Genomic DNA, 72,089 nt, shown 5'->3' on the forward strand with positions numbered 1-72,089 from the left:
TCTCATAAAATCACCGGCCATCCATTTACCTGATGAAATTAAAATCCAAGATAGAGAGTCATAATTTAACTTAGCCGACACTCCCTCGCTCTCAAATCTCAATAACCTAGTTCTCTCTCCACCTCTCCCTAACTCACTCTCCCTCTAGCTCTAAAATCTAGCCGACCCTCTCGGCGATTGGCTGTCTCTCCGGCTGTCACTCCTCTCTCCGGCCTAGATGACTGTCTCTCCTCTCTCTTCGGTCGTCTCTCATAGTTCATACCAGGAAAGCCGTCTCTGATGTATTTTTTCATGAATAATTTTTCAACTTAAAAACACTTATTTCATAGTTCATACCGGTAAAAGGAAGCCATGTGAATTTTGTCCCGTGAGAAAAAATTAATGTATAAACTACCGGTATAACTAGGGCTGCTAAAAAATAATTTAGTTCGTGATTCGATTCAGGTTCGATTCGAAAAATGTGTAGTTCGCAATTAATTCGATTCGAAATGGGTTCGGTTCGAAACGAATCAAACCAGGTTCGGTTCGAAATTAATTCAAACCAAACTCAAACCTAAGGTAAGTTCGATTTGGTTCAGTTCGTTGCCACCCCTAATCTCAGTAGTGATATATATAACATTCATTCTCTTTCCTAACTCGTCTCAGTAAGTGATATATACACATTTTCAGAAATATCTTTGTTTTTCCTTTTATTCCTCTATTTTTTGTCACTTTCATTCCCTTGCCTTATATGTTCAAACATTTTTAAAACATCCACTTCTATAAGAACAAAAAATTATTATGGCATTGAAATCAAAAATTTATATTATTTTTAAAACATTGCTAGTGATGAAGTCATGTGAGGTTAAAGGGAGGTGAGTGTTTAGACTAAAAAAATTCAAAATATGTTATCGTATTTGTTTAAAAATATTCTTGTGTTCAAAATAATTTTACATTATGTCATATTATGAATATTTATCTCATCTTATTTTATTTCTTGACTCTGCCTGATGAGTAGGATTTTTGGGCCTTTCTGAAACAGGGAAGAAGAAAAAAACTGAGGGAATTTATTAATATAACAGGTCTTAGTTAGGCCATTTTTGTGAACATCTTGCTCATATGAAGGTGGATGTGGTGGGATAGTTCTGAGCTGGACTTGTGATTTCCATGGCCTATGTCAATTGACGATTATGGGTTCGTATAAGCCTTCTAGGCTTTCAAATAGGATGATTATTTTTTTTTCTAAGAATGTCATCAGTTTAGTCGTTAGCAGGGGCGGATCTACTGTAGCACAAGTCCCCCCTCCCCCCTCTCTCCGGATTTCAAGTTTTAGTGGTGATATATTGATACCGATCGACTTTGCCGCTCCTTGAAATTTTTTTTGCCCCCCTTTGGATATTTGATTTGTAATTCGGGTTAAATTTAGTGTTAAAATCAAAATAAATTTCTTTAATTATGATTAGTAATATTAATTATAAGTTATAGGATCAGAAATTATAAGTCAGGGTATTGAAAAATATAAGTCAAAACATTGTTTTTTTATCAAGTCCCCAATTAGTTGATGGGTTTAAATCCGATAAGCTATTTAAACCCGATTCGATATTTTTTCCCCCCTCTCCAACCCAGACGAAAATCCTGGGTCTGCCCCTGGTCGTTAGTTAAATGTACATTGTAAATGATTTGTCAAATTAGTTATATTTGATGAGCAAAGTTAGAGTGTGTTGTGCTCACTAAAGAGTTTGATGAGTATATCTTCAAAATCTATTATATTAATTTCAAACCATTAAAATTGATTTATTTCATGAGTGATGTATGTCTAATTTGAAATTTTCTAATTCATTTAGTACAAAGTCAAGAGGTCAAAATTAAATAAAAAATATGTATTAAAATAATTTGTAAAACTTCTTTTTTGCATGTAGAAGTAATATTTTTAACCAGTTGACTTTATACAAAATGAATTTCAAAATTTCAAAATTTTATATGTACATGTATTACTTGTAAAATAGATCAGTTCCAACATTTTAAATATGCTACGTTTGAACTCAACATGATAGATTTTAAAATTATACTCATTAAACTCTTTTGTAAGCACAGAGCACCTAGCTTAGCTCATATTTGATAAATGGCTATTGATAAGAATTTCTTTTTGTTAATTCATCGGTTGAGGTATAGCCATATAGGGAGGAACCTTTTTTTTTTTAATAACATGTCGGATAAAGATATGTACCAGAACAATTTCATACCTATTTTCCAACAGATAATTAATAAATATAGAAGTATAAATGATGTTTTTTTAATAATTCATTTACTTATATCCTATTCTTATATTAAATACGTAGATGTTCTAATCCGCCAACGAATGCGATTAAAAGATGAATTCCAAATTGAATATCACCCCCGATCAAATAGTCTGTCTTCTTTTGATTTTATGCATCTTTTTTATTGATTGATAATTAATTGACCATGTCTTCATTTTCTTCTACTTTGTTCTCATTTAAGTAAACATGATTTTATTTCTCTATTTTAAGTACACTAATGCATTTAAATCATATGAAGAGGAGGATTTATAAAAATAACAAGAAACATAATATGACAACAACAAATAATACAACTAATTTTGAATATCTTTCTTTATTTTCTCTGGTTTCCCCCATTTAAGCAACATAAAAAGAAAACTAATATGTACTGTTAAAAAGAAAGTTCATAGATATGTTATTAAAGAATGGACTTTACATTTGTATGAGAATAAGTTGGTCTATTTTTTATTATTGAATATATTTTTTGTTCTCTTTTAATATGTTTCCGTTGCAACACATAGACACAATACTAGTAATGTTTATAATAATCACATAATTGTTTTCACAATATTATATATATTTCATTTGATTTCTATTGTAATTGTCACACCCCAAATCCACCGGGGGTCTGACAGCCTGCCGCGTGTATCTATCAGGTGTCACATATACACGCAAGGCAGTGGATCTTTTATATGCATTACCAATATCCTCATTCGCTGCGTCCGTGTAATGAACCTGAAAATAATCGGGAGGGTGGGGGTGAGAATAAATTCTCAGTGCGAATTTGCCACAGTTGAATTATTGTACTTGCAATCAAACTCTATATTCAATAATGAAACCCAAACAACAACAATGCAAACAGTTATATAAGAAAACATAAATAACAGAATGCCACTACTCGACAACAGTTAATCAACCTGAAACACAGTTTACGGAATTTCCAAGATGAATCTCAAACACAACATATATTTTGGCTTAACTCGATTCCTAACTCAGTTCAGTAGGGCTTGTAGCAATTACAGATGTTCTTTCGAGCTGAACCTTTATCAAACCCACATCTGTAGGGTTACTGACACCTACAGATGGCCAACCGCTGGACCCTTTATCTGACACCCATCTGCAACCGCTTGGCTTAACAGTTTATTAAGGTCTGGTTCAAATCATGTAAAGAAAATCCACTTTAGAATCGTTTCCAATATTCGTCATATTCAATCGACCGTTCAAATGCATTAACACGTAGGAAAATGCTACCGAGCCATAGACGTTACACAAGTCAACCACGATTTCCAATCACACATCTCATAACATAATCACCCTCCCTCGTCCCAACCGGTACTGGGAATATCGAGGGCCGTTCACCTAAGGCCATTTAGGATCCTGGGAATCCAAGTCAGCATACAGCCCGACTTGGCAAATTAATTGGATCCAAGTGCTTAACTTCGTAAATCCATTCACACACATATCAATTCCACTCGTGGTGACTTTAAATCAAAATCAGATCACAATAGATCAACATAACCTATAACCATACCAGCATGCAAATCATTCAATTCAGATCAATTCGAGTTTAATTTAATTGGGCTATGCAAATGCTCTACGCAATTCAGTGATGCAATCAATGATATTCAACATGACAAACGAAAACACAGTTTAATTCCTGAAAATAAAGTATCAAACAAGTCCAAGAATCCCGCACCTTATTATGACGAGCGTACCGCTTAATTTAAAGATCAGGCGTCTCGAATTGCCTCGCGAAATCTGGCTCGACTGAGCCTACACCTATATTATACGATTACTTGGTTTAGTTCGGTTACATTATCAAAACTTAAATTCCAAAAGCCGCATTTCAATTGGTCAATTCTTCTATACCTTTCGGCTCATTTATAATCATTTTAATTCAAGTCAAATTCCAAATTTACATATACACATCATGTCATATTCATTTCAATATTTCAAGGCTTATAACATTACAAGCCCAATTCACCTTATTTATCCAATTAAACATTTAAAGGCCCAATTTATGTATCAATTATCTTATTCCAATTCAACTTAATTAAAGGCCCATAGTTTAGCAACGGTTTACGTCTCTAATTAACAATTCACCATTTACTCAAAGTCCATTTATAACATTTCAATTTCAGTTCTCTTTACAATTATTTCAATTCACATATGGCTCAATTTATAATACTTCACATGCATGGCCGGCCATAGCCTCAAACAATTTACATCTTACAAATTGGTCCCTTATATTTATACAACTCACATAGGCTTTATATTTTATAATTCATACCCCTTATTTTTATAAAGATCCCGAAGGCTTGTATTTTGCACAAAACAACCTTCAGTTTAATTTATTTACATTTTTGGTCCCTGTCAAGTCAAGGACTGGTACACACACAAAATCAGCACCATTTATCGAGAAAATCAACAACCCGAGCAAAGGTGAAATTAACTACAATTCCCTTTAATTAATACAAATCACTTCCTACAAGTAATCATTTCTTACATTTTAGCCCCTTTAATTTATACTAATCACTTCCTACAATTAATCCTTTCTTACATTTTAGCCCCTTTAATTTATACAAATCACAATGGTTATACATTTTACAACTCCGACCATTAATAAAATCATTTTACAATATAACCCCTTATACTTAATTTATTCGAGCAATTCGTTCGAGTCGGGAAAATCAACAACCCGTACTCGAAAACTAACAATTTCACATCCTACGACATTAATCAATTCATCAATACACACAATTCACGAATTTTAGAAATTAACCGCAAGAGGAATGTCGAAAGAAAGTGGCATGTTCCGAGGGTTTCGCCGTGCCTTGTGGCCACCACAATCGAGCACTATCAAGCATCATAATAGCACCAATCACGCACCGAGACAGCACCAATCAAGCACCAGTGCAGCCCCAAACCACACCATCACGGCACCAAGCAAAAATCCACATTTCTAGGGTTTCCGAACTCGAAACTCAACGGCAATCGAACCCACGAGAGAGAGAGGTCAGTCGGGAGAGGGGTCCACGGTTTAGGGAGAGGAAGGGTTTTCTGGTGGGGCCGCGGGTCAGGGAGCATGGGCACGGGTTAGGGTTTTGACGGGTGGGGGAGAGAGGCGGGAAAAGAGAGAGAGAGGGGGCGGGTGGTGGTGGGGCTCACGGGTAGAGAAAGAGGAGAGAGCGGGGTGCGGGGCTGGTGGCGGGCTCGCCGGCGACGGGAGGGGAAGAGGGGGCGGAGCCCCTCTTGGTTTGGCGTAGAAGAGAAACAGAGGGGGGGGGGCTGTTTCTGTCACGGTTTGGGAAAGAGAGGAGAGAAAGAGAGAAGGGAGGGGTGGGGGTGTTAAATGGTATGCTTTAAGATTCGTGCTGGATGAGATGAAAGGTGGATATAATTCCAGCATTTAAATTACACTATTAAGATCCGTGTTAGATTAAATCCAAAGGTCCAAACAATTCATAATTTAAACATTGTTTCTTTTAAATGGGTTTTAATTCTGTTTCTTTTATAAATTCGAGTCGAAGTTTCATAATATTTTATAACTATATTTGTACATATAATTCGTATATTTATTTCTTAATTTAAGATTCGAATAATTTGATTTCCTTTTTATATAATTATGTATATTCAATTAATTATCTAAAAATTCTAAATGAACGAGCTTTATAAATTCTATATTTTATTTGTACGAATATTTTCGTAGAATTATAATTTTATTCCTAGTGCTATATTTTATTTTATTTCTAAATCTCTAAATTTTATTATACATAATTTTGTAATTTTATATATATGATTTACATTACGAAATTTTAGTTTCGTTTTAGTCGGTCAGAAATTTCTGACAGATCGTTAAATTAATTCAACTTTTTATTTAAGCCAAATGATCAATTTAGTAATTTAATAAAGTTTTAAAATTTCGGAAATGTAACATTCTTCCCCCCTTAAAATAGATTTCGTCCTCGAAATTAAAAATCAAAATAGGAAATATTATCTTGCTTCATCTAAAATAGTTAGACCCAATTTAAGATGCATAGCTTAACCACTTTAATTAATTGTATAAATTCACCACGCTTTCGTTGCGCTACTCTGATCGAAAATTTTTGTATGAAAATTTCATCAAGTACTTTCAAAATAATTACTATTAATTGCCATTCGACAAGAATTATGATTTCATTCAAACATTATTTAGCTGGCACCACAACATTAAGATTATTCTAACATAATTATTTGTTAATTTATTAGTACAAGTTTATCACAATTATAAAACAATATAATATATTGCGTACACCTGATAACAAATTCATATCACTCTCATAAATGTTGGCGCCAGTTTACTTAAAAATTACAGAAGGATCATATATTTTTAACTTACTTTTGTTACTCAACATTTATACGCAACTATATTAGAAAGCTTTATATATATATTTCTGACAATGTTACCAAGCTCGTACAAGATATCACTGAATAATTTAGTTAAATATTCTTAATAGATGTTTACTTAAATTGGTTCACAGTCACAACGTCTCGGTACTATAACTATCATGGAAATTTATATGTTAGAGTTTGGATCATATTTTCAAAGGGTTACCATTATATCTTAAACTCTTCTTTTATACATGTCGATGAGTCTATTAAAAATATAATACCCTATTCAACTTCCATTAAGACATGTCGTTAATAAACAAGGGAATTTTGTAAACGATAATAATGACTCGATCGAATCTCAGTGATCTTAATACTGGTCTTTACATTTTTAAAGTAATTACAAACCATAAGTATATTTTAGTGTACATATGCAATACTCTTATAAAGATTACCTACTAATTATTTCCAGTGAATAAAAATCAATTTTCTAATAATATTTAAATCTATAAATTTTGAAGTAAATCAATTTCATTCATTTTTACTGCCCAAAACAATATATGTTATGTCCTCGAGTGAATTCCTTTTTACTATTAGTTTCGTAACAATTAACATTGTGCTAATGCCATAACAATATCAAAACGATCAATATTCTTTTCTCTATGATTATTAATATTTATTGGAAAGAAATTATCATTACTTTTAATATAATATGTCCAGTACATATAAACCTATCTAGCGGGTTTTATTTATTTATTTATTTTTACAAGTCTTATAATTAAAACTTTTCAGTTTGATTGTCCTGACAAGATCTACTCACAGCACTCTACAGAACTACACTTCATCAGATTTTAGGTTTCACTGTTTAATCAAACCATATTTCAAATCACATCTGGAGAACAAGAATAAAACAAATGTTAACTAATCTCAGTATCAATGAACGGTGCAACAATTCTGAACAGATTTCACAATCACGAAAGGAAACTAATGGATTCAAGGAATCAAAATTTTGAGTCACATAATTGAATTATTTTCGATTCATGCTTAATCATTAAAGATTCAATTTCAATATATTTATATATTTTCTTGTATTTATACTTTGACAATCTCTTCTTTTATATACATATTCACCAGAACGTTACTATTTACATTTAGATCAACCATTATATTACAATCTAGTCTATAATATATTTTCATATAAACGTACCTATGTCATAGATAGTTATAAGAAATCGTCAAACTAAATTTTGTTTACCTTCATTCTCAATATGTGTAACAATTTACTTTAACAATTCATAAGCATACTTATATCTTTAGTACGTGTTGACAACTCTATTTTCAATTAACTGATAGCCACTACTGTCCAATACCAATGTCAATACGAACTCAATTCCACTCACTCAATCAATTTATTGCATAAACATAAACAAATTTTTTTTTTTTTTTTTTTTTTTTTTTTTTTTTTTTTTTTATATTAACACTTCAAGAATCACTATTATATTTTCATAAAAATCGATCATGCTCAAGTTAACAGAGAAAATATTGTTATCAATATGTTATACATTTAATTTGTGCCCATGTATCTATCACCTTATTTCTGTTTGCTTTTAACAAAAATGAAAAATTAAAATAATATTAGGCTTATGTTGTATTCAAAGAAAATTAACTACATATTATAGCATCATTCAAAACTGAACTCCCCTTTCTTCCTTTATCATTTGCTTAACGGTTATCTCATTTCTATAACAGATTATTATCATAATCTTAATTACTATTAAGCCATCCATTTTACATTATACATACGTGCTTTCAATGTTCAGTTTCCGTTCTACATCAATTAAGGTATATCATTAATAGACTACAATAAAATTTCTTAAACGATACTAATAACTTAATTCGATCTCACTGACGTTCTTTCGACAGCAAATGAGTTATTGGCACTGCATATTCATGCTCTGATACCATCTTAACTGTCACACCCCAAATCCACCGGGGGTCTGACAGCCTGCCGCGTGTATCTATCAGGTGTCACATATACACGCAAGGCAGTGGATCTTTTATATGCATTACCAATATCCTCATTCGCTGCGTCCGTGTAATGAACCTGAAAATAATCGGGAGGGTGGGGGTGAGAATAAATTCTCAGTGCGAATTTGCCACAGTTGAATTATTGGACTTGCAATCAAACTCTATATTCAATAATGAAACCCAAACAACAACAATGCAAACAGTTATATAAGAAAACATAAATAACAGAATGCCACTACTCGACAACAGTTAATCAACCTGAAACACAGTTTACGGAATTTCCAAGATGAATCTCAAACACAACATATATTTTGGCTTAACTCGATTCCTAACTCAGTTCAGTAGGGCTTGTAGAAATTACAGATGTTCTTTCGAGCTGAACCTTTATCAAACCCACATCTGTAGGGTTACTGACACCTACAGATGGCCAACCGCTGGACCCTTTATCTGACACCCATCTGCAACCGCTTGGCTTAACAGTTTATTAAGGTCTGGTTCAAATCATGTAAAGAAAATCCACTTTAGAATCGTTTCCAATATTCGTCATATTCAATCGACCGTTCAAATGCATTAACACGTAGGAAAATGCTACCGAGCCATAGACGTTACACAAGTCAACCACGATTTCCAATCACACATCTCATAACATAATCACCCTCCCTCGTCCCAACCGGTACTGGGAATATCGAGGGCCGTTCACCTAAGGCCATTTAGGATCCTGGGAATCCAAGTCAGCATACAGCCCGACTTGGCAAATTAATTGGATCCAAGTGCTTAACTTCGTAAATCCATTCACACACATATCAATTCCACTCGTGGTGACTTTAAATCAAAATCAGATCACAATAGATCAACATAACCTATAACCATACCAGCATGCAAATCATTCAATTCAGATCAATTCGAGTTTAATTTAATTGGGCTATGCAAATGCTCTACGCAATTCAGTGATGCAATCAATGATATTCAACATGACAAACGAAAACACAGTTTAATTCCTGAAAATAAAGTATCAAACAAGTCCAAGAATCCCGCACCTTATTATGACGAGCGTACCGCTTAATTTAAAGATCAGGCGTCTCGAATTGCCTCGCGAAATCTGGCTCGACTGAGCCTACACCTATATTATACGATTACTTGGTTTAGTTCGGTTACATTATCAAAACTTAAATTCCAAAAGCCGCATTTCAATTGGTCAATTCTTCTATACCTTTCGGCTCATTTATAATCATTTTAATTCAAGTCAAATTCCAAATTTACATATACACATCATGTCATATTCATTTCAATATTTCAAGGCTTATAACATTACAAGCCCAATTCACCTTATTTATCCAATTAAACATTTAAAGGCCCAATTTATGTATCAATTATCTTATTCCAATTCAACTTAATTAAAGGCCCATAGTTTAGCAACGGTTTACGTCTCTAATTAACAATTCACCATTTACTCAAAGTCCATTTATAACATTTCAATTTCAGTTCTCTTTACAATTATTTCAATTCACATATGGCTCAATTTATAATACTTCACATGCATGGCCGGCCATAGCCTCAAACAATTTACATCTTACAAATTGGTCCCTTATATTTATACAACTCACATAGGCTTTATATTTTATAATTCATACCCCTTATTTTTATAAAGATCCCGAAGGCTTGTATTTTGCACAAAACAACCTTCAGTTTAATTTATTTACATTTTTGGTCCCTGTCAAGTCAAGGACTGGTACACACACAAAATCAGCACCATTTATCGAGAAAATCAACAACCCGAGCAAAGGTGAAATTAACTACAATTCCCTTTAATTAATACAAATCACTTCCTACAAGTAATCATTTCTTACATTTTAGCCCCTTTAATTTATACTAATCACTTCCTACAATTAATCCTTTCTTACATTTTAGCCCCTTTAATTTATACAAATCACAATGGTTATACATTTTACAACTCCGACCATTAATAAAATCATTTTACAATATAACCCCTTATACTTAATTTATTCGAGCAATTCGTTCGAGTCGGGAAAATCAACAACCCGTACTCGAAAACTAACAATTTCACATCCTACGACATTAATCAATTCATCAATACACACAATTCACGAATTTTAGAAATTAACCGCAAGAGGAATGTCGAAAGAAAGTGGCATGTTCCGAGGGTTTCGCCGTGCCTTGTGGCCACCACAATCGAGCACTATCAAGCATCATAATAGCACCAATCACGCACCGAGACAGCACCAATCAAGCACCAGTGCAGCCCCAAACCACACCATCACGGCACCAAGCAAAAATCCACATTTCTAGGGTTTCCGAACTCGAAACTCAACGGCAATCGAACCCACGAGAGAGAGAGGTCAGTCGGGAGAGGGGTCCACGGTTTAGGGAGAGGAAGGGTTTTCTGGTGGGGCCGCGGGTCAGGGAGCATGGGCACGGGTTAGGGTTTTGACGGGTGGGGGAGAGAGGCGGGAAAAGAGAGAGAGAGGGGGCGGGTGGTGGTGGGGCTCACGGGTAGAGAAAGAGGAGAGAGCGGGGTGCGGGGCTGGTGGCGGGCTCGCCGGCGACGGGAGGGGAAGAGGGGGCGGAGCCCCTCTTGGTTTGGCGTAGAAGAGAAACAGAGGGGGGGGGGTTGTTTCTGTCACGGTTTGGGAAGGAGAGGAGAGAAAGAGAGAAGGGAGGGGTGGGGGTGTTAAATGGTATGCTCTAAGATTCGTGCTGGATGAGATGAAAGGTGGATATAATTCCAGCATTTAAATTACACTATTAAGATCCGTGTTAGATTAAATCCAAAGGTCCAAACAATTCATAATTTAAACATTGTTTCTTTTAAATGGGTTTTAATTCTGTTTCTTTTATAAATTCGAGTCGAAGTTTCATAATATTTTATAACTATATTTGTACATATAATTCGTATATTTATTTCTTAATTTAAGATTCAAATAATTTGATTTCCTTTTTATATAATTATGTATATTCAATTAATTATCTAAAAATTCTAAATGAACGAGCTTTATAAATTCTATATTTTATTTGTACGAATATTTTCGTAGAATTATAATTTTATTCCTAGTGCTATATTTTATTTTATTTCTAAATCTCTAAATTTTATTATACATAATTTTGTAATTTTATATATATGATTTACATTACGAAATTTTAGTTTCGTTTTAGTCGGTCAGAAATTTCTGACAGATCGTTAAATTAATTCAACTTTTTATTTAAGCCAAATGATCAATTTAGTAATTTAATAAAGTTTTAAAATTTCGGAAATGTAACAGTAATAGTTATGAAAAAAATCTTCACCCCCTTTCCCCTCCAACTCCTGCATTCTTTTTTGTTTGATTGCCTTAAATACTGTCAATACTATTTAAAACTTTTATTCTCAGGAAATCCATCTTTTCTTGATAATTATAATGCTCCTATCATAATAAAGCTATCACCATCTCTCTGGACCAAAAAGAAAAATGCAATTGTGAACATAATATATCGGTCAGAGCCAGGTCCATCGAGGCCACCGAACATGGAGGTCATGTCCTTGTTGCCTTGTTGGAACCCAGAGGCGGATCCATCTTTTAAGTGACTGGCTGTCAATTTATTTATTTAAAACAAAACTGTAATTATACAAGATTTTTTATATAATTTAGAGTAAATGCACCAGAAAAATTGGAAAATGTTCAAGTACCTCAAAGAGCTAGCTATATCCGAGTTATTATGCTGGAATTGAGCCGTATAGCTTCTCATTTGTTATGGCTTGGACCTTTTATGGCAGATATCGGTGCACAGACTCCTTTCTTCTATATTTTCAGAGAGAGAGAATTGATATACAATCTATTCGAAACCTCCACAGGTATGCGAATGATGCATAATTATTTCCGCATCGGAGGGGTAGCTTCTGATCTACCTTATGGATGGATAGAGAAATGTTTTGATTTCTGCGATTATTTCTTAACAGGAGTTGTTGAATATCAAAAACTGATTACACGGAATCCCATTTTTTTGGAACGAGTGGAAGGAGTGGGCATTATTCGTGGAGAAGAAGCAGTAAATTGGGGTTTATCCGGGCCAATGTTACGAGCTTCTGGAATCCAATGGGATCTTCGTAAAGTTGATAATTATGAGTGTTACAATGAATTCGATTGGGAAATCCAATGGCAAAAAGAAGGAGATTCATTAGCTCGTTATTTAGTACGAATCGGTGAATGAGGGAATCCATAAAAATGATTCAACAGGCTCTAGAGGGAATTCCTGGAGGACCCTATGAGAATTTAGAAGTCCGACGCTTTGATAGAGCAAAGAATTACGAATGGAATGATTTTGCATATAGATTTATAAGTAAAAAACCTTCACCCAATTTTGAATTGTCGAAACAAGAACTTTATGTGAGAGTGGAAGCCCCAAAAGGGGAATTAGGAATTTATTTGATAGGAGATAATAGTGTTTTCCCCTGGAGATGGAAAATTCATCCACCCGCTTTTATCAATTTGCAAATTCTTCCTCAGCTAGTTAAAAGAATGAAATTGGCTGATATCATGACGATATTAGGTAGTATAGATATCATTATGGGAGAAGTTGATCGTTAAAATGATAATTGATACGACATAAGTACAAACTATCAATTCTTTCTCTACATTGGGATTTTTCAAAGAAGTCTATGGACTGATATGGATTGTACCTATTTTGACCCTGATATTGGGAATCACCATAGGGGTACTAGTAATTGTTTGGTTAGAAAGAGAAATATCTGCAGCGATCCAACAGCGTATTGGGCCTGAATATGCTGGTCCGTTGGGAATTCTTCAAGCTATAGCAGATGGGACTAAATTACTTTTGAAAAAGGATCTCCTCCCATCTCGAGGAGATATTCGTCTGTTTAGTGTTGGACCGTCTATAGCAGTCATATCAGTTCTACTAAGCTATTTAGTAATTCCTTTTGAGTATCGTCTTGTTTTAGCTGATCTCAATATAGGTGTTTTTTTATGGATCGCCATTTCAAGTATTGCTCCTATTGGTCTTCTTATGTCAGGATATGGATCGAATAATAAATACTCCTTTTCAGGTGGTCTACGAGCTGCTGCTCAATCTATTAGTTATGAAATACCATTAATAACCCCTTCTCATTCTCATAATAAGAATGCATAATAAGAATGTACATAACCCTATTCCGGTCTGGTCCGGTATGGAATGAACTTATAATCTGATGATCGAGTCGATTCCATGATTATAAGTTCATAACCCTAACCCATTATCGTTTTGGGCAGAACAGATCCACTAATTCTTTTATTCCAGTTAGTAAGAGGGATGTTGAACTAAGAAATAGACCTAAAAGCTAAAAGAGGGTATCCTGAGCAATTGCAAGAATTGGGTTCATTGATATTCCTGATATAGTAGATGCTATCACACATACAGTCATACTCAATTCGATGGAATTGTTTGATCTGAAAGGAGATCTTCTATAATTTCGCACGTAAGGAGTTATTTCTTGGTTTCGTCCAGTCATTAATAACTTGATTATTTTGAGATAATAGTAGATAGAAACAAGGCTCGTAAGGAGTCCTATTGAAACCAAGAGATATAGGCCTGCTTGCCATCCACACCAAAATAGATAGACTTTTCCGAAAAAACCTGCTAGTGGAGGAAGACCTCCCAGGGATAAGAGACATAGGGCTGAAGAGAGAGCCAAAAAAGGATCTTTCGTATATAATCCTGCATAATCTCGAATGTTATCAGTTCCGGTACGTAGACCAAATAATACAATGCAAGCAAAAGTTCCTAGATTCATGGCGATATATTAAAATACTACACTGACTGTGAAATTGACCTTTACACGTAATATGAAAAATTTATATGATTGACCTTCATTTATATTTAATAGTTTGAAAGTCTAGCTCCACCTTTGTTGGAGCCAGCCATATTTTTCATGAAAGACTCGAGACCACCCACGCCACCCATCTTCTTCAACGCATGAGGCGACAGTGCCTTGCCCTTCATCTTGCTCATGATCTTAGCAAGCCGCTTGTACTCCTTGATCATTTCCATCACATCCTGCACTTTGTGGCCTGAGTCGCGCGCTATGCGCATAATGCGCGACTCACTCAACTTCGGGTTTGTGCTGTCTAGCTTTGCAATTTTGGACAGATAGTTGCCACATTTAATGATTTGCTTTAGACACTTGTCTAGACTACCTCCTTTAAGAATATGGCAGTTTATAATATTAAACTGACTTTCGAATGATAATTTTGTACAACTGAATGCTAAATACTTCAACAACAAAAATGGACGAATATTCCATACTCAAATAACTTACAAAACATATATAGTAACTACCCAAAGAACATGCCCCTACCATCAGAGATAGCACCACACATCCGAAGAGTGTTACTATAATAATCAAATATTATTAAAAACTCATTAGGGCTATGGAAAAAAGTCATTACCAGCATTAGTCATGGAGTCCATCATGATCATGTACTGCTTCATCATGGCCTGGTTTTCCTTCTCATTACCTTTAGGCATCAATTCTTCTTTAATCCCAGGTAACATGGAAAGCACCTGAAACAAAATGTTCAACTGAGGAATACAAATCAAGCAAAACAAAAACCAAGTTGCCTACCAGAAAGTTCATACAAGCTTTCAAAACATCTGAGCATTTAAATTGAAAAGTAAATTATCTGATCAATTAGCCCCATTTTCATAATGCTCTGGAACAACTCATACATGTGTCTAAGAGTAAAGGTCCCTTCGGATAGTTTTTGAACAAACTCTGGCTGTTGATCGGTTGGCACAACTTCATGAATTTTGTCCATTAATCCAGACAAATCTCCCATACCTACATAGAAAAATATAATGCTAACAAAGGAAAAAACAAGAAAAACGGAGGAAAGAGAACAAATTATAACTCTCAGTACTAATACTTTACCCAAAAGGCGGCTAACAAAAGATTTGACATCAAAAATTTCAAATTCATCCATGTGCTCTCCTATGCCAATAAATATCACTGGACTTTTTGTAGCTGCAACTCTGCAAGTAATTCCAACAGTCAGGAAAACCATAAAAGAGTTAGACAATAAATCAACAACATACCAACTTTAATTTTTGCAGCAAATCATCTTTTAATAGTATTCAGAAAACCATGAGCATTAAGTTATAATTATGGCTTTGCATATCCAAATATATATGTTTTTGCTATTTTTTCTGGTTAATTATGTGCAAACAATAGCATCCAAAGAGCCATGACATGAAAAGTGAATTGATAAACAGGCAGAAGTTAAACACTAACAAACAAGAGAGAAATATTATAGGTTAATAGCATAGCACAAAACAAGGCCTGGAGAGAATTACACAAACCAACTTAACAACTTACGCACTAAGAGCGCCGCCACCTTTCGCACGGCCATCCATTTTTGTGACAATCACAGCTCCAACCGCCACAGTTTGTTTCAAGGCATTTACAACCCCAATACAACACTCCAAATGGCACGATAATAAGGCATTTACAAGTAATGTCTCCAAATGACACGATAATAAGGCATTTACAAGCCTAATACAACACTCCAATTGAAGTTCTTTGGAGCACTCTAGTTGTGCCTCTAGATTGTATCATAATAGGGCATTTACAACCCTAATACAACACTCCAATTGAAGGTGTTTGGAGCACCCAAGCAGTGACTCTATATAGCAAGATAATAGCACATTTACAGCCCTAATACAACACACCAATTGAAGGTGTTTAGACCACTCGAGTAGTGACTCTATATAGAAAGATAATAGGGAATTTACAGCCCAAATACAACACTCTAATTAAAGGTGTTTGGGGCACTCTAGTTCTGTCTCTGGATAACAAGATAATATGGTATTTACAACCCTAATACAACACTCCAATTGAAGGTGTTTGGAGCACTCTAGTTGTGACTATAGGAAGATAATAGAGTATTTACAACTCCACTACAACACACCAATTGAAGGTGTCTGGAGCACTCTAGTAAAGTCTCCAAATGGCACGATAATAAGTCAGTTACAACCATAGCACCACCCTCCAATTAAAGGTGTTTGGAGCACTCTAGTTGTGCCTCTAGATTGCATGATAATTGGGCATTTACAACAATAATTCAACACTGCAATTGAAGGTGTTTGGAGCACTCAAATTGTGTCTCCATGGCAAGATAATAGGACATTTACAACCCTAATACAACTCTCCAACTGAAGGTATTTGGAGCACTGTAGTTGTGATTCTATCTAAGAAGATAATAGGGCATTTACAACCCTAAAACAACACTCCAATTGAAGGTGTTTGGAGCACTCTAATTGTGCCTCTAGATTGCATAATAATAGGGCATTTACAACCTTAGTACAACACTCCAATTGATGGTGTTTGGAGCACCCAAGTAGTGAATATATATAGCAAGATAATAGCGCATTTACAACCCTAATACAACACTCCAATTGAAGGTGTTTCAAGCACTCGAGTAGTGACTCTATATAGCGAGATAACAGGGCATTTACAGCCCAAATACAATACTCCAATAGAAGGTGTTTGGAGCACTTGAGTAGCGACTCTATATAGGAAGATAATAGGGCATTTAAAACCCTAATACAACACTCCAGTTGAAGGTGTTTGGAGCATTCCAGTAATTTCTCCAGATGGCACGATAATTAGGAATTTACAACACTAATACAACACTCCAATTGAAGGTGTTTGGAGAACTCCAGTTGTGCCTCGAGATGGCAAGATAATAGGACATTTACAGCTCTAATTCAACACTCCAATTGAAGGTGTTTGGAGCACTCTAGTTGTGTCTCTAGATGGCAAGATAATAGGGCATATACAACCCTAATACAACACTCCAATTCAAGGTATTTGGAGCATTGTAGTTGTGACTCTATATAGGAAGATAATAGGGCATTTACAACCCTACTACAACACTCGAATTGATGGTGTTTCGAGCACTCTAGTAATGTCTCCAAATGACACAATAACAAGTCTTTTAGATACCTAACAGAATACTCCAATTTAAGGTGTTTGGAGCACTCTAGTTGTGCCTCTAGATTGCATGATAACAGGGCATTTACAACCCCAATACAACTCTCCAATTGAAGGTTTTTGGAGCACCCGAGTAGTGGCTCTATGTAGTAAGATAATAACGCATTTAAAACTCTAATACAACACTCCAATTGAAGGTGTTTAGAGCCCTCTAATTGTGTCTCTAGATGGCAAGCTAATAGGGCATTTCCAACACTAATACAACACTCCAATTGAAGGTGTTTGGACCACTCAAGTAATGTCTCGAGATGGCACCATAATAAGGTATTAACAACCCTAACACAACACTCCAATTTAAGGTGTTTGGTGCACTGTAGTTGTGACTTTATATTGGAAGGTAATAGGTTTTTTACAACCCAAATACAACACTCCAATTGAAGGTGTTTGGAGCACTCTAGTTGTGCCTCTAGATTGCATGATAACAGGGCATTTACAACCCCAATACAACTCTCCAATTGAAGGTTTTTGGAGCACCCGAGTAGTGACTCTATGTAGTAAGATAATAGCGCATTTACAACCCTAATACAACACTCCAATTGAAGGCGTTTGGAGCCCTCTAATTGTGTCTCTGATGGCAAGCTAATAGGGCATTTACAACACCAATACAACACTCCAATTGAAGGTGTTTGGACCACTCAAGTAATGCCTCCAATAGGGCATTAACAACCCTAATACAACACTCCAATTGAAGGTGTTTGGAGCACTCTATTTGTGCCTCTAGATGGCCAGATTATATGTCATTTACAACCCAAATACAACACTCCAATTGAAGGTGTTTGGAGCACTCTAGTTGTGTCTCCAGATGGTAAGATAATACGAAATTTACAACCCTAATACAACACTCGAATTGAAGGTGTTTGGAGGAATCTAGATGTCCCTCTAGATGGCAAGATAATAGGGCATTTACAAGCCAAATTCAACCCCAATTGAAGGTGTTTGGGGCACTCTAGTTGTGACTCCAGATGGCAAGATAATAGGGGATTTACAACCCTAAAACAAAACTCCAATTGAAGGTGTTTGGAGCACTGTAGTTGTGACATTATATAGGAAGATAATAGGGTATTTACAACCATAATACAACACTCAAATTGAAGATATTTGGAGCACTGTAGTTGTGACCCTACATTGGAAGATAATAGGGTATTTACAATCCTAATACAACAGTCCAATTGAAAGTGTTTGGAGCACTCTATTATTGTCTCCAAATTGCACGATAATAAGGTATTTACAACCCTAATACAGCACTCCAATTGAAGGTGTTTGGAGGACTCTAGAGGTGCCTCTAGATGGCAAGATAATAGGGCATTTACAACCCAAATTCAACACCAATTGAAGGTGTTTGGGGCACTCTAGTTGTGTCTCCAGATGGCAAGATAATAGGGGATTTACAACCCTAAAATAACACTCCAATTGAATGTGTTTGGAGCTCTGTATTTGTGACTTTATATAGCAAGATAATAGGGTATTTACAACCATAATACAATACTCCAATTAAAGGTGTTTGGAGCACTCTAGTAATGTCTCCAATAGGCACGATAATAAGGCTTTTACAAGGCTAATACAACACTCCAATTGAAGGTGTTTGGAGCACTCTAGTAATGATTCTATATAGAAAGATAATAGCGCATTTACGTCCCTAATACAACACTCCAATTGAAGGTGTTTAGAGAACTCTAATTGTGCCTTTAGATGGCAAGATAATAGGGCATTTATAACTCTAATAGAACACTCCAATTGAAGGTGTTTGGAGCACTCTAGTTGTGACTCTATTTAGGAAGATAATAGGGTATTTACAACCCTAATACAACACTTCAATTAAAGGTGTTTGTAGCACTCTAGTAATGTCTCTAGATGACACGATAATAAGGTATTTACAGCCCTAATACAACACTCCAATTGAAGGTGTTTGGTGCACTCTAGTAATGTATCCTAGTGAAGGTGTTTGGAGCACTCTAGTTGTGCCTGCAGATGGCAATATAATAGGGCATTTACAACCCTAATACAACAATCCAATTGAAGGTGTTTGGTGCTCTGTAGTTGTGACTTTATATAGGATGATAATAGGTTATTTACAACCCAAATACAACACTCCAATTGAAGGTGTTTGGAGCCCCAAAGTAGTGAATCTATATAGCAAGATAATAGCGCATTTACAACCCTAATACAACACTCCAGTTGAAGGTGTTTGGAGCATTCTAGTAATGTCTCCAGATGGCACGATAATTAGGAATTTACAACACCAATACAACACTCCAATTGAAGGTGTTTGGAGCACTCTAGTTGTGCCTCGAGATGGCAAGATAATAGGACATTTACAGCTCTAATTCAACACTTTAATTGAAGGTGTTTGGAGCACTCTAGTTGTGTCTCTAGATGGTAAGATAATAGGGCATATACAACCCTAATACAACACTCCAATTGAAGGTATTTGGAGTATTGTAGTTGTGACTCTATATAGGAAGATAATAGGGCATTTACAACCCTACTACAACACTCGAATTGAAGGTGTTTGGAGCACTCTAGTAATGTCTCCAAATAACACGATAACAAGGCTTTTAGATGCCTAACAGAATACTCCAATTTAAGGTGTTTGGAGCACTCTAGTTGTGCCTCTAAATTGCATGATAACAGGACATTTACAACCCTAATACAACACTCCAATTGAAGGTGTTTGGAGCACCCGAGTAGTGATTCTATGTAGTAAGATAATAACGCATTTACAACCCTAATACAACACTCCAATTGAAGGTGTTTGGAGCCCTCTAATTGTGTCTCTAGATGGCAAGCTAATAGGGCATTTCCAACACTAATACAACACTCCAATTGAAGGTGTTTGGACCACTCAAGTAATGTCTCCAGATGGCACGATAATAAGGTATTAACAACCCTAATACAACACTCCAATTGAAGGTGTTTGGAGCACTCTATATGTGCCTCTAGATGACTAGATTATATGGCATTTCCAACCCAAATACAACACTCCAATTGAAGGTGTTTGGAGCACTCTAGTTGTGACTCTATATAGGAAGATAATAGGGAATTTACAACACTACAATTGAAGGTGTTTCAAGTACTCTAGTTGTATCTCCATATTGCAAGATAATGGGGGCATTTACAACCTTAATACAACACTCAAATTGAAGATATTTGGAGCGCTGTAGTTGTGACTCTACATAGGAAGATAATAGGGTATTTACAAACCTAATACAATAGTCCAATTGAATGTGTTTGGAGCACTCTATTATTGTCTCCAAATTGCACGATAATAAGGTATTTACAACCCTAATACAGCATTTCAATTGAAGGTGTTTGGAGGACTCTAGATGTGCCTCTAAATGGCAAGATAATAGGGCATTTACAACCCTAAAACAACACTCCAATTGAAGGTATTTGGAGCACTGTATTTGTGACTTTATATAGGAAGATAATAGGGTATTTACAACCATAATACAATACTCCAATTAAAGGTGTTTGGAGCACTCTAGTAATGTCTCCAAGAGGCACGATAATAAGGCTTTTACAAGCCTAATACAACACTCCAATTGAAGGTGTTTGGAGCACAATAGTAGTGACTCTATATAGCAAGATAATAGCGCATTTAGCCGAATACAACACTCCAATTGAAGGTGTTTAGAGAACTCTAGTTTTGCCTTTAGATGGCAAGAGAATAGGGCATTTATAACTCTAATATAACACTCCAATTGAAGGTGTTTGGAGCACTCTAGTTGTGACTCTATATAGGAAGATAATAGGGTATTTACGACCCTAATACAACACTTCAAATAAAGGTGTTTGTAGCACTCTAGTAATGTCTCTAGATGGCACGATAATAAGGTATTTACAGCACTAATACAACACTCCAATTGAAGGTGTTTGGAGCACTCTAGTAATGTCTCCTAGTGAAGGTGTTTGGAGCACTCTAATTGTGTCTGCAGATGGCAAGATAATATGGCAGTTATAACCCTAATACAACAATCCAATTGAAGGTGTTTGGTGCACTGTAGTTGTGACTTTATATAGGATGATAATAGGTTATTTACAACCCAAATACAACACTCCAATTGAAATTGTTTGGAGCGCCCATGTTGTGAATCTATATAGCAAGATAATAGCGCATTTACAACCCTAATACAACACTCCAATTGAAGGTGTTTGGAGGACTTGAGTAGTGACTCTATATAGCGAGATAATAGTGAAAGTTTTGATGCTTAGATAGCAAGGAATAAAACAAAAATTTATTCGACTCAAAACAAACGATCTAGTTATTGTAAGTGCAAGAAACAATCTTAATTAGCCTAATCAAGAATGGAATAACATAATACCTTGGATTTGATCTCTAAATCAAATCAAGAAGAGTTGTCTTGCTTAGCAACTTTTTATTCCCTTCCTCCTTCAATGGTGGTTGTGCTTTAGCCCCTAAAATGACGAGCCTCCTTAGGTATCCACCGAGAGATAAAATAAATACTTGTATCTCTAAGGCTAGTAAGAGATTAACAAGTAGAACCTTAATCCTAGTTTCACCCTCTTCTTAATTTCTGAAAACTTATTAGAGGATTTCTAGATCTCAATACATGAGAAAAATTGGAGGAGAGGAGAAAAGAGCAAATTTCGGCCAAGATATATTTCACAGAAATTCTGACCTTTCGGTACTAAAATCCTTATATCTTTTTCTAGGTAACTCCAAATGACTTGAAATCTTCACCATTGGATTCTAGACTCCAAGGGCTACAGATTACATAGGCCATACGTCCAGAATAATTAGTATTTATCCTTTCAAATACCAGTTCAAAGTTACCAAAAAAATATGTCCAGAAATTTCTTTCCTCTTTAATGAGATTGATTAAATTTAATGATATATTTAAATATTCCTTAAATCATGCCATTACTAATCAATTCTCCCCAGCATATATTTGGGCTTTGGGCTTAAACATATTAATCATATTAATATTTAATTAAGTCCACAATCCCATACATTAAAACAAGCCAACAAATAAATTAATATTCCATGTTAATTTATATGCATATCTCATGTGTCAAAAACTATTTAAAATATGTCACGCATACTTTAAATATTACTAGGATTATTTTATAACATCTCCATGTCATAAAATTATTCATATATTAATAACATATAATTTGTACAAATTAATTATAACTTCTTATAACATAGCACATATTATGTTGGGTTTTCGATGGTTCAAACCCATTGATTTAGCTTAAGGTGCGGAAATAGTAAAACAAAATTTTTTATATCTACCTTAAGCTACGGATTAAATGAATCAAGAAGATCCATTTCATCCTATTTACAGATCTACTCCATAATTGATTTTCTAAAGCTTTAAATCTATTTACCAATTAAATAGATTAATATAACAATTTATACCTTGTTTCCAAATCACAGTTGGAATGCACACCGAGCGAGAAGAGCTACACCAGGGAAGGAATCGACTCGGAGTATCACACGTGTGATACCTCTATCGGTTATCCACCAGGACTAACCGGAGAGCGATTTATTTCTTTTGCCAGAAATACCGTAAACCGCGGAATTCTGCAGAAACACTATTCACCAAAAAAGGGACAGATTAAATATATTTAAGACTCCAAGTTATTCCGTTTCACTTAAAAAGCAAAACAGAAATACCGCAGAGTTTGCAAAAATATATTTTTCTGAATCTCGTAATAACCGAAATCAGGGAAGAGAAATTCCGATTAACGAATTAATCATATTAACATGTGAATTAGTAAGTTTTCTCTCTACCCTCACCCCTCTATTTATAGTGTTTGGAGGAGGTTCGCAAAAGACCAAAATACCCCTAAAAACAAATCTATTTACCAAAAACCCTTGACACCTCATCCTTTAATGTGTGAAAAGACCAAAATACCCCTTACACACCCTTCCACACTCTTCTCCATGCTTCTACACCCTAAGGTGTCATGCAAGGTGGCATAGGTGTGAAATGACCATTTTGCCCTTGGCCCATTAAGGCATGAATAGTAAAAGGCTTTGATTTTGGGCTTTGACTTTGGGCTTTTAATTTTAATTAAGGCTTTGATTATTTTGGGCTTTTAAACCCATAATTCAAATCCATAATTAACAAATTAAAATCCAAATCAAATATATATAATTGTCATATACAATTATATTTCTTTTCGGTTGTTGTTCGGTAACTTTTATACAACGTAACGTGTACGTTTATAAATTAACCGTTGTTTCTGTTTGTCATTCTAAATGACATTTATAATTTAATTATATCACATATAATTAATTATAACCATCTTAATATTAATTATAATCAATTTATAATTAATCAGTAAGATTCTCCGAGTAGCTCCTATATGGTGTGACCCAATAGGATCTGTGTTATGTTGGTAAACAGAGTTAAAACTGTTTTAACTTCTATAATCATGAGTGGTATCTGGCAACACATCATGACCATCCAATTACACAGATGATGCTGTACTGTACAATATCACGATCCAGTAAACTATTTACTTGTGTCAGTTCTTTTGTCTCATAGCTATCAGATTAGTTTCAAGGTAGATGTGTGTCATCCTTGCAAACTTAATCTTTTCTTCATCTTGAGCAGATTATCAAATATAATTACTCTTGTAATTAAACCGCATGCAGATAATCTAACTCTACCAAGGGGCCCAGTGATGCTATAGCTCGTATAGAGATACGAGGGACAATAGTACTTTTGGTAGACTATCACTTCCTCAGCTAAGCTATACATATGGGAATGCTACCGTTATGACTGCTTTTTACGGACAGCGGTAGATAGCAATCACACATACATATTTCTCAGTGGGAACGATAAATACCTCATACTTTAGAACGTGACACTGAATGAAAACATAAATGACACGGACACAATTCTATTTAATGTCTCATTCGGGGTCTGTCAAATACCATGTTCCTAGAACATGTATCTATGTGATTAAAATGACATCTCGTGTCAGGTGGTTTGTAAAACTTAACCATCTTTTAATCCACATACTAACCTTATAGCGGTAATTAGTGTTCCTGCTAATTACCTTGGTCAGTGACCTTTTAAGAGTATATATCATCTATATTATGGAGTTTCACAATTTCAGTCATGAACTCGAAATGATCCATAAATGCAATAATACTCAAGGCAACAAAATGATATATAAATAAACATTCAATTCATGAACAAAGCTTTATGATAATTTATCGTATTATTGACTTCTAGATTATTACAAACTAACATATTATATACATATCACATATGTTTTATTAATATATTTTCTTTTAATCTTTCATATGGTGTGACCCTATGGGATCCCATCATTATGGCAATAGAATTAAACATTTTTAATTCCATAAATCAATGATACAACTAGCCATGGTATATTGATTACCCAAATGATGTGGATGAAAAAGCACAATGCAAAATCACGATCCCTGTAACATTAAAAATGTTGTTGTGTCAATTCCTTGCCACATGATATCCAAATAATCGTAAGGTAGGAATGTGTCATCCTTACCAATTATTCTTTCTTGATTTCCTGAAGTTTAATTATGATATGATTATCATATAATCATATTGCATGCACATAATATAAACTTTATCAAGGGGCCCAGAGATATCATCACTTATTTTAACATATAAGGGACAATGGTTTCTTGATACGTATCGTTCTTCCGCATAAGTTATATGTACTGCAGTAACTGCCTTTATAACTCCTGGTTAAAGAGAGCGTTGGACAGTACCAACAATACACATCCCTTATGTAAGAAAAATAAATATCTCAACCAAAGAATTCTAGACACAATGAAATATCAATGACACATAACACAATCCATATGATATTTCATTCTTGGGTCTGTCCAGTGCCATACATCTCCATGTATGCACATGTGTGATTAGATCGATAACTCCTTATCGTATAACCTATAGAACATGGCCATCATCTAATCACCACACCTATCTTATATGGTCAACCAGTGTACCTTTGCTGATTGCCAAGATAAGGAACATTTAAGAATAAACAAATTTATTCATTGTGAAGTTCTACAATTTAAGTCATCAACTCAAATGATCCACTAATATGAATACTCAAGGTACAAAATGATAAAATCATTCACTAATAAACTAAACATATCATAGATATGATCTGGGTCTAGGACACCCACACTAACAAATAGGCCATTTATAACCCTAATACAACACTCCAATTGAAGGTGTTTGGAGCACTCTAGTTGTGACTCTATATAGGAAGATAATAGGGCATTTCCAACACTAATACAACACTCCAATTAAAGGTGTTTGGAGCACTCTAGTAATGTCTCCAAATGGAACGATAATAAGGAATTTAAAAGCCTGATACAACACTCCAATTGAAGGTGTTTGGAGCACTCTAGTTGTGCCTCGAGAGGGCAAGATAATAGGACATTTACAGCTATAATTCAACACTCCAATTGAAGGTGTTTGGAGAACTCTAGTTGTGACTTTATATAAGAAGCTAATAGGGTATTTACAACCCTAATACAACACTCCAATTAAAGGTGTTTGGAGCACTCTAGTAATGTCTCCAATAGGCATGACAATAAGGCATTTACAAGCGTACAACACTCCAATTGAAGGTGTTTGGAGCACTCTAGTTGTGCCTTTAAATGGCAAGATAATAGGCCATTTATAACCCTAATACAACACTCCAATTGAAGGTGTTTGGAGCACTCTAGTTGTGACTCTATATAGGAAGATAATAGGGTATTTACATCCCAAATACAACACTCCAATTAAAGGTGTTTGGACCACTCTAGTAATGTCTCCAAATGGCACGATAATAAGGAATTTACAAGCTTGATACAACACTCCAATTGAAGCTGTTTGGAGCACTCTAGTTGTGCCTCGAGATGGCAAGATAATTGGACATTTACAGCTCTAATTCAACACTCCAATTGAAGGTGTTTGGAGAACTCTAGTTGTGTCTCTACATGGCAAGCTAATAGGGCATACACAACCCTAATACAACACTCCAATTGAAGGTATTTGGAGCATTGTAGTTGTGATTCTATATAGGAAAATAATAGGGCATTTACAATCCTACTACAACACTCGAATTGAAGGTGTTTGGAGCACTCTAGTAAAGTCTCCAAATGACACGATAACAAGGCTTTTAGATGCCTAACATAATACTCCAATTTAAGGTGTTTGGAGCACTCTAGTTGTGCCTCAAAATTGCATGATAGCAGGGCATTTACAACTCTAATACAACTCTCCAATTGAAGGTTTTTGGAGCACCCGAGTAGTGACTATGTAGTAAGATAATAGCGCATTTAAAACCCTAATACAACACTCCAATTTAAGGTGTTTGGAGCCCACTATAATTGTGTCTCTAGATGGCAAGCTAATAGGGCATTTCCAACACTAATACAACACTCCAATTGAAGGTGTTTGGACCACTCAAGTAATGTCTCCAGATGGCACGATAATAAGGTATTAACAACCCTAATACAACACTCCAATTGAAGGTGTTTGGAGCACTCTAGTAGTGACTCTATATAGCAAGATAATAGCGCATTTACGGCCCTAGTACAACACTCCAATTGAAGGTGTTTAGAGCACTCTAGTTGTGCCTTTAGATGGCAAGATAATAGGGCCTTTATAACCCTAATACAACACTCCAATTGAAGGTGTTTGGAGCACTCTAGTTGTGACTCTATATAGGAGGATAATAGGGCATTTCCAACACTAATACAACACTCCAATTGAAGGTGTTTGGAGCACTTTAGTAATTTCTCTAGATGGCACGATAATAAGGTATTTACAGCCCTAATGAAACACTCCAGTTGAAGGTATTTAGAGCACTCTAGTTGTGCCGCTAGATGGCAAGATAATAGGGCATTTACAACCCACAACACCCCAATTAAAGGTGTTTGGAGCACTCTAGTTGTGACTCTATATAGGAAGATAATAGGGTATTTACATCCCAAATACAACACTCCAATTAAAGGTGTTTGGAGCACTCTAGTAATGTCTTCAAATGGCACGATAATAAGGAATTTACAAGCCTGATACAACACTCCAATTGAAGGTGTTTGGAGCACCCAAGCAGTGACTCTATATAGCAAGATAATAGCGCATTTACGGCCCTAATACAACACTCCAATGGAAGGTGTTTAGAGTACTCTAGTTGTGCCTTTAGATGGCAAGATAATAGGGCATTTATAACCCTAATACAACACTCGAATTGAAGGTGTTTGGAGCACTCTAGTTGTGACTCTATATAGGAAGATAATAGGGTATTTACATCCCAAATACATCACTCCAATTAAAGATGTTTGGAGCACTCTAGTAATGTCTCCATACGGCAGGATAATAAGGAATTTACAAGCCTAATACAACACTCCAATTGAAGGTGTTTGGAGCACCCAAGCACTGACTCTATATAGCAAGATAATAGCGCATATACAGCCCTAATACAACACTCCAATTGAAGGTGTTTAGACCACTCGAGTAGTGATATAGAAAGATAATAGGGCATTTACAGCCCAAACACAACACTCCAATTAAAGGTGTTTGGGGCACTCTAGTTCTGTCTCTGGATGACAAGATAATATGGCATTTACAACCCTAATACAACACTCCAATTGAAAGTGTTTGGAGCACTTTAGTTGTGACTCTATATAGGAAGATAACAGAGTATTTACAACTCCAATACAACACACCAATTGAAGGTGTCTGGAGCACTCTAGTAATGTCTCCAAATGGCACGATAATAAGTCATTTACATCCATAGTACAACACTCCAATTAAAGGTATTTGGAGCACTCTAATTGTGCATCTAGATTGCATGATAATAGGGCATTTACAACAATAATTCAACATTCCAATTGACGGTGTTTGGAGCACTCTAGTTGTGACTCTATATAGGAAGATAATAGGGCATTTACAGCCCTAATAAAACACTCCAATTGAAGGTGTTTAGAGCACTCTAGTTGTGCCGTTAAATGGCAAGATAATAGGCCACACTCCAATTAAAGGTGTTTGGAGCACTCTAGTTGTGACTCTATATAGGAAGATAATAGGGTATTTACATCCCAAATACAACACTCCAATTAAAGGTGTTTTGACCACTCTAGTAATGTCTCCAAATGGCACGATAATAAGGAAATTACAAGCCTGATACAACACTCCAATTGAAGGTGTTTGGAGCACTCTAGTTGTGCCTCGAGATGGCAAGATAATTGGACATTTACAGCTCTAATTCAACACTCCAATTGAATGTGTTTGGAGAACTCGCGTGGTGTCTCTACATGGCAAGCTAATAGGGCATATACAACCCTAATACAACACTCCAATTGATGGTATTGGGAGCATTGTAGTTGTGACTCTCTATAGGAAGATAATAGGGCATTTACAACCCTACTACAACACTCGAATTGAAGGTGTTTGGAGCGCTCCAGTAATGTCTCCAAATGACACGATAACAAGGCTTTTAGATGCCTAACAGAATACTCCAATTTAAGAATTTAGGAGCACTCTAGTTGTGCCTCTAGATTGTATCGTACCAGGGCATTTACAACCCTAATACAACACTCCAATTGAAGGTGTTTGGGGCACCCAAGCAGTGACTCTATATAGCAAGATAATAGCGCATATACAGCCGTAATACAACACTCCAATTGAAGATGTTTAGACCACTCGAGTAGTGACTCAATATAGAAAGATAATTGGGCATTTATAGCCCAAACACAACACTCCAATTAAAGGTGTTTGGGGCACTCTAGTTCTGTCTCTGGATGACAAGATAATATGGCATTTACAACCCTAATACAACACTCCAATTGAAAGTGTTTGGAGCACTTTAGTTGTGACTCTATATAGGAAGATAACAGAATATTTACCACTCCAATACAACACACCAATTGAAGGTGTCTGGAGCACTCTAGTAATGTCTCCAAATGGCACGATAATAAGTCATTTAAATCCATAGTACAACACTCCAATTAAAGGTATTTGGAGCACTCTAGTTGTGCATCTAGATTGCATGATAATAGGGCATTTACAACACTGATTCAACATTCCAATTGAAGGTGTTTGGAGCACTCTAGTAGTGACTCTATATAGCAAGATAATAGCGCATTTACGGCCCTAGTACAACACTCCAATTGAAAGTGTTTGGAGCACTTTAGTTGTGACTCTATATAGGAAGATAACAGAGTATTTACAACTCCAATACAACACACCAATTGAAGGTGTCTGGAGCACTCTAGTAATGTCTCCAAATGGCACGATAATAAGTCATTTACAACCATAGTACAACACTCCAATTAAAGGTATTTGGAGCACTCTAGTTGTGCATCTAGATTGCATGATAATAGGGCATTTACAACAATAATTCAACATTCCAATTGAAGGTGTTTGGAGCACTCTAGTTGTGACTCTATATAGGAAGATAATAGGGCATTTATAACCCTAATACAACACTCAAATTGAAGGTGTTTGGAGCACTCTAGTTGTGACTCTATATAGGAAGATAATAGGGTATTTACATCCCAAATACAACACTCCAATTAAAGGTGTTTGGAGCACTCTAGTAATGTCTCCAAATGGCACGATAATAAGGAATTTACAAGCCTGATACAACACTCCAATTGAAGGTGTTTGGAGCACTCTAGTTGTGCCTCGAGATGGCCAGATAATTGGACATTTACAGCTCTAATTCAATACTCCAATTGAAGGTGTTTGGAGAACTCTAGTGGTGTCTCTACATGGCAAGCTAATAGGGCATTTACAACGCTAATACAACACTCCAATTGAAAGTGTTTGGAGCACTATAGTTGTGACTCTATATAGGAAGATAACAGAGTATTTACAACTCTAATACAACACACCAATTGATGGTGTCTGGAGCACTCTAGTAATGTCTCCAAATGGCACGATAATAAGTCATTTACATCCATAGTACAACACTCCAATTAAAGGTATTTGGAGCACTCTAATTGTGCATCTAGATTGCATGATAATAGGGCATTTACAACACTAATTCAACATTCCAATTGAAGGTGTTTTGGAGCACTCTAGTAGTGACTTTATATAGCAAGATAATAGCGCATTTACGGCCCTAGTACAACACTCCAATTGAAGGTGTTTAGAGCACTCTAGTTGTGCCTTTAGATGGCAAGATAATAGGGCCTTTATAACCCTAATACAACACTCCAATTGAAGGTGTTTGGAGCACTCTAGTTGTGACTCTATATAGGAAGATAATAGGGTATTTAGGTGTTTCGAGCACTTTAGTAATGTCTCTAGATGGCACGATAATAAAGTATTTACAGCCCTAATGAAACACTCCAACTAAAGGTATTTAGAGCACTCTAGTTGTGCCGCTAGATGGCAAGATAATAGGGTATTTACAACCCAAATACAACACACCAATTGATGGTGTTTGGAGCACTCTAGTTGTGACTTTATATAGGAAGATAATAGGGTATTTACAACCCTAATACAACAATCTAATTAACGGTGTTTGGAGGACTCTAGTAATTTCTCCAATAAGCATGATAATAAGGCATTTACAAGCCTAATACAAGACTCCAATTGAAGGTGTTTGGAGCACTCTAGTAGTGACTCGATATAGCAAGATAATAGTGCATTTACGGCCCTAATACAACACTCCAATTGAAGGTGTTTAGAGCACTCTAGTTGTGCCTTTAGATGGCAAGATAATAGGGCATTTATGACCCTAATACAACACTCCACTTGAAGGTGTATGGAGCACTCTAGTTGTGACTCTATATAGGAAGATAATAGGGTATTTACATCCCAAATACAACACTCCAATTAAAGGTGTTTGGAGCACTCTAGTAATGTCTTCAAATGGCACGATAATAAGGAATTTACAAGCCTGATACAACACTCCAATTGAAGGTGTTTGGAGCACCCAAGCAGTGACTCTATATAGCAAGATAATAGCGCATTTACAGCCCTAATAAAACACTCCAATTGAAGGTGTTTGGACACTCGAGTAGTATATAGAAAGATAATAGGGCATTTACAGCCCAAATACAACACTCCAATTAAAGGTGTTTGGGGCAGTCTAATTTTGTCTCTGGATGACAAGATAATAAGGCATTTACAACTCTAATACCACACTCCAATTGAAGGTGTTTGGAGCACTCTAGTTGTGACTCTATATAGGAAGATAATAGCGTATTTACAACTCCAATACAACACACCAATTGAAGGTCTCTGGAGCACTCTAGTAATGTCTCCAAATGGCACGATAATAAGTCATTTAAAACCATAGTACAACACTTCAATTAAAGGTATTTGGAGCACTCTAGTTGTGCATCTAGATTGTATGATAATTGGGCATTTACAACACTAATTCAACACTCCAATTGAAGGTGTTTGGAGCATTCTAGTTGTGACTCTATATAGGAAGATAATAGAGTATTTACAACTCCAATACAACACACCTATTGAAGGTGTCTGGAGCACTATAGTAATGTCTCCAAATGGCACGATAATAAGTCATTTACAACCATAGTACAACACACGAATTGAAGGTGTTTCGAGCACTCTATTTGTGCCTCTAGATGACAACATTATATGGCATTTACAACCCAAAGACAACACTCCAATTCAACGTGTTTGGAGCACTCTAGTTCTGCCTCTAGATGGAATCATAACATGGCATTTACAACCCTAATACAAAACTCCAATTGAAGGTGTTTGGTGCACTGTAGTTGTGACTTTATATAGGATGATAACAGGGTATTTACAACCCAAATACAACACTCCAATTGATGGTGTTTGGAGCACTCTAGTTCTGACTTTCGATAGGAAGATAATATGGTATTTACGACCATAATACAACACTTCAATTAAAGGTATTTGGAGCACTCTAGTAATGTCTCCAATAGGCATGATAATAAGGCATTTACAAGCCTAATACAAGACTCCAATTGAAGGTGTTTGGAGCACTCTAGTAGTGACTCTATATAGCAAGATAATAGTGTATTTACGGCCCTAATACAAAACTTCAATTGAAGGTGTTTAGAGCACTCTAGTTGTGCCTTTAGATGGCAAGATAATAGGGCATTTATGACCCTAATACAACACTTCAATTGAAGGTGTTTGGAGCACTCCACTTGTGACTCTATATAGGAAGATAATAGGGTATTTACATCCCAGATACAACACTCCAATTAAAGGTGTTTGGAGCACTCTAGTAATGTCTTCAAATGGCACGATAATAAGGAATTTACAAGCCTGATACAACACTCCAAATGAAGGTGTTTGGAGCACTCTAGTTGTGCCTCTAGATTGTATCATAACAGGGCATTTACAACCCTAATACAACACTCCAATTGAAGGTGTTTGGAGCAACGAAGCAGTGACTCTATATAGCAAGATAATAGCGCATTTACAGCCCTAATACAACACTCTAATTGGAGGCGTTTGGAGACCTCTAGTTGTGTCTTTAGATGGCAACACAATAGGGCATTTACAACCCCAATACAACACTCCAATTAAAGGTGGTTGGAGAACTCTAGTTGTGACTCTATATAGGAAGATAATACAGTATTTACAACTCCAATACAACACACCTATTGAAGGTGTCTGGAGCACTCTAGTAATATCTCCAAATGGCACGATAATAAGTCATTTACAACCATAGTACAACACTCTAATTCAAGGTGTTTGGAGCACTCTAGTTGTGTCTCCAGATGGTAAGATAATAGGGAATTTACAACCCTAATACAACACTCCAATTGAAGGTGTTTCGAGCACTCTAGTTGTGTCTCCAGATTGCAAGATAATGGGGTTTACAACCCTAATACAACACTCAAATTGAAGATAGTTGGAGCACTGTAGTTGTGACCCTACATAGGAAGATAATAGGGTATTTACAACCCTAATACAACACTCCAATTGAAGGTCTTTTGAGCACTGGAGTATTGAATCTACATAGTAAGCTAATAGGGCATTTACAGCCCTAATACAAAACTCCAATTGAATGTGTTTGGAGCACTCTAGTTGTGTCTCTATATGCAAAGAAAATAAGGCATTTACAACCCTAATACAACACTCCAATTGAATATTTTTTTAGCACTCTAGTTGTGACTCTATATAGGAAGATAATAGGGCATTTACTGCCCTGATACAATACTCCAATTGAATGTGTTTGCAGCACTCTCGTAATGTCTCATGATGGCAAGATAATAGGGCGTTTACAACCCAAATTCCACACTCCAAGTGAAGGTGTTTGGAGTAGTCGAGTAGTGACTCTATATAGAAAGATAATTAGGAGTTTACAACCCAAATTTAACAGTCCATTTGAACGTGTTTAGAGCACTCTAGTTGTGCCTCTAGATTGCATGATTATAGGGCATTTACAACACTAATTCAACACTCCAATCGAAGTTGTTTGGAGCACTCTGGTTGTGCCTAAAGATAGCAAGATAATAGGGCATTTACAACAGTAATACAACACTCCAATTGAAGGTGTTTGGAGCACTCTAGTAATGTCTCCAAAAGGCACGACAATAAGGCATTTCAACCCTAATACAACACTCCAACTGAAGGTATTTTGAGCACTGTAGTTGTCATTCTACATAAGAAGATAATAGGGCATTTACAACCCAAAAACAACACTCCAATTGAAAGTGTTCAGAGCACTCTAGTAATGTCTCCAAATAGCACGATAATAGGGCATTTACAGCCCAAATATAACACTCCAATTGAAGGTGTTTGGAGCACTCTAATTGTACCTGTAGATTGCATAATAATAGGGCATTTACAACCCTTATACAACACTCCATTTGAAGGTGTTCGGAGCACCCAAGTAGTGAATCTATATAGCAAGATAATAGCGCATTTACAACCCAAATACAACACTCCAATTGAAGGTATTTCGAGCACTCGAGTAGTGACTCTATATAGCGAGATACTAGGGCATTTACAGTCCAAATACAATACTCCAATTGAAGGTGTTTGGAGCACTCTAGTTGTGCCTCTATATAGGAAGATAATAGGGCATTTACAACCCTAATACCACACTCCAATTGAAGGTGTTTGGTGCACTCTAGTAATGTTTCCAGATGGCACGATAATTAGGCATTTACAACCCTAATACAACACTCCAATTGAAGGTGTTTGGACCACTCTAGTTGTGCCTCGAGATGGCAAGATAATAGGACATTTACAGCTCTAATTCAACACTCCAATTGAAGGTGTTTGGAGCACTCTAGTTGTGTCTCTCGATGGCAAGATAATATGGCATATACAACCCTAATACAACACTCCAATTGAAGGTATTTGGAGCATTGTAGTTGTGACTCTATATAGGAAGATAATAGGGCATTTACAACCCTACTACAATACTCCAATTGAAGGTGTTTGGAGCACTCTAGTAATGTCTCCAAATGACACGATAAAAAGGCATTTACATGCCTAATAGAATACTCCAATTTAAGGTGGTTGGAGCACTCTAGTTGGGCCTATAGATTGCATGATAATAGGGCATTTACAACCCTAATACAACACTCCAATTGAAGGTGTTTGGAGAACCCGAGTAGTGACTCTATATAGCAAGATAATAGCGCATTTACAGCCCTAATACAACACACCAATTGAAGGTGTTTGGAGACCTCTAGTTGTGTCTTTAGATGGAAACACAATAGGGCATTTACAACCCCAATACAACACTCCAATTGAAGGTGTTTGGAGCACTCTAGTAATGTCTCCATATGGCACGATAATTACGCATTTACAACACTAATACAACATTCTAATTGAAGGTGTTTGGAGCACTCTATTTGTGCCTCTAGATGGCAAGATAATTGGGCATTAACAACCTAAATTCAACATTCCAATTGAAGGTGTTTGGAGCGCTCTAGTTGTGTCGCTAGATGGCAAGATAATAGGGCATTTACAACCCTAATACAACACTCCAGTTGAAGGTGGAGCAATCTAGTTGTGTCTCCAAATGGCAAGATAATTGGGCATTTACAACCCTAATACAACACTCCAATTGAAGGTATTTGGAGCATTGTAGTTGTGACTCTATATAGGAGGATAATAGGGCATTTACAACTCTACTACAACACTCGAATTGAATGTGTTTGGAGCACTCTAGTAATGTCTCATATGATACGATAACAAGGCTTTTAGATGCCTAATGAAATACTCCAATTGAAGGTGTTTCGAGCACTCTAGTTGTGCCTCTAGATTCCATGAAAACAGGGCATTTACAACCCTAAAACAACTATGCAATTGAAGGTTTTTCGAGCACCCGAGTAGTGACTCTATATAGTAAGATAACAGCGCATTTACAGCCCTAATACAACACTCCAATTGAAGGTGTTTAGAGCACTCGAGTAGTGACTATATATAGAAAGATAATTGGGCATTTACAGCCGAAATACAACACTCCAATTGAAGGTGTTTGGGGCACTCTGGCTCTGTCTCTGGTTGGCAAGATAATATGGCATTTACAACACTAATACAACACTCCAATTGAAGGTGTTTGGACCAATCAAATAATGTCTCCAGATGGCACGATAATAAGGTATTAACAACCCTAATACACCACTCCAATTGAAGGTGTTTGGGCACTCTATTTGTTCCTTTATATGGCAATATTATATGGCATTTACAACCCAAATACAACACTTCAATTGAAGGTGTTTGGGGCACTCTAGTTTTGTCTCCAGATGATAAGATAATAGGGAATTAACAACACTAATACAACACTCGAATTAAAGAAAATATTTGGAGCACTGTAGTTGTGACTCAACATAGGAAGATAATAAGGTATTTACAACCCTAGTACCACACTTCAATTAAAGGTGTTTGGAGCACTCTTGTTGTGCTTCTCGATTGCATGATTATAGGGCATTTACAACATTAATTCAACACTGCAATTAAAGGTCTTTCGAGCGCCCTAGTTATGTCTCGAAATGACATGACAATAATACTCCAATTGAAGGTATTTGGAGCACTCTAGTTGTGTCTCTAGATTTCAAGATAATAGCGCATTTACGGCCCTAATACAACACTCCAATTGTAGGTGTTTAGAGCACTCTAGTTGTGCCTTTAGATGGCAAGATAATAGGGCATTTACTACCCTAATACAACACTCCAATTGAAAGCGATTGGAGCACCCTAGTAATGTCTACAGATGGAACGATAATTAGGTATTTACAACACTAATACAACACTCCAATTGAAGGTGTTTGGAGCAGTCTAGTTGTGCCTCGAGATGGCAAGATAAAAGGACATTTACGGCTCTAATTCAACACTCCAATTGAAGGTGTTTGGAGTACTCTAGTTGTGACTCTAGATGGCAAGATAATAGGGCATATACAACCCTAATACAACACTCCAATTGAAGGTATTTGGAGCATTGGAGTTGTGACTCTATATAGGAAGATAATAGGGCATTTACAACCCTACTACAATACTCGAATTGAAGGTGTTTGAAGCACTCTAGTACTGTCTCCAAATAACACGATAACAAGGCTTTTAGATGCCTAATAGAATACTCCAATTGAAGGTGTTTAGAGCACTCTAGTTGTGCCTCTAGATTGCTTGATAACAGGGCATTTACAACCCTAATACAACTCTCCAATTGATGGTTTTAGGAGCACCCGAGTAGTGACTCTATATAGTAATATAATAGCGCATTTACAGCCCTAATACAACACTCCAATTGAAGGCGTTTGGAGCCCTCTAATTGTGTCTCTAGATGGCAAGCTAATAGGAAATTTCCAACACTAATACAACACTCCAATTGAAGGTGTTTGGACTACTCATTTAATGTCTCCAGATGGCACGATAATAAGGTATTAACAACTCTAATACAACGCTCCAATTGAAGGTGTTTGGAGCACTCTAGTTGTGCCTATAGATTGCATAATAATAGGGCATTTACAACCTAATACAACACTCCAATTGAAAGTCTTTGGAGCACTCGAGTAGTGACTCTATATAGCGAGATAACAGGGCATTTACAGTCCAAATACAATACTCCAATAGAAGGTGTTTGGAGCACTCTAGTTGTGCCTCTATATAGGAAGATAATAGGGCATTTACAACCCTAATACAACACTCCAATTGAAGGTGTTTGATGCACTCTAGTAATATCTCCAGATGACACGATAATTAGGCATTTACAACACTAATACAACACTCCAATTGAAGGTGTTTGGACCACTCTAATTGTGCCTCGAGATGGCAAGATAAATGGACATTTACAGCTCTAATACAACACTCCAATTGAAGGTGTTTGGAGCACTCTAGTTGTGTCTCTAGATGGCAAGATAATAGGGCATATACAACCCTAATACAACACTCCAATTGAAGGTATTCGGAGCATTGTAGTTGTGACTCTATATAGGAAGATAATAGGGCATTTACAACCCTACTACAACACTCCAATTGAATGTGTTTGGAGCACTCTAGTAATGTCTCCAAATGACACGATAAAAAGGCATTTACATGCCTAATACAATACTCCAATAGAAGGTGTTTGGAGCACTCTAGTTGGGCCTATAGATTGCATGATAAGAGGGCATTTACAACCCTAATACAACACTCCAATTGAAGGTGTTTGGAGCACCCGAGTAGTGACTCTATATAGCAAGATAATAGCGCATTTACAGCCCTAATACAACACTCTAATTGGAGGCGTTTGGAGACCTCTAGTTGTGTCTTTAGATGGCAACACAATAGGGCATTTACAACCCCAATACAACACTCCAATTAAAGGTGTTTGGAGCACTCTAGTAATGTCTCCAAATGACACGATAACAAGGCTTTTAGATGCCTAATAGAATACTCCAATTGAAGATGTTTAGAGCACTCCAGTTGTGCCTCTAGATTGCATGATAATACGGCATTTACAACCTTAATACAACTCTCCAATTGAAGGTTTTTGGAGCACCCGACTATTGACTCTATATAGTAATATAATAGCGCATTTACAGCCCTAATACAACACTCCAATTAAAGGTGTTTGGAGCCCTCTAATTGTATTTCTAAATGGCAAGCTAATAGGGCGTTTACAACACTAATACAACACTCCAATTGAAGGTGTTTGGAGCACTCTAGTTGTGCCTGTAGATTGCATAATAATAGGGCATTTACAACCCTTATACAACACTCCAATTGAAGGTGTTTGGAGAACTCTAGTTGTGAATCTATATAGCACGATAATAGCGCATTTACAACCCTAATACAACACTCCAGTTGAAGGTGTTTTGAGCACTCAAGTTGTGACTCTATATAGCGAGATAATAGGGCATTTACAACCCTAATACAACACTCTCATTGAAGGTGTTTGGTGCACTCTAGTAATGTCTCCAGGTGGCACGATAATTAGGCATTTACAACACTTGTACAACATTCCAATTGAAGGTGTTTGGACCAATCTAGTTGTACCTCGGGATGACAAGATAATAGGACATTTACAGCTCTAATTCAACACTCCAATTGAAGGTGTTTGGAGCACTCTAGTTGTGTCTCTAGATGGCAAGATAATAGGGCATATACAACCCTAATACAACACTCCAATTGAAGGTATTTGGAGCAATGTAGTTGTGACTCTATATAAGAAGATAATAGGGCATTTACAACCCTACTACAACACTCCAGTTGAAGGTGTTTGAAGCACTCTAGTAATGTCTCCAAATGACACGATAAAAAGGCATTTACAACCCTAATACAATACTCCAATTGAAGGTGTTTCGAGCACTCTAGTTGTGTCTCCAGATGGCAAGATAATAGGGCATTTACAACGCTAATACAACAGTCAAATTGAAGATATTTGGAGAACTGTAGTTGTGACTGTACATAGGAAGATAATAGGGTATATTTACAACCCTAATACAACAGTCCAATTAAAAGTGTTTGGAGAACTCTATTATTGTCTCCAAATTGCACGGTAATAAGGTATTTACAACCCTAATACAACACTCCAATTGAAGGTGTTTGGAGGACTCTAGATGTGCCTCTAGACGGCAGGATAATAGGGCATTTACAACCCAAATTCAATACCAATTGAAGGTGTTTGGGGCACTCTAGTTGTGTCTCCAGATGGCAAGATAATAGGGCATTTACAACCCTAAAACAACAATTCAATTGAAGGTATTTGGATCACTGTATTTGTGACTTTATATAAGAAGATAATAGGGTATTTACTCCCGTAATACAGCACTCCAATTAAAGGTGTTTGAAGCACTCTAGTAATGTCTCCAATAGGCATGATAATAACGCATTTACAAGCCTAATACAACTCTTCAATTGAAGGTGTTTGGAGCACTCTAGTAGTGACTCTATATAGCAAGATAATAGCGCATTTACGGCCCTAATACAACACTCCAATTGAAGGTGTTTAGAGCACTCTAGTTGTGCCTTTAGATGGCAAGGTAATAGGGCATTTACAAACCTAATACAACACTCCAATTGAAGGTGTTTGGAGCACTCTAGTTGTGACTCTATATAGGAAGATAATAGGGTATTTACAACCCTAATACAACACTTCAGTTGAAGGTGTTTGGTGCACTCTAGTTGTGCCTCTAGATTGCATGATAATAAGGCATTTACAACCCTAATACAACACTCCAATTGAAGGTGCCTGGAGCGCTCTAGTAATGTCTCCAAATGACACGATAATAAGGCATTTACAACCCTAGCACGACACTTCAATTGAAGGTGTTTGGAGCACTCTAGTTGTGCCTCTAGATTGTGTGATTATAGGTCATTTATAACACTAATTCAACACTCCAATTGAAGGTGTTTGGAGCACTCTAGTTGTGCCTCTTGTTTGCATGATAATAGGGCATTTACAACCCGAATAGAACACTCCAATTGAAGGTATTTGAAGCATTGTAGTTGTGACTCTATATAGGAAGATAATAGGGCATTTACAACCCTACTACAACACTCCAATTGAATGTGTTTGGAGCACTCTAGTAATGTCTCCAAATGACATGATAAAAAGGCATTTACATGCTTAATACAATACTCCAATTGAAGGTGTTTGGAGCACTCCAGTTGGGCCTATAGATTGCATGATAACAGGGCATTTACAACCCTAATACAACACTCCAATTGAAGGTGTTTGGAGCACCTGAGTAGTGACTCTATATAGCAAGATAATAGCGCATTTACAGCCGTAATACAACACTCCAATTGAAGGCGTTTGGAGACCTCTAGTTGTGTCTTTAGATGGCAACACAATAGGGTATTTATAACCCCAATACAACACTCCAATTGAAGGTGTTAGGAGCACTCTAGTAATGTCTCCAAATGGCACGATAATTACGCATTTACAACACTAATACAACACTCCAATTGAAGGTGTTTGGAGCACAATATTTGTGCCTCTAGATGGCAAGATAATTGGGCATTAACAACCCAAATTCAACATTACTATTGAAGGTGTTTGGAGCACTCTAGTAATGTCTCCAGATGGCACGATAATTAGGCATTTACTACACTAATACAACACTCCAATTGAAGTTATTTGGAGCACTCTAGTAGTGCCTCTAGATTGAATGATAATAGGGCATTTACAACCCTAATAGAACACTCCAATTGAAAGGTATTTGGAGCATTGTAGTTGTGACTCTATATAGGAAGATAATAGGGCATTTACAACCCTACTACAACACTCCAATTGAAGGTATTTGAAGCATTGTAGTTGTGACTCTATATAGGAAGATAATAGGGCATTTACAACCCTACTACAACACTCCAATTGAAGGTATTTGAAGCATTGTAGTTGTGACTCTATATAGGAAGATAATAGGGCATTTACAACCCTACTACAACACTCCAATTGAATGTGTTTGGAGCACTCTAGTAATGTCTCCAAATGACATGATAAAAAGGCATTTACATGCTCCCTACTACAACACTCCAATTGAATGTGTTTGGAGCACTCTAGTAATGTCTCCAAATGACATGATAAAAAGGCATTTACATGCTTAATACAATACTCCAATTGAAGGTGTTTGGAGCACTCCAGTTGGGCCTATAGATTGCATGATAACAGGGCATTTACAACCCTAATACAACACTCCAATTGAAGGTGTTTGGAGCACCTGAGTAGTGACTCTATATAGCAAGATAATAGCGCATTTACAGCCGTAATACAACACTCCAATTGAAGGCGTTTGGAGACCTCTAGTTGTGTCTTTAGATGGCAACACAATAGGGTATTTATAACCCCAATACAACACTCCAATTGAAGGTGTTAGGAGCACTCTAGTAATGTCTCCAAATGGCACGATAATTACGCATTTACAACACTAATACAACACTCCAATTGAAGGTGTTTGGAGCACAATATTTGTGCCTCTAGATGGCAAGATAATTGGGCATTAACAACCCAAATTCAACATTACTATTGAAGGTGTTTGGAGCACTCTAGTAATGTCTCCAGATGGCACGATAATTAGGCATTTACTACACTAATACAACACTCCAATTGAAGTTATTTGGAGCACTCTAGTAGTGCCTCTAGATTGAATGATAATAGGGCATTTACAACCCTAATAGAACACTCCAATTGAAAGGTATTTGGAGCATTGTAGTTGTGACTCTATATAGGAAGATAATAGGGCATTTACAACCCTACTACAACACTCCAATTGAAGGTGTTTGGAGCACTCTAGTAATGTCTCCAAATGACACGATAAAAAGGCAGTTACATCCCTAATACAATACTCCAATTGAAGGTGTTTGGAGCACTCTAGTTGTGCCTATAGATTGCATGATAACAGGGCATTTACAACCCTAATACTACACTCCAATTGAAGGTGTTTGGAGCACCCGAGTAGTGACTCTATATAGCAAGATAATAGCGCATTTACAGCGGTAATACAATACTCCAATTGAAGGCGTTTGGAGACCTCTAGTTGTATCTTTAGATGGCAACACAATAGGGCATTTACAAACCCAATACAACACTCCAATTGAAGGTGTTTGGAGCACTCTAGTAATGTCTCAAAATCACACGATAACAAGGCTTTTATAAACCTAATAGAATACTCCAATTGAAGGTGTTTGGAGCACTCAAGTTGTGCCTTTAGATTGCATGCTAACAGGGCATTTGCAACTCCAATACAACTCTCCAATTGAAGGTTTTTGGAGCACCCGAGTAGTGACACTATATAGTAAGATAATAGCGCATTTACAGCCGAATACAACACTCCAATTGAAGTTGTTTGGAGCCCTCTAATTGTTTCTCTAGATGGTAAGCTAAAAGGGCATTTCCAACACGAATACAACACTCCAATTGAAGTTGTTTGGAGCCCTCTAATTGTGTCTCTAGATGGCAAGCTAAAAGGGCATTTCCAACACTAATACAGCACTCCAATTGAAGGTGTTTGGACCACTCATGTAATGTCTCCAGATGGCACGATAATAAGGTATTGACAATCCTAATACAACAGTCCAATTGAAGGTGTTTCGAGCACTCTAGTTGTGTCACGATATGACAACATAATAGGGTATTTACAACCCTAATACAACACTCCAATTGGAGGTATTTGGAGCATTGTAGTTGTGACTTTATATAGGAAGATAATAGGGCATTTACAACCCTACTACAACACTCCAATTGAAGGTGTTTGGAGCACTCTAGTAATGTCTCCAAATGACACGATAAAAAGGCATTTACTTGCCTAATACAATACTCCAATTGAAGATGTTTGGAGCACTCTAGTTGTGCCTGTAGATTGCATGATAACAGAGCATTTACAACCCTAATACAAGATTCCAATTGAAGGTGTTTGGAGCACCCGAGTAGTGACTCTATATAGCAAGATATTAGCGCATTTACAGCCCTAATACAAGACTCCAATTGAAGGTGTTTGGAGACCTCTAGTTGTGTCTCTAGATGGCAACATAATAGGGCATTTACAACCCCAATACAAAACTCCAATTGAAGGTGTTTGGAGCACTATATTTGTTCCTCTAGATGGCAAGATAATAGGACATTAATAACCCAAATTCAACATTCCAATTGAAGGTGTTTGGAGCACTCTAGTTGTGTCTCTAGATGGCAAGATAATAGGGCATTTACAACCCTAATACAACACTTCAATTGAAGTTGTTTAGAGCACTCGAATAGTGACTCTATATAGCAAGATAATAGGGCATTTACAGTCCAAATACAATACTAGAATTGAAATTGTTTGCCCCTAGTTGTGTCTCTAGATGGCAAGATAATAAGGCATTTACAACCCTAATACAACACTCTAATTGAAGATGTTTGGACCACTCAAGTAATGTCTGCAGATGGCACGATAATAAGGTATTTACAACCCAAATACAACACTCCAATTGAAGGTGTTTGGAGCACTCTATCTGTGTCTCTAGATGGCACGATAATAAAGTATTTAAATGAAAATATTAAGATGATAAAAAAAAATAATAGTGGACCTCCCCTATAGTGGGCGGTCAGGTCCTCAGAGTGGACCCCTATAGGGGGCGGTTGGGACAGTTTTAAAAAAAAATCGATTGTATTTTCATTACAAACTTTTTTTTAGGGTATTAATAAAAAATTCGGCCAAAAGGGCTTCAATAGAAAGTCATTCTGGTAATGATCACACAAAAATTGATATTATATAACAAATTAACTACAACAAATTAAAAAAAAAACCAGCAAATAGGGTGCAATTAGAATGAATTCAGAACGAAGAATTCAAAAGTTATACATGTATACAAATGCTCATACGGTAGGAAAAGAGATACAGGATGGTAAGAATTTATGGGATTTACAAGGGCTTTCTGATGAAAAAATTAGAGGCAAAATATTTTGTTTTGTGTTTTATTTTATTAAAAAAACAAATTTTGGAACTTTTTTTATTTTTATTACTTATATGATAATGACAAAATAGGTTATTGTTAGCTTAGCTATACAGGAGACGTAAAATTATTCCATACTTATAATTCAATGTGTTTTTTTTTACAAAAAAATAAATTATGTTTAATATTTTTTTATTGTGCATTCTTTACTAATTTTAAAGATATTATGAATAAATTATTTAAAAAATTTACACAATCAAAGTTATTTTGTTTAAATACCTTCAATATATATTATTTTACACAATCAAAGTTTAGAAATTATTTTTTTCAAAACTAAATATCATGTCATGCTATTAGATTATTTTCATCAAATGTATAACTTCCATTGTTATATTTATTTCTTTGCAAATAAACTATATGCACGTTTATCTATTTTTTATGCCATAGGTACTTTACCGATTCAAGGTTAAGAATAAAAATTCATTGTAATTGCAACAAAGAAAACATAGGATAACAACAACAAAACTAATCCTAATACGTACTAATATGAAAGCATTTTCAATATCCTTACCCGTTGATAGTTTTATACTCATGGTGGTGGTGCCCAGTAGCAATTTCCTTAATTACAAGGTAGAAAGTATAAAATATAACGGGCACGCACCTTATTACAATTAATAGTTTTGGGTCACCATCCAAAAAAAAAAATGCTGGGGAAGTTTGTGTATTATACGCCAACGAAACCTCGGTATTTCATGATGTATTAGAAGAATCCAGGGAAGAATAAAATACAGAGAAGAAAAAAAGGATAAGCTAATAAGTGGGCATTTCTAACTACGTTGGTTCTTTATGTTGAATATTCAGCATGTGTTATCTTTGAAATTCTATCTCAGTTTGAAATGTTTGAAATTAGGAACGAAACTAGAAAATTTTGGTAGGAGTGGTTAAAAATTAAAATGCACAATTGTAGTGAATGAGATTTGAACTCTCGACTTCTCAACTACAAAATTAAGTTTTAATCACTAAATCATAACTAAACACATGTTATTTATTTTAAGTGTTGGTCTATATAAAAAGTTTAAAGAAACATAAATTTAATTAAATTTTTATATGCAAAATTAAAATATTAAAATTATAAGAGTGGCTTAGCCATTTTTGACTATGTCTTAGATCTACCTCTGTTTGAAATGTTTTTCTTTTAAATATCTTTAATTTTTCTAGCCGGCAGATTTCTAGGTTTTTTCTGACATATTTATTTAAAATAGTTTGTATTTGATATTACACGGAAAATAAAAATTGTATTATGATAAATATTATTTTGTAAGAATAAGATGTATATGTATATAAACTAAAGATATTGTCTTTTTTTGAGAACCAGGTAGCAGCTACCAGGATTACATAATATAAATTTGTTTACAACTTCTAGATCCTAATTTCATAACTCCTCTCAATTTAATACACAACTTCCTGCACTACCACTCATTCTACAGTATTTCAACCATAGTTGCGCCTCCTCCTTGACCTCCTGCGCCAACAGCCAAGATGGCTTCCTCTCATTTCTGAAAATAACAGCATTTCTTTGCTTCCATACTCCCCACAACACAGCCATGAACCTAGCAGCCCAGACCCGCTTAGGTTCGCACACCGTATGTCCGTTTCGCATCCAAAAAGAGTCTCAAGTCATTTGGATTGTAACACCTGCATGCAAGTGCAGACCCGATAATTCCCATACCCGCTTTGCATAACTACATTGAAAAAACAGATGTAAACCTGTTTCAATTGTGCAGTTCTGACACAAGACACACCGGGTATCACAATTCATTCCTCGATGTATAGGTTGCACAAAATGCTTGTAGTTCACAATTCGTTTCAGATTATTTTGGGCTCAATTCACCAATAACTTGAGTAATTGGATCTAACTCGAATTGACTTATTCAATTGACTCATGAGTTGAGTCCGAGTTACCCCCAACTCGCTCATGAGCAACTCGAATTAGTATATTTTTTGAAAAAAATTCCGGCCAATGACCATACCCCAACTTGAGTCAACAGTCAAGACTCAAGAGTCACAACCCATTTTCATTTTTTTCACTATGGATTGTTCATTTGTTTCCGTAGACTATTTTGGTAAAAAAAAATTAACAATATTGTAAACTGTGGATTGTTTTTGGTAATTAGTAAAATATTTGTTATGTATTTTGGATTCTTATGACAATTTGTAAACAGTTTATTTTAAAATATTTTGTCTCAAAATCAAAATCACTAATTTCAACGAATTGGCTCACGAGCTAGGAGCTACGAGCTGATCACTCGAGTTGATCCTGAGTTGTGTTTTCAACTCAGTTCAAGATAAACAACTCGAAATGACTCAGCTCATAAATTCACGAGTAGAGTTCAAATTGTCCTCAGCTCACTCCTAACTCATCTCAGTAGTGATATATATAACATTCATTCTCTTTCCTAACTCATATCAGTAAGTGATATATATACACATTTTCATAAATCTCTTTGTTTTTCCTTTTATTCCTCTATTTTTTGTCACTTTCATTCCCTTGCCTTATATGTTCAAACATTTTTCAAACGTCCACTTCTATAAGTACAAAAAATTATTATGGCATTGAAATCATAAGTTTATTTTATTTTACTTATAAAATGAAGCATGATTGCTAGTGATGAAGTCATGTAAATTCTTGTGTTCAAAATAATTTTACATTATGTCATATTATGAATATTTTATCTCATCTTATTTTATTTCTTGACTCTGCCTGATGAGTAGGATTTTTGGGCCTTTCTGAAACAGGGCAGAAGAAAAACACTGAGGGAATTTATTAATATAACAGGTTTTAGTTAGGCCATTTTTGTGAACATCTTGCTCATATGAAGGTGGATGTGGTGGGATAGTTCTGAGCTGGACTTGTGATTTCCATGGCCTATGTCAATTGACGATTATGGGTTTGTATAAGCCTTCTAGGCTTTCAAATAAGATGATTATTTTTTTCCAAGAATGTCATCTGTTTAGTTGTTAGCAGGGGCAGATCTACTGTAGCACAGGCTCCCCCGCTCCCCCCCTCTCCGGATTTTAAGTTTTAGTGGTGATATATTGATACCGGTCGACTTTGCTTCTCCCTGAAAATTTTTTGCCCCCCTCTGGATGTTTGATTTGTAATTTGGATTAAATTTAGTGTTAAAATCAAAATAAATTTCTTTAATTATGATTAGTAATATTAATTATAAGTTATAGGATCATAAATTATAAGTCATGGTATTGAAAAATATAAGTCAAAATATTGTTTTTTTATTGAGTCCCCAATTAGTTAATGGGTTTAAATCTGATAAGCTATTGAAACCCGATTCGATTTTTTTTTTTGCCCCCCCCCCCCCCCCCCCCCCCCCCCGTCCAACCCCGACGAAAATCCTGGATATGCCCTTGGATATTTGATGAGCAAAGTTATAGTGTGTTGTGCTCACTAAAGAGTTTGATGAATATATCTTCAAAATCTATTATATTAATTTCAAATGAGACAAATTCAAACCATTAAAATTGATTTATTTCATGAGTGATGTATGTACATATAATTTAAAATTTTCTAATTCATTTAGTACAAAGTCAAGAGATCAAAATTAAATAAAAAAAATGCATTAAAATAATTTGTAAAACCTCTTTTTTGCATGTAGAAGTAATATTTTTAACCAGTTGACTGTTACATTCCGAAATTTTAAAACATGATTAAATTGCTAAATCGATCATTTGGCTTAAATAAAAATTTTACTTAAAAAAAACCGTTCAGAAATTTTCTGACCGACTAAAACGAAACTAAAATTTCGAAGTATAAATGAAGTATGAAATTATGTATAATAAAATTTAGAGATTTAGAAATAAAATAACATATAGCACTAGGAATAAAATTATAATTATTCGGTAAATTAGAAACTTAGAAAATCCGTTACAATTCCTTTGAATTTTTAGGAAAGAAGAAATTGATTTAATTAGATTCGTGTGAATAAATAAGTAATTGAATTCCTAATAAGAGTATAATTATACGAAATTATTCGTACAAATAAATTATGTAAATTATAAAACTCGTTCATTTAGAATTTTTAGAGAACTAATTGAATATATAATTATATAAAAGGAGATCGAATTATTCGAATCTGAAATTTAGAATTTAACACCTGAAATATTATAACGAATATATGATAAATTTTACGAGACTTGATTCTAATTTTTGTAACATAGAACGTCTTAAAATTGTTAGATATGTGTTCTAAAAGTTATCTTATGTTGATCACTTTTATATGTTATGTTTATGAATTGGATGCTACACGCATTTGTTACACTTAGGGGCACCTCTAATTGCTCAAAAACTGAAATTAAAATTGCAATTGAAAGTAAAGAGATGAGTTTAGAGAAATTTGACACGCGGGGTGATAACGGAGTTCGGCAAAACAAAGGCCTACGTCTCCGGGGCTTCGCTACCTTGTGAGGTGCGCCTTTCTATTACCCAATACGAAAGGATTACAACTTGTGAACCGTTGAGCCCTTACACACCAAGCGGGAAGTCAAACGGCCAACTCAAAGAGATGAGAACAAGGTCTCGATTGTCTAGAAACACAAGAGAAACACTCAATAGATCACTCTAACCTAATCTATATCAAGATTAGTGAAGTAGGTTTGTTGCTTGAGGGATTTTGAAGTTTTAAGCTCTCACAACAATGGAGTAGGCTAAGCTCTCAGAAAATCGCTTTTGAATTAATTAGGGTCGGCTGAGATTGTTTGGGAAGAGATCCCATCACTCTATTTATAGTGTCAGCTCAAAAATGAGCTGTTTGACATAAAACGTTACCAACGTTTTATAAAACGTTACAACGTTTTATTCAAATGCGATTTTAGGGTTTTAATTCTCTGACAGCTTAGTAAAACGTTACCAACGTTTTATCAAACGTTACAACGTTTTAACCTGTAAAAACTTGATCAAAATAGAAGTTATTTGAAGCTTTAAAACGTTACAACGTTTTATAAACGTTACAACGTTTCTAGTTGGTACTGAACAGCTGTGCTTCAGCAGTTCTGTAGTTGTTAAACGTTACAACGTTTGTATAACGTTATGACGTTTATAAAACGTCACAACGTTTGTATAACATTATAACGTTGTAACATAGTTTCTTCTTTTGATCAGTTTATTGTTTCAGACCAATGTAAAACGTTACAACGTTTTGAAAACGTTACCAACGTTTTATCCCATTTTAATCAACCTCATACATACTTTACCAAGTTTCTGATTTTACAATTTGTATTCTTGATAAAAGTCTTCGTGACTTCTTCAGTCCAAGCACATTATACTGCAGTTCTTACTCTTCTTAGACCTACATATTCTCAAAATATAAGAAATCGTAAAATTCAATAATTGTATGTTTTTGCAAATTAGTCAAATAGACGTAAAAGATTATTGTACGAACAACAATCTCCCCCTTTTGGCGATTTGCAAAAACATACAATGTGAGTAAGTGCATAAATCGAAAATTTTCAAAAATTAGTTAATCCAATTTTGATTTAGCATGTCAAGCCATTTGTACCAATTTCTCCCTGTCACACCCCGCGGCCACGGGTCGTAACAGTCCCCCGCCGTAAGCATACAACGCCGTGTATGCTTACAAGGCTACTCACATTTCAAACCAAACAACAAGCAATTCAAACAAGTTTCTAATATATATATCAGAGTACACAGTCTGGTCAGCATATAATACAACAAAAGTATCTCATCCGGATACCAACCACGAGGCCTACCCTAAATCTATACAACAAAAGATATCTAGGGTCATATACTGGTAAGCTACTAAGGCCTACTACTCTCGTGCCTCTCCGGAATCAGTCGCACCAATACCTGTAAAATAACGGGGAAGGTGGGGGTGAGAATAAATTCTCAGTGCGAATTTGCCACATTTGAATTATTGGACTTGCAATCAAACTCTATATTCAATAATGAAACCCAAACAACAACAATGCAAACAGTTATATAAGAAAACATAAATAACAGAATGCCACTACTTGACAACAGTTAATCAACCTGAAACACAGTTTACGGAATTTCCAAGATGAATCTCAAACACAACATATATTTTGGCTTAACTCGATTCCTAACTCAGTTCAGTAGGGCTTGTAGCAATTACAGATGTTCTTTCGAGCTGAACCTTTATCAAACCCACATCTGTAGGGTTACTGACACCTACAGATGGCCAACCGCTGGACCCTTTATCTGACACCCATCTGCAACCGCTTGGCTTAACAGTTTATTAAGGTCTGGTTCAAATCATGTAAAGAAAATCCACTTTAGAATCGTTTCCAATATTCGTCATATTCAATCGACCGTTCAAATGCATTAACACGTAGGAAAATGCTACCGAGCCATAGACGTTACACAAGTCAACCACGATTTCCAATCACACATCTCATAACATAATCACCCTCCCTCGTCCCAACCGGTACTGGGAATATCGAGGGCCGTTCACCTAAGGCCATTTAGGATCCTGGGAATCCAAGTCAGCATACAGCCCGACTTGGCAAATTCATTGGATCCAAGTGCTTAACTTCGTAAATCCATTCACATACATTCACATACACAGTTCGTGGTGACTTTCAATCAAAATCAGATCACAATAGATCAACATAACCTATAACCATACCAGCATGCAAATCATTCAATTCAGATCACTTCGAGTTTAATTTAATTGGGCTATGCAAATGCTCTACGCAATTCAGTGATGCAATCAATGATATTCAACATGACAAACGAATACACAGTTTAATTCCTGAAAATAAAGTATCAAACAAGTCCAAGAATCCCGCACCTTAGTATGACGAGCGTACCGCTTAATTTAAGGATCGGACGTCTCGTATTGTCTCGCAAGTTCTTGCTCGACCGAGCCTACACCTATATTATACGTATACTTGGTTTAATTTGGATTCAGTGGTCCATACGTTTACTTAGGGTTTGTACAGTCCTAAATCAATTCTTATGTTTTGGTATCGATTCTTTTCGGTTCTTTCTTTCTTACCAAAATCTCACATAACGGTACACAATTCCATCTAGGCCCTCTAGCCTTATACTATTTCACTTTGGTAACCATCAATCACCGTTTCACTACTTTGGTTCTCGGATCAATTCGATTCACCGTTTGGTTAACCCTAATTTGGTCAAAACCTCAAATCAGCCGTTAAATGTTCTAAAAATTCACGATCAGGAGGCAACCCTACCGATTACAAGTCTAATTGGTTGGGTTAAGCAAATCAAATCACGATTATGCCAACTTTCAATTTTGGCACGAAACCCTAGAAATCAGATTTCACAAATCGGAAGAAATCGGGAAAAAGATTGGCAAATAAACTAGTAAGGAGTGTAGAGGAACTAGTCCTCGAGAAATTCGAACACAAATCTCGGGTTTAAAACGAGAATCTGAGAAATCGAGAAAATTCGAGGTTTCGAAAGCAAAAAGGAGAGAAAGAAATACCAAATAGAAGGGTTCGGAGAGATCCTCGGCTGCTTTCTCGGTTCCAGACTCGATTTCTCGCAACAATCGGGAGTCTGAAAGAAACGGAAACTCACGGGCTCTTTTCCTTCTCTCTTGGACGAAAATAACTTAAAAATGGGGAAATGATGAAGTGAGAGAGAGAGAGAAGGTTGGATTTGAGTTTTAGGGCAAAAATCACCCTGAGTGCGGATGCCCCCATCCGCACTGCGGGTGGCTTGACCCGCACTCGGGACTTAGAAAGTTTTCAGACCAAAATCAAGAAAATCCGAGCCTAGTGCGGATGAACCCCACCCGCACTGCGGATGGACCCTTACCCGCACTGCGGATGGACCCTTACCCGCACTGCGGATGGACCCCATCCGCACTCACTACTTAGCCGATTTTTGGACCAACACAGAATTTTAATGAGTGCGGATGCACCCCACCCGCACTGCAGATGGACCCTTACCTGCACTGCGGATGGACCCTTACCCGCACTGCGGATGGACCCCATCCGCACTGAGCCTATAATGTTCTGAAATCTCGAAATTTCGACGCGATTTCAATTCACAATTAACTTACTTATTTAGGGAAACCTTAATTAAGGTTTAAACTTCCATTTTATTAACACAATTAACTTGATTCTTTCTTTTAAATCATTTTAATTTAATTGTAAAAATTTCGTAACGTAACATTTCTCCCCCCCTTAGAATAAAGTTCAGTCCTCTGAACTAAATTGCGTACCTGATTCGTTGAATAGTTCCGGGTACTTCTCACGAATGGTTTCCTCATGTTCCCATGTTGCTTCCTTAGTCGAATGGCGTCCCCATTTGACCAGGACAAGCTTAATCGTCTTGCTCCGTAGTTGCTGTTCTTTTCGGTCCAATATCTGCATTGGCTCTTCTTGATAGGACAAGTCACCTTGGACATGCAGGTCCGAGTGATTAATGCAATGAGATGGATCTCGTACGTATCGGCGCAATTGTGACACATGAAACACCGGATGAACCCGGTCCAATGCTGGTGGCAATGCAAGCTCATATGCCACCGGTCCCATTCGCCTCAAAATCTGAAACGGTCCAATGTATCTAGGACTCAACTTGCCTGATACGCCAAATCGGTGTACACCCCTGACGGGTGAAACTCGAAGCCACACGTGGTCCCCTTCTTGAAACTCCAATGGTCTTCGATGCACATCTGCATATTTCTTTTGTCGCTCTTGGGCCGACTTAAGCCGACTCAAAACGACTTTCGTCTTTTCGGCAATCTCTTCTAACATCTGAGGCCCGGTAGGTGAATACGTACCTGCGGGTCCCCACCACAATGGTGTGCGACACTGCTGTCCTGTAAGTGCCTCTTGTGGTGACATTCCGATACTCGAATGGTAGCTATTGTTGTACGCAAACTCTACCAAGTACAAATGGTTGATCCAAGATTCTCGGAAACTTAAAGCACAGGATCGAAGCATGTCCTCCAATGTTTGTATGGTTCGTTCGGATTGACCGTCGGTTTGCGGATGATGGGCTGTACTGAATCTCAGTTTCATGCCCATGGCTTCTTGAAAGCTTTCCCAAAAGTGAGATGTAAATCGAGGGTCTCGGTCGGAGACAATGTGCCTCGAACATCCGTGGTATTTAAACTGGTATTGCAGGAACAAATCGGCTAGCTCTCTTCCGGATGTCTCGATCCGGAGTGGAATGAAGTGTGCAATCTTCGTCAACCGATCCACTATTACCCATATGGCATCATATCGTCCAACGGTTCTCGGAAATCCAGTCACGAAGTCCATAGTGATAGACTCGAATTTCCGCATAGGTATCTCCAAAGGTCTTAGTAAGCCCGCCCTCTTCCGTCTATCTGCCTTAACTTGCTGACAGACCTGACATTTCTCCACATAGTTTTGCACGTTCCTTTTCATCTTTGGCCACCAGAAATATCGCTTTAGATCTTGATACATCTTGACTTCACCAGGGTGAATGGTATACCCCGAGTCATGCGCTTCTGACAGAATCAGATTCTTCAGTTCTGAGTCATTCGGAACGCATATGCGGTTATGGAACCGCAGAATACCATCTTCGTGGAGTTGAAATGGCGAGTCTGCATTTGACTCGAAATGTTGTCGGAATTTCTGGCACTTTGGGTCCTCTTGTTGTGCTGCTCGAATCTGTTCGTGTAACTCTGGTCGAACCTCGACCGCGGCCAAGATAATCGAGGCAACTGTAGCTGTACCTGCACTATTGCTATCTCCAATCAATCGAGATGAGGTTTCCAATGCAAACTCATGGGATGCACCCACGTGCAGATTCATTCTTCTCATTTCTTCGAGAAGGTGTGTCTCGCTGGTGATAATCGATGCCAGATTGATCTGACTCTTCCTGCTTAGCGCATCTGCTACCACGTTTGCCTTTCCGGCATGATACTGGATATCCAGATCGTAGTCCTTCATCAGCTCCAACCATCTCCTCTGCCTCAAATTCAACTCCCTTTGAGTGAAGATATACTTCAAGCTTTGGTGATCCGTGAAGATACGGCACTTCACTCCATACAGGTAATGCCGCCAAATCTTTAAAGCGAAGATCACTGCAGCTAGCTCCAGATCATGGGTCGGATAATTCTGTTCGTGTGATCGTAACTGCCGAGAAGCATATGCTATAACATGGTCCTTCTGCATCAATACACATCCCAAACCAGATCCGGATGCGTCGGTGTAGACGGTATACTCCTCGTCGGTGATGGGCATGGCAAGAACCGGTGCAGTTACCAACCGACTCTTCAACTCCTCAAAACTTTGATCTTGAGTGGCACCCCACTCGAACTTCACACCTTTATGCAAAAGCTTCGTAAGGGGAGCAGCTAACTGTGAGAATCCAAGTACGAACATTCTATAATATCCGGCTAGCCCCAGAAAACTGCGAATCTCCGTAACTGTTTCTGGCCTCTTCCAATCGGTCACCGCCAGAATCTTTTCTGAATCCACGGCCAACCCTTCACCTGATATCACGTGCCCAATGAAGGCCACTTTCTCAAGCCAGAACTCACACTTCGAAAACTTTGCGAATAGTTGATGATCCCTCAATCTCTGTAACACTATCCGCAGATGTACCTCATGCTCCTCACGTGACCTTGAATATATCAGGATGTCATCGATGAACACCACCACAGTTGAATCCAATAGGTCGTGAAACACTCGCTGCATCATGTCCATAAATGCAGCCGGAGCGTTCGTTAGCCCGAACGGCATCACCATATATTCGTAATGCCCATAGCGCGTTCGGAAGGCTGTCTTTTCCACATCAGTCGGACGTATTCTCAGCTGGTGGTACCCCGTTCTCAAGTCTATCTTGGAGTAGATCGAAGATCCTTGCAGCTGATCAAACAAGTCGTCGATTCAGGGTAACGGGTATCTATTCTTGACGGTTACCTTGTTCAGTTCGCGGTAGTCGATACATAACCGCAAGGTACCATCCTTCTTCTTCACAAACAACACCGGAGCACCCCATGGAGATGTGCTCGGTCTAATAAACCCGCTTTCCAGCATCTCTTCTAATTGGGCCTTGAGTTCCTTCAATTCTGTAGGAGCCATACGATACGGACTCTTTGAAATTGGAGTTGTGCTCGGCATCAACTCTATACCAAATTCCACTTCTCGCTCGGGTGGTAGTCCGACTATCTTTTCTGGGAACACATCCACGAATTCTGACACCACCGGAATCGTATTTATCTCTCTAACTTCCGTAGTGGTGTACACTACTGCCGCCAGAAACGCATTGCACCCTGAATCGATCAGATGTCTAACTTCCACCGCTGAAATGCACGATACTAACCCTCTAACTTTTCTACAATTAAGCGTGCGCAACATACCTGTAGATCCGGCCTCACTCATATGAACGATTGGCTCGTTCTGTGGATCCTGAATAGGATCACGATTCCTGATTCGAGGTCGGCAAAACAAAGGCCTACGTCTCCGGGGCTTCGCTACCTTGTGAGGTGCGCCTTTCTATTACCCAATACGAAAGGATTACAACTTGTGAACCGTTGAGCCCTTACACACCAAGCGGGAAGTCAAACGGCCAACTCAAAGAGATGAGAACAAGGTCTCGATTGTCTAGAAACACAAGAGAAACACTCAATAGATCACTCTAACCTAATCTATATCAAGATTAGTGAAGTAGGTTTGTTGCTTGAGGGATTTTGAAGTTTTAAGCTCTCACAACAATGGAGTAGGCTAAGCTCTCAGAAAATCGCTTTTGAATTAATTAGGGTCGGCTGAGATTGTTTGGGAAGAGATCCCATCACTCTATTTATAGTGTCAGCTCAAAAATGAGCTGTTTGACATAAAACGTTACCAACGTTTTATAAAACGTTACAACGTTTTATTCAAATGCGATTTTAGGGTTTTAATTCTCTGACAGCTTAGTAAAACGTTACCAACGTTTTATCAAACGTTACAACGTTTTAACCTGTAAAAACTTGATCAAAATAGAAGTTATTTGAAGCTTTAAAACGTTACAACGTTTTATAAACGTTACAACGTTTCTAGTTGGTACTGAACAGCTGTGCTTCAGCAGTTCTGTAGTTGTTAAACGTTACAACGTTTGTATAACGTTATGACGTTTATAAAACGTCACAACGTTTGTATAACATTATAACGTTGTAACATAGTTTCTTCTTTTGATCAGTTTATTGTTTCAGACCAATGTAAAACGTTACAACGTTTTGAAAACGTTACCAACGTTTTATCCCATTTTAATCAACCTCATACATACTTTACCAAGTTTCTGATTTTACAATTTGTATTCTTGATAAAAGTCTTCGTGACTTCTTCAGTCCAAGCACATTATACTGCAGTTCTTACTCTTCTTAGACCTACATATTCTCAAAATATAAGAAATCGTAAAATTCAATAATTGTATGTTTTTGCAAATTAGTCAAATAGACGTAAAAGATTATTGTACGAACAACAATCTCCCCCTTTTGGCGATTTGCAAAAACATACAATGTGAGTAAGTGCATAAATCGAAAATTTTCAAAAATTAGTTAATCCAATTTTGATTTAGCATGTCAAGCCATTTGTACCAATTTCTCCCTGTCACACCCCGCGGCCACGGGTCGTAACAGTCCCCCGCTGTAAGCATACAACGCCGTGTATGCTTACAAGGCTACTCACATTTCAAACCAAACAACAAGCAATTCAAACAAGTTTCTAATATATATATCAGAGTACACAGTCTGGTCAGCATATAATACAACAAAAGTATCTCATCCGGATACCAACCACGAGGCCTACCCTAAATCTATACAACAAAAGATATCTAGGGTCATATACTGGTAAGCTACTAAGGCCTACTACTCTCGTGCCTCTCCGGAATCAGTCGCACCAATACCTGTAAAATAACGGGGAAGGTGGGGGTGAGAATAAATTCTCAGTGCGAATTTGCCACATTTGAATTATTGGACTTGCAATCAAACTCTATATTCAATAATGAAACCCAAACAACAACAATGCAAACAGTTATATAAGAAAACATAAATAACAGAATGCCACTACTTGACAACAGTTAATCAACCTGAAACACAGTTTACGGAATTTCCAAGATGAATCTCAAACACAACATATATTTTGGCTTAACTCGATTCCTAACTCAGTTCAGTAGGGCTTGTAGCAATTACAGATGTTCTTTCGAGCTGAACCTTTATCAAACCCACATCTGTAGGGTTACTGACACCTACAGATGGCCAACCGCTGGACCCTTTATCTGACACCCATCTGCAACCGCTTGGCTTAACAGTTTATTAAGGTCTGGTTCAAATCATGTAAAGAAAATCCACTTTAGAATCGTTTCCAATATTCGTCATATTCAATCGACCGTTCAAATGCATTAACACGTAGGAAAATGCTACCGAGCCATAGACGTTACACAAGTCAACCACGATTTCCAATCACACATCTCATAACATAATCACCCTCCCTCGTCCCAACCGGTACTGGGAATATCGAGGGCCGTTCACCTAAGGCCATTTAGGATCCTGGGAATCCAAGTCAGCATACAGCCCGACTTGGCAAATTCATTGGATCCAAGTGCTTAACTTCGTAAATCCATTCACATACATTCACATACACAGTTCGTGGTGACTTTCAATCAAAATCATATCACAATAGATCAACATAACCTATAACCATACCAGCATGCAAATCATTCAATTCAGATCACTTCGAGTTTAATTTAATTGGGCTATGCAAATGCTCTACGCAATTCAGTGATGCAATCAATGATATTCAACATGACAAACGAATACACAGTTTAATTCCTGAAAATAAAGTATCAAACAAGTCCAAGAATCCCGCACCTTAGTATGACGAGCGTACCGCTTAATTTAAGGATCGGACGTCTCGTATTGTCTCGCAAGTTCTTGCTCGACCGAGCCTACACCTATATTATACGTATACTTGGTTTAATTTGGATTCAGTGGTCCATACGTTTACTTAGGGTTTGTACAGTCCTAAATCAATTCTTATGTTTTGGTATCGATTCTTTTCGGTTCTTTCTTTCTTACCAAAATCTCACATAACGGTACACAATTCCATCTAGGCCCTCTAGCCTTATACTATTTCACTTTGGTAACCATCAATCACCGTTTCACTACTTTGGTTCTCGGATCAATTCGATTCACCGTTTGGTTAACCCTAATTTGGTCAAAACCTCAAATCAGCCGTTAAATGTTCTAAAAATTCACGATCAGGAGGCAACCCTACCGATTACAAGTCTAATTGGTTGGGTTAAGCAAATCAAATCACGATTATGCCAACTTTCAATTTTGGCACGAAACCCTAGAAATCAGATTTCACAAATCGGAAGAAATCGGGAAAAAGATTGGCAAATAAACTAGTAAGGAGTGTAGAGGAACTAGTCCTCGAGAAATTCGAACACAAATCTCGGGTTTAAAACGAGAATCTGAGAAATCGAGAAAATTCGAGGTTTCGAAAGCAAAAAGGAGAGAAAGAAATACCAAATAGAAGGGTTCGGAGAGATCCTCGGCTGCTTTCTCGGTTCCAGACTCGATTTCTCGCAACAATCGGGAGTCTGAAAGAAACGGAAACTCACGGGCTCTTTTCCTTCTCTCTTGGACGAAAATAACTTAAAAATGGGGAAATGATGAAGTGAGAGAGAGAGAGAAGGTTGGATTTGAGTTTTAGGGCAAAAATCACCCTGAGTGCGGATGCCCCCATCCGCACTGCGGGTGGCTTGACCCGCACTCGGGACTTAGAAAGTTTTCAGACCAAAATCAAGAAAATCCGAGCCTAGTGCGGATGAACCCCACTCGCACTGCGGATGGACCCTTACCCGCACTACGGATGGACCCTTACCCGCAGTGCGGATGGACCCTTACCCGCACTGCGGATGGACCCCATCCGCACTCACTACTTAGCCGATTTTTGGACCAACACAGAATTTTAATGAGTGCGGATGCACCCCCACCCGCACTGCGGATGGACCCTTACCCGCACTGCGGATGGACCCTTACCCGCACTGCGGATGGACCCCATCCGCACTGAGCCTATAATGTTCTAAAATCTCGAAATTTCGACGCGATTTCAATTCACAATTAACTTACTTATTTAGGGAAACCTTAATTAAGGTTTAAACTTCCATTTTATTAACACAATTAACTTGATTCTTTCTTTTAAATCATTTTAATTTAATTGTAAAAATTTCGTAACGTAACACTCCCCCTTTTGGAAATCGACGAAAGGGTGAAAAATTAGCACTAATTTAAAGTGCTCCCCCTCAAATTATGCACTCCCCCTCAATTTAGCAATATAATAACGATAACTTTCAAGTAAAATGAGATTGAGGGTGGTATCTCACATGCAAGATAATTCAATTTCAATACACCACATCAAATTATGCATATCAATATGCTTAAACCACGCATATAAAACATTTCAATTCATGCAATCCAAGCAATTCAATACAACTTGTCAAGGCTCCAATATATCCAATTGGACAAATTCAAACAATTTTGCAATTTTGCAATATAGCCCCTAACAAGTTAGCAATTCATACACCATATTTAAAACATCTACATCTCATACATATCCACATCAAATTCCAAATAACACAATTCAAGCAATTCAACTAAATTAAACCATTTCAAAAATTGCAACAATTCAACTAACACAACCAAATTAAACCAATTCAACAATTCAAATTAAACATGCACCTAACAAACAATTAAATTAGCAAGTTTTTAGTTTGTGAAATTTTGCGATCTACTCGTCATTCATGGGGTCGTTTGGTGCGTCGGCCACTTCTTCTTCTCCATCACCTTCCTCTTCATGCTCCTCTTCGTCATCTTCTAGGTCCTCTTCCTCAACTAGATTCTCACGTGCTCGTGCCGGGCTTCCCGAGGGACCATATTGCTTGATAAAGCGATTCGAGAGATTGGATTGTGCTTCATCAAGCACATTGAGAGCTCGAGCATGTGCTCGCAGTTGTTTCCTTATCTTCATTTGCCCATTTTCCATATTATCGAACCTCCTTAGCGTTGCTTGATGATTTTGTTGAATCTCAAGGCTTTGAGCATGCATTTGTTGGCATAACCACAACATTTGTGCTTCTTGGCCGTGTGGAGGAACAAACGCACCCGCTTGTGGCACGTATTGTGGTTGAGGTTGAGGTTGAGGTTGAGCCGGAGCCACTTCTTCTTCCGGATCCCAATATTGATTGGGTAAGGCTTCCTGATGGTTTATCCACTTGTTGATATCTCTTGCATCAGGTTCGTAGCGCCTCAGACCCAAGGATGAATGACCATGAACCCACCCGATTTTTGGTTAGGTGATCAACCAAATTAGTCGGGAAGGAGACTTCTGCTTCTTCAGGTATTTGAATACCATTGAGGCGGATGATTTTGTGAATGAGATGGGCATAGGGTAGAGAATGGACCGTGGTTGAAAATGCACCACTTATGTGACGAAGAAAGATGTAGGGTATGTTGATGCTCTTTCCATCCAATTGAATAAGGTGACGAAGAAAGTACATGGGTCCCCACTCAAGATTGGTTTTGATTGTTACTTTGGGCATGAGAATGTTGTTGATGAAGAGAAAGAGTAACCGATGTAGGGATGGAAGGTGAGAAACATAGATTGGTGCTTCGGCTATGTTGTTTCGGTTAAACCACTTCTTATAGTCACTTGAGGTACCATCGGCATAAAGAGGCCAACTCCTCAAGGGATAGGTTTCCTCCCCGTCATTTTGAACCCCAAGCCATTGAGCCACATTACCCAGAGAAAGTGCAATTTCTTGCCCGCCAACCCAAGAAGTGATAATGAAGGGTTCATCTTGGATTTTGATGTTTGCATAGAATGTGCGGGTTAGAAGATGGGTGTACGGTTCATTACAAGTCACAATAGGTTCCCAACCCCAATGATTCACATAGTCAATTATCTTGTCATCTTCGGGTTGGGAGAAGGTAACCGTTGATTTGTCAAACCGGTAGCAATCGGTTATTTTCCTATTCATGAAAGACCCCACATAATTCTCATAGGCAACAATATCTCGAAACAGGTATCTATTTGACCGGTGAATTGTCCAGTTCGGTTCTAGGTTCCCCCCACTGTTTTGACCACCCTCCGAGTCCACACGGGTTCTTTTCTTACCACCCTTAGGAATAGCACGGGGTTTTGGAGCCATTTGATTTAGGTTAAAGTGAAAGTTTACCGATTAAGAAGTGAAGCGCTAAACCGAGAAGAGGAGAACCTGAGAAGTGCAGTGGTGAAGCCGGATCGTCAATCCAATGGTCGGATCACCGGATTTGCGCCTAGGGTTTTGGCTAAGGTTTTGGAGAAAGGAGAAAAGAGAGAGAGAAGTGAGATTTGGAGAAGAGAATAGAGTAGAGAGGAGAGAGGAGAAGAGAAATCAAGAAAAATTTCTTGATTTGGTGGAGTAAGATGGCCGGAATGGGTAGAGAGAGAGAGAACGGCGGAGTGGAGGAAGAAGAAGAAGATAAGGAAGAAAGGAGAATGGAGGAAGAAGAATAAGGAAGGAACGGGTCCGAATCCAATATAACCCCTTTTCGCTATAAAACGTTACCAACGTTTGACAATCGTTACCAACGTTTGTTCAAAACACTGTGTTTTTACCTAAAACGTTATGATGTTTTTGTAACGTTTGTGTAACGTTTTTGTGAAGCTTTCGGACTTTTGAAGTCTCACAAAACGTTACCAACGTTTGGAAACCGTTACAACGTTTTCATTTGTAATTTTTACAATTTTGATCCCTTGTCAGATAACCGTTGTAACGCTTTACAAACGTTACTAACGTTTTGAATTTTTACAATGTTAGCCCCTGTCAGATAAACGTTGCAACATTTCAGAAACGTTATGCAACATTTTTGTGAAGCTCTCGGACTTTTGAAGTCTCATAAAACGTTACCAACGTTTTCCAATCGTTACAACGTTTTATAGAGTATAATTTATCTCAGAATTTTGGCTAAGTATTAGAAGCAAAACGTTACAACGATTTCAAAACGTTACATAACGTTTGATCTTTTAAATGAACTATTTTGATTGCAATTAATTATTTTGAAATAAGCTATGAATATGTCTATTCTCTAAGTTCAAGCATGCCTAATTTAAATCTTAATTCATTGTGTTGTTGAGTATTTAGAGGTTTTGTGAATATATCGGCAATTTGTTCTTTGGTGTCGATATGTATGAGTTCAATTTCACCTTTTTCTATGTGATTCCTAATAAAATGATGCCTTATTTCTATGTGCTTGGTTCTAGAATGAAGGACCGGATTTTTGGATATCATAATGGCACTTGTATTGTCACACATAATTGGTACGTTGCGGAAGCGAATTTCATAATCATTTAGGGATTGGATCATCCAAAGGATTTGTGTGCAACAACTACCGGCCGCTACATACTCGGCTTCCGTTGTGAAAAGGGCAACCGAGGTTTGTTTGCGACTCGACCAAGATACAAGTGAACCACCAAGAAATTGGCATGTACCACTTGTGCTTTTTCTATCCATACGATCCCCGGCAAAGTCGGCATCGGCATATCCTATCAAGTCTAAATCCGATTGTTTGCCATACCATAATCCCAAATTTAAACTACCTTTGACATATTTGAGAATTCTTTTAACGGCTTTCAAGTGCAATTATTTGGGATTTGCTTGATACCTAGCACATAGACATACCGCAAACATTATATCGGGTCTACTAGCGGTTAAATAAAGTAGGCTACCTATAATAGCTCGGTATTGAGTGATGTCCACCGATGTGCCATTCGGATCCAAGTCAAGATTTGCATTCGTAGCCATTGGAGTTTTGCTTGTATTGCTTTCGGTCATCCCAAATTTCTTGATCAACTCCTTCGCATACTTGGTTTGGCTCACAAACGTGCAATCCATGAGTTGCTTGATTTGAAGTCCCAAGAAGAAATTCAATTCACCCATCATGCTCATCTCAAATTCACTACTCATAAGAGAAGAAAATTCCTCGGCAAGTGCCGCATTATGTGAACCAAAAATTATGTCATCTACATAAATTTGCACCACCAATAGTGATCCATTCCTTTTCTTGGTGAAAAGAGTTGTATCATTTTTACCTCTAATGAATTCATTGTCAATTAGAAATGAACTTAATCTACCATACCATGCCCTAGGGGCTTGTTTGAGTCCATAGAGTGCTTTGGTGAGTCTATACACATGATTAGGAAATGTTGAATCAACAAAGCCTTGAGGTTGATTAACATATACCTCCTCATCTATGAATCCATTCAAGAATGCACTTTTAACATCCATTTGAAATAATTTGAAATTTTTGTTTGAGGCATATGCTAGAAGCATTCTAATGGATTCAAGACGAGCTACGGGTGCAAAGGTTTCTTCAAAGTCAATACCCTCTTGTTGTTTGTACCTTTGAGCTACCAATCTAGCTTTGTTGCGAATTACATTTCCATCTTCATCTTTTTTATTTCTAAAGACCCATTTGGTTCCAATAATCATTCTATCATTTGGCTTAGGTACAAGTTTCCAAACTTTGTTCCTTTCAAATTGAGCAAGTTCATCTTGCATGACACAAATCCAACTAGGGTCTACATTTGCATCTTTGAAATTTTTAGGTTCGATATGAGATACAAATGCACAATGACCAATCATTTGATTTAATTTGGATCTTGTTTTAACCATTTCCCTAGGATCACCAATTACATTAAAAAGATGATGAGATGGTACTTCCCTTAGGTCTTGGGGGATTTGGTACTCAATTCGTGGAGGTTGTATCTCTTCGGTTTGCATTCCTTCAACCATTGGATCCATCTCATTATTGGTTGCATCTTCAATTATTTGATCCGTCTCAATATTGTTGGTTGTATCCATTTCGGGTTGAGTTTGTTCGAGTTGATTCTTAATTGTGTCGGTTCTTGTCTCAACTTCATCTTGATCAAGAATTGGCACTTCAACACCTACAATCTCAATACCTTTCTCGACCTTTTGATTAGCACTTTCATCAAATTTAACATGCACGGATTCAATTACAATTCTTTGAGATGGAATATCATATAGGCTTTACTTGAATTTGAATACCCTACAAACATTCCCTCAATTGATTTAGAATCAAATTTAGTTACTTTGGGAGATTCATCAAGAACAAAGCATTTTGAACCAAATACTTTAAAATGAGATATCTTAGGCTTGTACCCTTTCCATAGCTCATATGGTGTTTTATTCAATATGGTCCTTATGCTTACGCGATTTACCACGTAACATGCCGTATTTACCGCCTCGGCCCACAAGTGTTTGGGTAAGGAGTATTCATTTAGCATGGTTCGGGCAAGCTCAACTAGGGTTCGGTTCTTCCTCTCAACTACCCCATTTTGTTGAGGTGTGCGAGGAGCCGAATACTCATGTTTGTATCCCCTTTTAGAGCAAAGTTGATCAAATTTTGCATTTTCAAATTCCCCCCCATGGTCGCTTCTAATCCTAATGATTTTTGACCCATTTTCATTTTCAACACGTTTGCAAAATTCAATGAAGTTGCTAATTGCTTCATCCTTGTGTTGTAGGAACAAAACCCAAGTAAAGCGACTATAGTCATCTACAATTACATATGCATATTTCTTCTTTGCTAAACTTGGTACACTTATTGGTCCAAATAAGTCCATATGTAATAATTGCAAAGGTTGATCGGTTGAAACCATATCCTTGGATTTAAAGCTACTTTTGGTTTGTTTACCTTGAACACATGCCTCACATAATCCTTCAAGTTCTAGTTTATGTGTTGGTAAACCACTCACAAGATCTAATTTCACTAACTTCCTAATGGTATCAATTGAAACATGACCTAATCTACGATGTCATAACCATGATCCATTAGATATGGCGCTTAGACATGTTTCACCGGAATCAAAGTGAGTAAAATACAAGTAATAAACATTTTTCTTTCGTTTACCCGAATAAATTAGAGCATCGTTCGAGGACCTAACTATGTGACACGCATTAGCATCAAATTTGGTATAATATCCCGAATCACATAGCTTACTTACACTAAGTAAGTTGTAATCTAATCCATCAACAAGATATACATTAGATATGGTCAAGTGTTGGTTACCAATTGAGCCTATACCAATAATAGACCTCTTTCTTTGATTATTTCCAAAGGTAACCGTACCTCCATCATATGGTTCTAAGAATTTAAAATTAGATTTGTCACCGGTCATATGGTGTGAGCATCCACTATCAATGATCCAAGCATTTTCCTTTTGATATGAAATCAAACACACCTACAAAGTATATATTAGTTATTATTGAGTTAGTAACTAACATATATCTTGTCTTTAATCTCCCCCTTTATGTTTGGCAATTATAATACTTTTAGGGGAGATTAAGTGTGAACCTAAGCTAGTATAGCTTTAGAAACCCAAACAACATTATGTTTGTTGTTTACATTCCTAAATCTACATTCTAAGGAAGTGTGGCCTAGTTTGCAACAATAGTTGCACATTGTAGTTGATTGCTTTTGAGTAGTAGAACCTTGTTTGAGAATGGATTGGTACTTCACTTCATGCAAACTACTCTTATTACTACCATGTGACCCATTTGCAACTTTAAATGCAACACTCTTGGTTTTGTTAGAATCAATTCTATTGTGATGTTGGGGAACATCTCTAGCTAAACCATTTCTTTGAGTTTGGTTTTGTAAAGCAATTTTATTTTTGAATTCATAAAACCATCCATCGGGTCCTTTGAAATATGTTTTGTTTGACCCTTTTGGATTAAGAGTGTTCCTATCACTATCTTTAGAAGCATTTTTGTTCTTGGAAATTCTTTTATTGTACTTGTACCTAAATGCATAATTTGGTGACTTTTGATCTTGTTTAGCATTTGAGGCATGAGAAGACTTCAATTTTGATGACTTCTTGTTCAAAGGAGTTAAACCCTTTTTAGTAAAAAAATTGATAAGTTGAATATTGTTCACAATTAAACTTTAGTTTGGCATTTGGAATACTTGAAGTTTGAGAATGTTCCCCTTTTTCTTTAGGGCCTTGCATGTGATTAGATTTAAGTGAGGATTTACCCTTCTCAAATCCAAGACCAACTCTATCATTTTTATAATAGGATTGATCATGTATCAACTTGCTCACATAATAGGAATCTAGACTAGTGACTTTTGATAATTCACTAGGAGATCTCAATGCCCGAATTTCGGTTTCTAAGGTTTGAACTTTAACTTTTAAAATGCCTATTTCACCTAAATGTGATGCTTTTAATTTTTTATTTTCAAGTTCTAACATGTCATTTTTAGCAATTAATTTTTGAATAATACCTTCCTTCTCAACCAAGGTTCTATTGGACTCATCAAGTAGTGATTTCAACCTAGAATTATTATCATCGTGCATTAGAATTTCATTTTTGAAAGTGCTTGCATCATTGGTGTCTAACCGATTTGTACTCAAGTCATTATTGATCTCGTTTGTGATTATACAATTTTCAATATCAATTTCACCACTATATTTTTCACTACCTTCATTTATAAATTCAAGTTCGGTCTCATAACCATCAAGACTAAAGGTTGAATGTACCTCACTAGCGAAGTTTGTTGAGGTGTTGACTCCATCATCTCCCTCCTTTGCATTCCTTGATTTAACAAGCTCCATGAGAAAGTTGATGGTTGTTTCATCGGTGATGTTCTTGCTAGCTATAATTGAATCTATGTCAATTTTCGAGGGATCTTCATCTACACTTGCCATCAATGCAAGGTTGATCTCCTCTTCATTCTCCGATTCCGTATCGGATTGTTCCGTCTCACTATCCGAGAACAAAGCTTGCATAGCTTTGGCTTTCTTCTTCTTGTACCCATCATACTTTTGTCTTGGTTTTCGATCTTGTTGTGCTTCGCCATCCGTGTTCTTCAATTGTGGAAATAGCTTGAAGCATGTTTGAATGGAATGCCCCTCTCTATGGCAAGCGAAACACATTACCCTTTTGTTCTTCTCTTCTCGTTCCTTGTTGTATTTTCTTTCAAAGTCAAGCATTCTTTGAAACATCTTGGATAAGAGAAGGGCATCCTTGGATGTTTCATGATCAATTTTGTTAATAAATTGATCATTTGAAAGACAGGTGTTTGAGGAGCTTGGAAAGTTTCGATTTTGTGCCGGAAAAGCTACGGTTTTGGACTTTGAGCTTTGCTTCAAATCACCGGATTGTCAAAGTTTTTCTTCAAAACTCTTAAAATGAGCATAGAGGTCATCCGATGTGAATGTGTCGTGCGTGCCTTGGATTGCCTCTAGAGCACTCACCAACCCGGACCATCTATCCCTCATGCGCATCACCCTCAATAGCTTTCCTACAAGTTTATTGTTAGAAAGTGGTTCTCCCAATTCGGTAAACTCATTTTGGATATGCATAAGTTTATTATACATATCCTCAATGCTTTCACCATCTTCAACCTTAAAGGTTTCAAATTTTGCTTCTAAACCAGTTATTTTGGTTCGTTTGATTTGGGTATTGCCTTCATACCGGTTTACAAGAGCATCCCACATTTCTTTCGCACTTGATGCACTACTAAAGAGTGAGGCTACCGATTCACTAACCAAATTGAATATGGCATTGGTTGCTAGGTCATTGTCTTTCTTGGTTTGTTTGGAATCGACGGTCTCAATTTTGGCATCGGTTGAACCCTTGATAGCTACACTTGCGTATGTTGGTGTACCCTTTTTCAACCACATACCACACCTCAAGGATATTCAAGTAATTAATCATGGTTTTCTTCCAATGCATGAAATTTTTGGTAGTAGTACCAAAAATTAGGGGTTCTTTCACGGATCTATAGGGTGTCATTTGTCAAGTTGATCTAATCTCCAATTAAGTGTGTCTTAATTCGAGTAACTTGCTCTGATACCACTTTGTTACACTTAGGGGCACCTCTAATTGCTCAAAAACTGAAATTAAAATTGCAATTGAAAGTAAAGAGATGAGTTTAGAGAAATTTGACACGCGGGGTGATAACGGAGTTCGGCAAAACAAAGGCCTACGTCTCCGGGGTTTCGCAACCTTGTGAGGTGCGCCTTTCTATTACCCAATACGAAAGGATTACAACTTGTGAACCGTTGAGCCCTTACACACCAAGCGGGAAGTCAAACGGCCAACTCAAAGAGATGAGAACAAGGTCTCGATTGTCTAGAAACACAAGAGAAACACTCAATAGATCACTCTAACCTAATCTATATCAAGATTAGTGAAGTAGGTTTGTTGCTTGAGGGATTTTAAAGTTTTAAGCTCTCACAACAATGGAGTAGGCTAAGCTCTCAGAAAATCATTTTTGAATTAATTAGGGTCGGCTGAGATTGTTTGGGAAGAGATCCCATCACTCTATTTATAGTGTCAGCTCAAAAATGAGCTGTTTGACATAAAACGTTACCAACGTTTTATGAAACGTTACCAACGTTTTATGAAACGTTACAACGTTTTATTCAAATGCGATTTTAGGATTTTAATTCTCTGACAGCTTAGTAAAACGTTACCAACGTTTTAACTTGTAAAAACTTGATCAAAATAGAAGTTATTTGAAGCTTTAAAACGTTACAACGTTTCTAGTTGGTACTGAACAACTGTGCTTCAGCAGTTCTGTAGTTGTTAAACGTTACAACGTTTGTATAACATTATGACGTTTATAAAACGTCACAACGTTTGTATAACGTTATAACGCTGTAACATAGTTTCTTCTTTTGATCAGTTTATTATTTCAGACCAATGTAAAACGTTACAACGTTTTATCCCATTTTAATCAACCTCATACATACTTTACCAAGTTTCTGATTTTACAATTTGTATTCTTAATAAAAGTCTTCGTGACTTCTTCAGTCCAAGCACATTATACTGCAGTTCTTACTTTTCTTGGACCTACATATTCTCAAAATAGAAGAAATCGTAAAATTCAATAATTGTATGTTTTTGCAAATTAGTCAAATAGACGTAAAAGATTATTGTACGAACAACAGCATTTTGTTCCATGAAATTTATGTTTATCTTTAGAAGTGTTCAAGAAGATGCTTTTGGTCTTGAACCATAGAACTCTATATGATGACAAACATAAATCTCTAAAATGTTCACAAACTTGGTTATTAGCATGGAACACTAATATACCATGATAAGTTTGTCATGTTGATTAAAGTACATTGTAGTTCTATAAATGTTGATAAAGGCTTATCATTTAATAACATGAGTATATGAAAGGTTTCATATATTGAACAGACCTAACGAATGAAAATATTATATGAGTTATGTTAGTGTCATTAATGTTAGTTTGTAATAATCTAGAAGTCAATAATACGATAAATTATCATAAAGCTTTGTTCATGAATTGAATGTTTATTTATATATCATTTTGTTGCCTTGAGTATTATTGAATTTATGGATCATTTCGAGTTCATGACTGAAATTGTGAAACTCCATAATATAGATGATATATACTCTTAAAAAGTCACTGACCAAGGTAATTAGCAGGAACACTAATTACCGCGATAAGGTTAGTATGTGGATTAAAAGATGGTTAAGTTTTACAAACCACCTGACACGAGATGTCATTTTAATCACATAGATACATGTTCTAGAAACATGGTATTTGACAGACCCCGAATGAAACATTAAATAGAATTGTGTTCGTGTCATTTATGTTTTCATTCAGTGTCACGTTCTACAGTATGAGGTATTTATCGTTCCCACTGAGAAATATGTATGTGTGATTGTTGTCCACCGCTGTCCGTAAAAAGCAGTCATAACGGTAGCTTTTCCATATGTATAGCTTAGCTGAGGAAGTGATAGTTTACCAAGAATACTATTTGTCCCTCGTATCTCTATACGAGCTATAGCATCACTGGGCCCCTTGATAGAGTAAGATTATCTGCTAGCGGTATAATTACAAGAGTAATTATATTTGATAATCTGCTCAAGATCAAGAAAAGATTAAGTTAGCAAGGATGACACACATCTACCTTGAAACTAATCTGATAGCTATGAGACAGAAGAACAGACACAAGTAAATTGTTTACTGGATCGTGATATTGTACAGTACAGCATCATCTGTGTAATTGGATGGTCATGATGTGTTGCCAGATGCCACCCATGATTATAGAAGTTAAAACGGTTTTAACTCTATTTACCAACATAACACAGATCCTATTGGGTCACACTATTGGGTCACACTATATAGGAGTTAATCGGAGAATCTTATTTTGATTGATTATAAATTGGTTATGATCAATGATAAGATGGTTATAATTAATTATACATGTTATAATTAAATTATAAATGTTATGTAAAAATAACAAGCAAAAACATTGGTTAATTTATAAACGTGTATGACACGTTGTATAAAAGTTAACCGGTTAATTTATAAATGTGCAGGACACATTGTATAAATTACCGAAACAACAACCGCAAGAAAAATATATATAATTATTCAGAATAATTATACAAATATTATTTGTGTTCGGGCCGAGGGCATTCGGATCTTTTCAGATTCGTCCTTATCCGCATGACATGTCATCGATCCTATCCAGATGACACGTCATCGACACCGAAACAAATAACCGAAAGAAAAATATATATATAATTGTTCAGAATAATTATACGAATATTATTTGTGTTCGGGCCGAGGGCATTCGGGTCTTTTCAGATTCGACCTTATCCGCATGACACGTCATTGATCCTATCCAGATGACATGTCATCAATCCTATCCACAAGGGCAAAATGGTCATTTCACACCTATGCCACCTTGCATGTGTAGAAGCATGGAGAAGAATGTGGAAGGGTGTGGAAGGGGTATTTTGGTCATTTCACATATAAAAGGATGAGGTGTCAATGGCATATCTTGTAAATAGGCCGAACTTGGAGGGCATTTTGGTCTTTTGCAACCGAATCTAAACACTATAAATAGGGGTGGAGGGGTAGAGAGAAAAATATATATATATATGCACATTCACATGTATCTTTTCGTGTAGAAACGAATCGGTATTTTCTCTCTTTCTCGGTTTCTCTCCCAAATAGTGTTTCGGTTGAGAAAAGAAAGTTATACGTAGTTGACGTATAATCTTGCGGGTTGTTGTGGAGAATATTTACGGGATTGATGAATAGTGTTTTACCGAATTTCGCGGTATGTCAGTTTTGCATATTGATGAAACTGAGCAACCGAAAATTCGTGTTTACGGGTTTTCGTCTTATTCCTGTGAATAGTGTTTTTGCAGAATTCCGCGGTTTATGATATTTCTGGCAGAAGAAATAAACCGCTCTCCGGTTAGTCCTGGTGGATAACCGATAGAGGTATCACACGTGTGATACTCCGAGTCGATTCCTTCCCTGGTGAGGCTCTACTCGCTCGGTCTGCATTCCAACTGTGATTTGGAAACAAGGTATAAATATGTTATATTAATCTATTTAATTTGTAAGTAGATTAAAGTTTTAGAAATCAATCATGGAGTAGATCTGTAAAAGGATTAAAAGGGTCCTTGCAATGAAAGACTTCAGAAGGAACTCTGCTTTGGTCTTTCCGGCATATCCCTTTTAATTCACGGCT

General features: G+C 36.8%; 1 protein-coding gene across 1 annotated transcript; it reads right to left on the reverse strand.

The window, feature by feature from the left end:
- Window positions 1–15,092: 15,092 nt before the first annotated feature.
- Window positions 15,093–46,113, reverse strand: LOC144551378 (signal recognition particle subunit SRP54 2-like). The gene is made up of 4 exons (XM_078299321.1): window positions 45,964–46,113; window positions 16,033–16,136; window positions 15,589–15,689; window positions 15,093–15,498 (listed from the first exon to the last, which is right to left on the reverse strand). The coding sequence occupies exons 1-4, from the start codon at window positions 46,111–46,113 to the stop codon at window positions 15,320–15,322; spliced, it is 534 nt and encodes a 177-aa protein (XP_078155447.1). The 3' UTR covers window positions 15,093–15,319.
- Window positions 46,114–72,089: the final 25,976 nt, after the last annotated feature.

Source organism: Carex rostrata, chromosome 3, assembly GCF_964058835.1.
Source record: "Carex rostrata chromosome 3, lpCarRost1.2, whole genome shotgun sequence".
Taxonomy (NCBI): domain Eukaryota; kingdom Viridiplantae; phylum Streptophyta; class Magnoliopsida; order Poales; family Cyperaceae; genus Carex; species Carex rostrata.

What these genes read in the sequence shown, in the direction of transcription:
- LOC144551378 (XM_078299321.1), bottom strand. Translation starts at nt 46,113, where the DNA reads ATGGCTGTGTTGTGGGGAGTATGGAAGCAAAGAAATGCTGTTATTTTC. An exon ending in GGTGGCGGCGCTCTTAGTGC is followed by an intron (nt 15,690 to 16,032) that starts GTAAGTTGTTAA and finishes AATTACTTGCAG; the next exon opens with AGTTGCAGCTACAAAAAGTC. An exon ending in TTTTGTTAGCCGCCTTTTGG is followed by an intron (nt 15,499 to 15,588) that starts GTAAAGTATTAG and finishes TTTTCTATGTAG; the next exon opens with GTATGGGAGATTTGTCTGGA.